The following is a 72089-nucleotide window of genomic DNA, read 5'->3' as shown; positions in this document are numbered from 1 at the left end:
CTAGGTCTAAAAACAGAAAATACTGTGCATGAGATTAATATTGTTTCCAAAAATCCAACATAAGGCATCAATTTCCTGCAAGCATGAGCAACAGACAGCACCAGAGAATCAGCTTCAGTTATAAAGGTCATTGGGATCTTAGAAGGATGAAAACCTACTTGTTACTATACTATCCCTATTGGGGGGGGGTCCGCTCTCATACACCCCTGTATGGTATTTTGAATTTTTATAAACATGGAAAATGTATCGAGTATGCTTTGCTACAGGTATTCTATTTTATGAAATGATTCTTGAAATCATTAGTTCCTGCTACGATGATTGACGATATGGCATAACTGTCAACCAATACAATTTTACCCGTATTTCTGTATGGGAAAATCAGATTTTTTGAGCAGTACAGCATACTGTGGAAATTAGTACAGGGAAATCTGTAATAAGATAAAGCAGCAATTCTGAAAATACCAGTACAAAATGATAAACGAAGCCTCGAAGGGAAAAGTTATCGACTCTATTCGCAGTTAGCAGACGAACGTCTCACTTTACACTGGCCGGCAACACATTTTCACCTCTTTTCAACTGCGATTCAACAACCGCTGGGATCAAAGAGGGGACACTGTAAATTTATCTTATTGAGGTCTGTGTTTTATGTTTAACACGTCCTGTATGTCGCTTTTATTTTGAAGTGCTTCCTGTTTGGCTGAATTGTCTGAACATCGGGGTGTCTGGGGCAATGTCGTTACCCCCCCTTTGGATCCATATTCTCCCAGCCAGCCAGTCCACGGTTTCTGCTCGGCTATTTGCCTTTTATTGGCCAAACTGGCTAAACGAAGCATTTCCAGAATGCCGTCTCAGCATTTCTTCGACACTTCTAAATACTCAGGTGGGAATTGTCTCCCGAAGAACTGTGGAAGTACTTGAACAAAAGTTCTCCTCTCGAACAACGTGTGAGGAGGAGGAAGAGGAAGTTCATTCGTTGTAATCCTCATTTCGTGCAGATGGTTTAAGTTTCACAGTCACGGGCTGAGCGCTAGCACGACGGCGCTGCCCATCCTCGCCCTCACACAGCCTCCTTCACACAGATAGAAAACAGAAGCCAAGTTTGCGTTGGGCACACTCCCCCCCCCAGCACACAGGATGATGGATTATGGACTGGTCCTGTTTATTTATACTATGTGTTAGGCAAAGGAAAATGGGCCTACTTTTTCATGCAGGCAGCCTACGATGGAAAACACAATCAGCCGGGAGATAAGATTGCATATCATGAATAAGAAATGGATTTTTGGCACACTATGCACATGAATCGTGCTGGGCTGCAATCAAACACGTACACTTGCCTTTCTTTTTGCGGGGGGGAATCTTGCCTTGATTAACCTGGCCGGGGGAACCCGACATGTTTTTCTCTTTACGTCATGGCCATGCTCCCTGAGTGGCTCAGTGGAAGCCATCAATTCTAGATTGTCTGCAGTTTGTCTGTTTGAATTTCTTGCTAATCTGTATTATTCACTGATGGCCTGACGGGAAGAGCGGAGCGAAATCTGTCGTGGTTTGTATTTCACTCAGACATCCATATATCATTCTTTCTTTCTCTGCTACAACAAAAAGAATCATCTCACTTTTGTACCACCTTCTACTTTTTTCTTTCATTTTTAATTCTCTGCAGCAAAAAAAACAAACAAAAACGTTAAAAAGAGCTGCAGAAACAGAGGATTATCACTATAAGCCATGAAAACAGCTCGGAGGTACACAGACTATCGGGACAAATGTTTTTCTCTCTATGCAGCTTGTCCCTGAGCTGCGTACACCACAGCTTATCACCCCCCCACCCCCCACCCCCGTTTCTCCCAGTATCAGCCACACAGATCTGGAGTGGACCAAAAGATGCTGGCCTGATTGCAACAAGAGGTCAGGTCTTTGATGCCAGTACGGTGAAATTTGTTATATGTTAAGCCAGTGCTAATGTGATTATGGGCATTGATCCATTAAATCTACTGTAAAAAATGCAGCCAGCACCAAGTTTTGAACTTGATACCGAGGAGAAACGTGAGATGTACTGTGAAACATTAAGGACTCTTTGATGTAATATTTAACTCATCTGCAGCGAATGCAGAGAAATGTCCGTAAAATGCAGTTTGGGCTGGGGCAACAGGGACAGCTTGATGTGAGAAATAGAAGGTGCGACTTTACTACAGTATGTACCAACATGATGCAGAGGGCAGCAGCCATCATGAAACCACACCAGGATGTAGCTACTTTATATGTGCCATTGTGGCTTCATCATAATTTCCGAGACAGGATCCAACTTTTTTTATACAGTATGAAAGTACCAACAATATTATCTGATCTCATGAGCGAATGCTGATGTTCCTCCAAGTTCATCTGAGTGTCAAAAAGCAGCTTTCACGCTGACCCATAATGCAACAAAGGTGTGGAGTAATCTCCTCAAACATGCTCCTTGGAAAAGCCACAGGTTCCCTCCTGGGGGGGCCAGGGTCTCAACCAGAGGAAACTACCCCCCCCCCCCCCCTCCCAGATCCCAGCCTCAGATAAACACACTGATGACATCATGGTCTCCCTTGTTGGTTAAAAATAAAATCTCAATGGTTTTCCTCTATTAGCATATGCAGCATAGCAGTCAGTGGGAATAATAATAACTTTACGATTCCCGTTGAACCCAAATTGTCCCAGACAGCAGCCAAGCTAAACAACAGTGAGGAAGGCGATGGTCAAATCATTACAACGAGAGGAAGATTACTTTGAAATCTGCAGATTATTCGTGCCAAACTTTTTTTTTTTGGTTCATGTTAGAGCAATTTGTGGAAAGGAAGCGTGGCTAAAGACAGTGCTTGATGAAAGCTGACCAGTAAACTGGTAACAAATACCTTCTGTTTTATTAACGCGGAGGACATTTAGCTGAGTTTATGTTGAGTTCAAGCAACATTCGAAAGAGCAAAGAAGTAAGAGTGAGTGATTGCCCTTAAAAATCAAGACAGTGGGGAGCTGGAGGAAGCATTCCCCTATGCCCCTGTATTAACAAATCATTTTTGGGATTTGTACGACGACTTTGACTGATAGTTATTATTGATTATTTTATGAACTTTGTGAAGTAAAACTATCCTTTATGCCACCCTAGGGTCCGGTCCTGACCAGGCTTGACATGTGTCTGCACTCTGAGTTCAGGCAGGCACACAAGGAGAGTCTAAACATTATTATAAAGCTCTGTTCAGGATTTCTTTGGCTTGTGTACATCATGTCTCCTTGAAGACCCCCCCCCCCCCCCGCTGCTTTCGTGACTCACAGGGTGAAATAAGACCATTCAGCACAGAGTGCAGAACCAGGTTTGCGTTCTGAATATGGAGAGTGCCTATCCCTGCAACGTGCCAACATTTTAAAATTTAGAATATTGTGTATTCATAATTTTAACATCCAAACATCCGATCACAATGATCATGATTGGGTGAGACAAACTAATGGAAATATCTTAAAATAATATAATGGCGAACATTTGCTGCATAATATTGATCAGAATGCAGCTGGCCTAGATTCTTTGATGTCTTGAAAACTTGCTGTGTAGAAGAGAACAAAAGCATTCGCTGGCAGAACCAAAAAAAAAAGCAAGATGAATGAAATCAGAAACAATAAACCATTTATATGAATCAGTGTCATCTGCCTGCATGAATTCAGAAACATTCTGACCTTACCAGGAACAGCCGTTTGTGCTCCTTCGCCAGTAGATGGCGGTATAAGAATGCGGAAGTCCCGTCCGGCGATGAACGTGAGGGCCCCGGCGTGAGGGCCCCGGCACTCCGGCACTTCCAGCTGCTATTCTGCCCCGTACGCGCAGAAGCCAGCGGTCAAAGGGACACCCGATCTGTCCTCATTACCTTCTCCTCAACTCGGCACTAATCAGCTCAGAGGACAATTCCTCACTGGGAATAAAGAAAAAACGTCGTTAGCCTAATTAAGATCTGAATTATATATTTAAATGTGTGCGCTATACTTTGAAGTAAAAACCTTTTCATCGTACTTCCATGGGAAAATTATTGACATTCACTGATTCAAATGTTTATATATATATTTATATATATTTAAATAGCAACACTCGCAAATAAATAAATACGTTTATTATTTACAACCAAAAATGAATGTATTTTTTAAAAAAATCTACATTACATTAAAGACAACATTAACATTAACATTAAAGACAATAAAATGAAATGACATAAAAGTTACTTGCAGAAATGTTTTAATTCCAACAGCTTTTTAAAACCATATAAATAAAAACTGGTATTATTATAGTCAATGTTTAAAATTATATGTAAAAAATAAATAAAAAATGGAGCAATTGAGTGAGCTGCATTTGCATCATTGGGATAATTTAAGGCTAAATGTAAAATAAAATATGAAATCTCAGAACATGTATAATTTGTATAATGTAATATCGAAGATTTCTGCAAGAGTAAATTACATGCACTGTTTACACAGTTGCAGATATAATAATGTAATATAATATAATATAATATAATATAATATAAAAAAAATTACTGTCCTTTTTTAGTAAAGGTAGTAACCACATTATTGCAACAAAATGTAAAATAGATAATATAATACACAAACAAAAATCATTAAAATAATTATTATTTAAACATGACATTGTTGACTTGTCGAAGCAGCTGAATGATTTCCAGCAATATCATCTATTGACTGTAAAGAAAAAAGTCGATCCATGCAGTATGGGCTACAGAAAATGCCTTCCTCATGGCGGAGAGTAATCAATAATCGCAGAGGTTTGGGTTGATGGAGGGGGGGGGGCATTGATGACCGATTCCATGAGAGAGGCAGCAGGGCAGAGCTAACCTTGACCCTAAAAGGACGATTGAGTTTCAAGACAAGGAGAAGTTTAGGTTTCATGCGTAAAGTGCCCGCAATTAATAAAAACAAAAAGTTATAATTGATGGGAGAGAAAGTCATATAGATTTAGACATCAGTATTTTCATCATAAATAATTTTAGAAAAAAAACAAAAAAAACGTGTGTGAGGATTTTACTTAAATTCCAAATGTTCATAAAAAAACCAAAAACTAAAAGTTGTTCAGGCAGAAATCAAATCACTTTTGATTCGGGTCTGACATCGACGCTGTCACGCCTTCAATAACGTTCCCACCTGTCCCGGAGAGTGATAAAGCTCTTCATCTCGCTTGCAAGCTTTGCCAGGAAGTGACAGCCTAGTGCTCCTACTTAATGACTTCCACAGGATCGGCTGTGCGTGACAGACGCCGGAGAATCGGCCCTCATCACATCGCTGCGTACGCACACATGCATGCACGCACGCACACACGCACGCCAGTACTGTCTGTCTCAGCGGCGATACACTTCGGTCCAGCACGTCTCGGCGTCGCCTGTGTTTGCATAAGGTTGATTTTCACAACTGGAAAGTAATTGCCATCTGTCCAGGCAGGCTGCAGGGGTATCGTATGTGAGCAGGTAACCGGCGGCTATTAAAATCACACACACTCTATCCTGAGCTCCTCTCTCTCTCTCTCTCTGTCACACACACACACACACACACGCACACACACACACAATCACATATAGGAAAATGTTGGATGAAATTTAGTGCAGGTGCCTTTCTGTCAAAAACTCCAACACTGGCAGGACGTTCCAGAAGAAGAGCACTGCATTGGCGGTGGCGGTGATTTATTGGTGTAATAATTGTTAGACCTACAGGCAAAGTGTTTCGGCTTGCACAGAGCGAGTCGTGAAGGTGGATGTGTGGATTGTACAAAATAGATTCTGGAAAAATAAGCTTATAAAAAAAAGGTTGGCCAGCTGGGTCAGCATAATTCCAGGACGACGCTCGTGACCAGACTGACCGGTGAGTGGAAAGCTAGCCTTATTCCCAGGCCTCGTTTCTCCAGGTAGTGTGGGAAGGCGAGCCCACCCCATCCTGTGGCCCTCGCTCAAAGGGCGTGTTCGACCCCGTGATGACATGTGACCTCTTCAATGGCCCTCCCGAGCCGCATCTGTCATTCCCCCCCAATCCCAGTCCCATTTTCATCTCAGGGTAAGCTGGAAATTACAGGAAGGAACGGAGAAAGCTTCCGCTTTGGTTAGAGCAAAGCTGAGTCCAGTCATTTACAACGCACTGGATTTGTGATGAAAACAACTAACCCATAGTATGAAGACTTACTGCATACGCAGTGAAAGGACACGTTTTTACGTTTTCCCCTTATGATTCCTTCCTTTTTTTTTTTTGATTGTTTACACTCAGAATATAAGGTTTTGCATTCGAAAAGAGAAAATTCACAAAATGCCTACTGCACATTTTAACATCTCATTTATTCAGGATATGGAGTGAGTGCTCATTTATTCCCCATACTATCTACAATGGTCTAATTACCCTCTAAAAGCCCCTGCAGACTAGACACGTTGACATGCGGCTACCCCCAGCGGTACCCTAATTCCCCCTCTTCTTCCACCTCTTCCCAACCTCGAGGGCCAAATGCGGACTGATCAGCAAGCGATTCCGTCTGCACGGGACAGGTCGGACGCAGACGGAAGCCGCTGAGGCGGAACATGCAGGCAAAGGGCCTGACAAGATAAAGATATCAGCAGCAGACAAGGGCAGGGGAACATATTGACGGAGCGGGCCTCTCTCAGGGAACGCTGACATCAGATACCTGCTATTTAAAAACAGTCGTTTCGCTTGCTCATGGATTTGTCCGCGCTGCAGCGCCATACCCTAACAGGCAGGGCCACTCTCTCTCTTTCGCTATCTATTTTCCCCTCCTCCCTCTATATTTTCCCTGTTCCTTAACCCTCTTTTACACGGTGTCAAACAGACGAACACAGTCACCCCTATAACCGCTAATGCCGCCAACATAAGGCTCCATCTTTGGCCCCTAGTGAAACTGGAATAGGTTATGGGGTTTCAAAGTGGATCATATTAAAATGGTCTTTATCCCAGATTCTTCTTCATGGGTCGATTCGGACTTAACCATTAGCGTTGCTCTAGTCTTTCAGTGCGACTGGGGGCCCATCTCTGGATTGTCTGGCTGAGCGCCAATGCCCCTCTGAGGACGGATGCTGGGATCCAGTCTGCCCATTGGCCATGCATTGTGTGGAGCTAAGTGACATTGAGTTTTGGGCAACAGCTGAACGTCTACGGCAATGCGAGGCTGCATGGTGGGGGGGAGTTAGCTCAAAATCACACAAAGCATGTCGTTGGTGCTGCGTCACAGGATTTGTCTTTTATTTCCGATAGTTTCATTTGGGATTTTTCACAGTGGTAAAATGTGATGAAGCAACAATATCATTTTTTTTAAAATCCAAATGTTATAATAACATTTACAAATAGCAATGTATGTAATTAATCCAGAGTCTGGTTTGATCTCTTTTAGATGTGATTAATCTCATCCATTCAGTTTAAATGCATCCACAGAGGAAATCTCCACATTTCCGGGGCGACTTCAGACACTCGCCATTCAGATATTTTACCTTTCACACATAAATGTGGGAATTCAAATTGTATTTTAGAGTTACACACACATTGCTTTGTTTCATTCACCAGTGGGGGCATTCCTTCCTCCCTCCCACCCCATTAACCCACTCCATCTACTGTACACTGGTCTCCCTTTTCTTTGCCTCCCCACTAGCCCCTCCCATGTCCCAAAGCCCATTATAGCCCTTTAGTCCCTTTCCCCATCACCAGCCCCCCCTCCTGTCGCATACCCCTGCCCCTGCCTTGTCACACGCCTGCACTGATGGATGGTCAGGGTCAGTGGTTCAGCTGTGGAGTTCAAGCCTACGGGCTCCATGGACACCCCCTCTTTACCCCCCCCCCCCACCCCCCCATCCTTCTACATGCCCCGTTTTTTTTTTTTTACTACTCTTGCTCTCTCCTCCCTCTCAGATGAAAACAATGTCAGAAGCCCAATGCTGGGCACTCAGCTGAGAAAACTCATAACTCTCCCCCCAGCGGCCGTCCACCTTCTCCAACACTCACTGTTAACACTTTCATTCCGCGCTGGGCCCTCAAACAGTCCCAGCTTAGCGGGGCCACATAAATCACACGAGGGGTCAGACTGGGCCTCGAGTCAGGCCTCACCTCATGTTGAATGGGTGGAGGAAAGTCATTCACTGTCATTGCTGTGTGAGTTATCTCTTTATAATGACGCCTCTTGGCTGTCTGTGAATGTGTGGAAGCCCACGTGTGTGAAAATGTGCATGCGTGTTATTTGGCTTTTTTTTTTTTTTCAAGAACTGCGCTGGTTTATTTTTCACCCCTGAGCCAAATTAGAGGAATCATTTTCACTGCAGCTTGCTGATTGGCTCAGCTTTCTCTTTGTGATGCTGCTTGGCTTTCACGTCAGTGGAGCTCAGGCCACGTAGCTCCGGATCGCCTCTGTCCCATCGACTCCATCGAGAGCTGGGGTATCTGGACAGTCTCATGTTCTAAACCTGAATCTGTACTGACACACACTCTGCTCTTATGCTAATCACAATGTTTAGGAACATTGAACCGACAACGGAGGTCAGGACAGGGTTTAGGTGGAAGCCCTGACGAATTCCAGTAGTTTTGAAATGCGGCAATTATCAGCATTAGCCTGCCCCCCCCCGCCCGCCCCAACCCCAACCGCCAAAGTGAACGGAAATGGCAGCAATCAGTCCCGATTTCCCTCAGAGACGCTGGATGGGCTGGACACACACATCCCAGAGACATGGACCCTCCGTCAAGGAGGGAGAGCAGCACCAGAACCCGGCGAGACCCTGACAGATGGGCGCTAAGCGGGGCAGGTCCTGGGGCTGACAGCAATGTTGCCAAAAATTGCCCTTGGATTGACTAACAATTAAGATATCAAAAGAGATCATGGCAGCTCACTGACAGCTGTGTCAATTGTTTGCACCTGCTCTTCTGGTTTACTGCACATGTCTGGCACGGATTAGGCCGACTCGTGCTGGCCACATTTTACCTTTCCGCAAGTGATTTACTCCAGAATCATCCTCCTGCCTTTTTTTAACACACCCTCTAGCTGCTCTTCTGTTTGAAAGAGAGGGGAGATAAGGGATTGTGAGCACTGTCGTTAGCAGCATTGTTATACCATCCCTCATCTCTTATTCTCATAGTGTTTAAAGGCTTGGCTCTGCCGCAGTAGATGTCTCAACGCATGCTGACTGTCAGGGTGATAAAAACAGGACCAGATGACTTTCCTGTTAACATAATTTGAAATTACAGTTTGCAGGGATGCGCAAGCACAGATTGTATTAATGTGTGTGTATGTGTGAGTGTGAGCGAGGGAGAGTGAGAGTAGTTCTGATTATAAAGCATGCAGAACAAACAGGGGCAGCTCTCGCCTGTTATCTCTCCATCGGGTTTAGGCTCCATTAAAACTGCCCTCCCCTCTCTACACAATAGCACCAATATTCTCTGTGTGCTGTCATTGTCCAGGCTCATAAGGCATGGCTGCCATGTTTTTTTTTTTTTTTTTTTTACCTGACAGAAAGCTTCCTCTTTGTGTGTGTGTGTGTGTGTGTGTGTGTCAGTCTGTAACAGCAGCATTGCTTACGGGCTTGTCGGGAAGCCAGTTACTGAAGTACATCCCCAAAAAGAACAGGAAGGACGGATGTAGAGGTGGCAGCCCCGGTGTACCCCTCCTACTACTACTACCACCACACACACTCACACACACACACACACGCGCACACACCACCCTCCCCTTGTCTGGCAGGGGGAGACGAGGCCAGTTGTACCCAGTGCCAACCCCTCTGGAGCCAGGCCAGTCCCGCTGGACCCTCTGGATCGTATTCTGGTGTGGGCCGCTGTGGCTGGTTGGTCCCACTGTGTAACTCTAGCTGTGTCTCTGACACAGTACAGGTATGTCCCCTGTGGCCCAGATTACCAGGGGACTGTGTAAACAGCCCTGCTAATCTGAGGAAGTATCCTGTTGGCATATTTGTGAAGCCTGCCCCAGTGACAGCTTTGGTATTTCATTCAGACGACCATTGTGGGCATTTTAAGACCGACAGCTGAGGGGAAATTCAACTAATTAAAATGTTAAAATTGTGGTTGTGGATCACCTCATAGATGGAAAAAAAACATCTTTCTGTGTTTATTCCTTCCACACATCATCATGTGAGAAATACCAATTGTGCAAATGCCATTTTTTGTAAATGTGTGCATGTGAAGGCTTCATTTTCATTCCACGTGCTGCACCTCTTTGCCACAGTCACAACGGCAAGTGAAAAGGATGACAATGTTTCTGCTGAATCAGCTAACTAAGGCACGTCGACGGAATAAGCACAAGCACCAAAACAACAACAACAACCACAAGAAGAAATGTGCTTTGAATTCTGTCATTCAATTTTTTTACATAACACAATTTAAGATAAAAAATAAATAAATGAAATGATGACTATAACATGTTAAGGAAAAAGGCAGAGAGAATCCTTGAAATGACTGATTGTCTCATCACCTGCCCTGCCGGTTGTCATGGCAGCTTCAGATGTTGCACCTTTGAGTCACTTTAATCTGCTAACAGCTCAGGCTTGTGCCACTCGGTCATTGTCTCCGGCCCTCGTCCCATTGTTGGAACCGTCATCTCCAGGCAGACACTGTTAAGATATTAATGCTGCGTGATGAGATGGCCTCCTTACAAGGCCGCCCTTACTGGATAATTGATCACGCAGTCAATGACATGATGTGGTTCAGGTTTTTTAGGTCTTGCCACTCCACCGTGATGATCAACTTTTTTTTCCTTTTACTGTGCAGCCTTTCCTTAAAGCGGCAATTTCTTATTCTCTGGTCTACGAATCAGCATCTGTGAGATGCTCGCTGCAGATAATGACGTTGGATATTTGCAAAAACATAAGGGAGGATCCAATTTGGAAATCTTGCTTTAAATTAGGAAGAAAAAAAACAGAAGTTACTGGAAAATCCCGAGAGGCATAAATTACACATTAAATAATAATTCTTGCTGTAGAATGCAAACAGGCTTAAAAACCTCCCAGTGGTTCCTTTGATGACTTTCCTGTTGCAAGTAACTAATCCCGTCGCTAAATGAGAGAAGTAATGAGCATTCTTTTCTGACATGAGTGTGTTTATAGGAGCATAACTCTAGCATGTAAAGAGAGACGCATGGAAGCACTTCTTTTCCTTGGAATAAAGTAATTAAGGATCTCTCCCCCATTTCTTTTCTTTCTCCCGCCCCCAGCCAAAGAACATAGCTTTCTGTATGCCAGTCGATCATCGCTGCAACTTGACATCCTGACCCGGACATTTAATTTATTGATCTTCATTTTATTCGGATGTAAGAAGCCTTTGCTCTTTTAAATTAATCCAGGTTAATTTGGCCGGGCCCCCCATCCCACCCAGCATGAATGGGCCCCTCTGTTGGCCAAAGCTGGCCCCGGCCACCCAGTTTTATGGGAATCTGCAGTGAATTAGAAAATCTGTCAATGCGAGAGGAGCTCTGCTGCACGGATATGCCGTGTCACTCCACCTGTAAAAGAACTGCTCTTTGTCCATTATCTCTCAGGCTTACCTGAGGAGAGTTAACCTTGAGGTCAATAACATCTCCATGGTGTTTCATGACTGGCTGGGTCTGGGCCGGGGGGTCTGAGGAGAGCCATTGTTAACACGGGGTCTGCAGACCCACACTTCCTCCGTCTTTGGCTCGCCCCATCAAATACCTCTGGGAAACAGATCTGTAAAGAGCAGTGACGGGAGCCATAAAGACGTGATCACTTTCACAGGAAAGAGCAGCCACTGTACCGGTTTGTCTTTATTACGGTTCGTCAAAATGGTTCATTTCTTTAAATGCAGTTACGGCATCGGGCTAGAGTCCTTTTACCTTGGAATATTTTACATTCTACACTAATACATCCTCCATGCGCTGCATCCTTGAAACCAGGGAAGGAGAGCCTTTAACCTCTCTGCCTTTTATTCCTCCCTCTTGTATAATTCATGCTCCTCTCTCTCTCTTGCACGGTCTTTGTAGTTATGCATGAAAGTATTCAAATCTAAGCATCCCAGATTGGACTGCAATTTGCATGCGCATATCTATTGCTATCCACATAATCACACATATGGTAGAAATAATTGTCAGATTGCAGGAAGGTTTTGGGTTTGTTAGCCAGGGAGATATAAATTATTTTGTCACAGCAGTGCAGTGCCGCATTGTCTAAATCCCACTTGAAAGAAATTCATGTTTACATTTGCCAGAAATGGATTTAAGGAATAAGCAGACCTGTAGCGCAAAAAAATAAAAAATTACAACAGCATAAATAATTAAATAACTAATTGGATTGTTTTTAATTTTACAGAGAGCTTATACAAATTGACTCCTAATCGCTAGTCAGCCGAGACGGTCTGCTAGGAAGCGCTCCTCTGTTTAGAGAGCCATTTGAATAGGATGTGACCTGCATGTAAATGGTGGGTTGGGGGGAAGTTTACACTGGAAGCCAACAGGCAGGTGCAGAGCACAGGTACGTCCAGGTGTGCTGCTACTGACAATGACGCACTCTGATCTGCGTTGCCGTTTGTCATCCGGCTACAAATCAGGGGCAATAATGCAATCTCCCCGTCTAATGAACGATTATCTGCGGTTGAATGCAGTATCATTTCTACCTTGCTTGTTGCACTGACATATATATTTTTGACTTTTTTAGCCTGTGCTAGTTCTCTGTCAGAGCACATGGGGAACAAAGGATTTGCCTAATTTGAGTGGGTATTTTCAAGTCAGTCAAGCATTTGTCAACAAAGGCCAACAAAGCGAGACAGACAGCTCCGCGCTACACAAGCCGACAGCAAGTTAAACAGCGGCGGACTGATTACCGCTCGCTGCCCGATGTGGATTTGTTTTACCAAACAAAAGCAAAGACAAATGTCTTTTATTGAGGTGCGCATGGGAAACCTGTGCCCCCCCCAATGTTAAACACAACCCTGCATGCCGTGGTTGTGCATCAGTCATGCTAGGGCCAATCAGCATATTGATCTGACTTGCAGAAAGGGATGCCTGCTTTTTGCTGGACTCCTTTACTTGGAAAACTATGCTGTCTTTCACCAGCAGCCCCAAGGGGGTGGTGTGGAGGCAAAGGAACGTTTTGGACCCGAGCACATCACCTGTTCCTCGAACCAAAATAGGACACAACTTGAGATTCAATTTTAGCAGCCAGTGGGTTTAAACCAACAGCAGGGACAGGGGTGTAGCGGCTGGTGATGAGTGATGATTCAGGCCTTATTTGAAATTAGTAGATGGGATTATGCTGTTTTTGTTTGAGTTCCCCTCTTTTCCTTTTGAGTCTAAGAGGTTCCGAAAATGTTTGCTCCATCTGGTCTTTCATATCTAATGATGGAAATTAGACCATAGCTGAGAGGACAGGGTGAAGGAAGTCAAGTAAAGGCTTTAAGAATTGTAAGAAAGCTCATATTCCCTATGAAATCTGTATTATAATAGCATCTCAATCAAATAGATTCAATCCCAAATACTCAAACTCGGCAGTAATCAAAATCATCCTCAAAGGCAGAGGCGGATCCCTTCCCTTGATTTCAGCAGCTGCATCTTACGTCTTTCTGCGTTCAATTTGGGTCTCATCTTGCTGCCATATTAAAACGCAATAAACCACAAAACAAATATTTGTTTTTGGTTTTCTCCCTGGAAGAAGAGGGCTTTGAAATCCAAACCAAGCCGCCTCGTGGCTCAAACTGGCGTCGTGGAATCTAAAGTGACAAAGAATTTTTCTTTCTCCCTCCGAGAGTTTTTTTCTAACCTGCAAAGAGGAGCAGATGTTTCGCTTTTTCATCATTTGGAAAAAGCACATGTCTCTTTTTCTGCTATTCTATATTAATCCTATGTGAAGCCTTGTGGTTATTTGTGGTTGTAATTAGGCTGTTTCCATTAAGGAATATTACTGCTAAATAGATCCATTACTCTAGATCTGCCTTCGTCATAGGAAAATGCCTGACCACCAGAGCGATTGGAACAAAGCCCAGCTTGGATTTCAGAACAGAAAAAGACACACCTGAGAGAGACATAGGCAAAACTTCACTTCAGTATTTTAAAATGAATCCGTTTTATATGAATCATTTGGTCCCAGGTCAAGTTGGCTACAGTGTCAGCTCTTTCTTTAAATGTACACCAAACTCTTTCTGGAGATCCTGAGACATTTCTGGAGCAGCTGAGCTCCACAAAGCCTCCAGAGAATTTAGGAAGCCTCCTCCCATTTACGGATTCAAAAACCTGTTAAAAATACACACAAACTCTGATTCACTTCTACTTTTCATGGTTGGTGTATAAAGATATCAAGAACAATTTAGAACATGACGATCCAGATCCCCATGTGGACGGTGTAAATCCAATTAGGAGGGGAACGAGCTGCTTGGCGGAGGTCTGCGCTCTCCGAGTGCTTTACTAGTCTGTAAATGAGTTCTTTCCACAGCACAAGAGACACAGGAATAACGACTTATATTCATATACGTACACTTTTAAATAGTAATCACTCCTTAAAAAAACAAATCCACCGTCACTTCAAAGGGCAACATTTAATATGTACAACCGTAGGGGCCTCGAATCCGACACACATTGTCTCCCGAAGGTCTGTTGAAAATGGTGACTGCTCTCCTCGTGAGGATCAGGCCAGCATTGAGAGAGCTTACAGCCTACGGCATTGCTTGATACCGATACGTCTGCGCTGTCACCCAAATAGGTGACACGAACACTAGGATGTCACCTGGACTTTGTTCCTTTGCATGTCTCCACCTCTCCACCCTTACCCCTTGGGGTGATTCCCAGCCTCAGTTCCTCTCGCTCCTCCCTTTTTTTGTATTGAGAGACTGAACAATGCATCCCCAAGGCCTAAAGGCTATTTTCTACACCTCGTTGCCTGTCCTCCCTCTTTTTTTGTGATGTGCATAAAAATATTTTGGGAACTTCCTTGTGGCCCACAGGGATGTTCCACAAAAGACTGAATTGCAGTTGGGCTCATTATTGTGGCAGCCCATAGCATGTGAAATCAAAAATCAAGTATTAATTCATTTTAACCAAACTGAGCTCGCTTTTATAACGGAGTGATTTTTTTTTTTGATTTTAACACGTTGTTGAACTGTCCCGTAAAATATGCAATTGCGCTCCAGAAAGCCAAAAATATGCTTGCTGATTGGCTGTGATTTGATTACAAACCTCAAGTCATTAGAAAATAATACACGTCCTTAGATTCTCCTGAGAATTCAATAAATGTGTCAGGATATGAATTTGGCGCTCTGTATTTCTAGCATTCCGCCCCGCCAGTGAAGCGTATCCCTGGATCTTGCTCTTCATTGTTATTAAGTGCCTTGTATCCTTTCCCCTGGTCTCGACCGTGATGACAATGCTTTCCAAATCCTAGTCATTTAGAGTTCTGTAAACAGACCACCGCTTTCATGTGAGCACAAACTACACAGTGGATTCTGTCTAATAGCGCATATCAATTGCTATTAGGACCAGCGGAAAAAGAAGAGAGAGGGGGGGGGGAAAGAAAAGTAGGCCCCCAATTATCCCCGAGTCTCTAACAGGCCAAATAAATAGTACCATGTGAGTTATCTGGCTTAGATGGACACCCGAGTCCTGGGGAGGATTGACCAAGAACGTCAGTGTTTAGAAGGAAAGCTCAGCATCCCCTCATCATTAAGGGCTTAGTGTCCCAAATGAATTTTACAGTCGCTGCTTTGGGACACATGGAGGCTATGAGCTGCTCTAGGCTAGCAAAGTACAATCAAAACCACTTGTGGAGTCTGAGGTACACTTTTGAATGAAGGGCAACAGTATTACATCATCACAGTTAAAAAAAAAAAAACCCTTATTGGTGCAAGTTAAAAATTAGTTTTATACTAAAAATAACTGTAAGGGCAGATAAATTGAGAAAAAGTCAAATAAAAACCAAGACAGCTGTCTGAGATCAATTTCTACACACCAGACAAGTTTGTGGTGTTTTTTTTTTTTTGCATCCAAAAGGAGAACCGTCCTGACAAATGTCCTGCAATCACCGGGACCAAGCCCGTCTCTGCAGTCAAGCCTCTTTTGTGTGCGTTAATAAGCCACGTTGGAAATGAGCCACCATGTGTCAACAGCCTCACAGCAGCTCGGATCAACGTCCTCATCCTCCTCCTTTTTCATGTTGCCGCCACAACGTTTTACCTTCCTGTCATCCTCTCTTTCACAGATTAACAGTTTAGTTTTTGTGTCTCACTTTGCCTGCTTAATGCATCGCTCGGAGAGACAGCAAGGAGGTGCCAGCATCTGCCTAACAGACAGAAAACGCACGCGGCCGCCGGCCTTCTGTCGCAGCGTTGCAGAAGTGAAACCAGAGAAACTGCTTCCGAGTCGTGGCCCTGCTGCAAATGCAGAATGGCTGCAGTGAAGCCGGCCGAGCGCCAACCCACTCGGTCCTGCTTGTGAGAGATGGAGCCTGTCTTTTATCAGTCACCATTAGAGGGGACAAGTGTGAGTGTGTGCGTGTGATCCTGTGTGTGTGTGTGTGTGGGTGTTTCTTGCTTGAGCAGCCACATTAATCTCCATGAGTGAGCGCTAGCAGGTGTTAACCTATGTCAACCCTAATCGCCCCGGCAACAGAGTCGTGGCACCTGGAGGTGTTTGTGAGGATGTGTCATGTTTTTATCATAACGCCCACTCACTGTACACGTGCGCGCACAAACACACACACACACACACACACACACACACACAAGCGCGCGGTCGCTCGTGGCCTTCTTGCAGTCGGATGGGAAGATGGATTCAATCTTTAAACTGTTTAGTAAGAATGAGATTATGCAGTTATCTTAGCATAAAAGAAATAGCTAGATTATTTGTACATTTATCTGTCCAGAAGGAATAAAGTGCGCCTACACAATTAATTAATGCTTTACATCTTTATTGTTAGTCTACAGAGAAAATGGAAAAACTTCAACAAGGCTTCATTTTGCACAGGCAAAAATGAGAGTCGTACCACTTACCTCTCTTGCAAGAACATTTCACAGAAAACGTCCTAATATGTAAATGTAAATACATAATAATACTCCAATTATGGCACACTTTATTATAGTACATTACTGGTCATTTAAATAGAAAAATAAAAGAGAAAAACATGAAAACATCTTTCTGAATGGTTCGTCTTTTGAAACAATAATCAACTCTAAGCAAGAACAGCATCATTTACTCCAAGGGAAGCATCCATTGATCCTCTGTAGGCCCTTAAGTACAAGATGAGACTATCTTTTGGGATCAACTTTAGAATATCTTCCTTACGGTGTAATCATTTCTGCTGAGGTCAAGCACTGATGGTTTTTGGGAGAGCTCTCCTAATGCACCCCTAAGTCCTCCGGCTCTCATGGCTACGATCGTCTGGCAGACAGAAGAAAGCAATGGCTTGTGGAAGAAATGTTTGTGGAGGACTTTGGGGCTGGAATGCGCCGCGGTGCGCTCCCAGAAGGCCACGCTGCAGAGGCCCCAGTGTGGCTGCCACACGCCGTGATTGCCAGGGGTCACTGCCTTTTAGCCCGGACCCTTTAGCCCCAGACTCACTATGCATGAGTTGGGGCTCCCGTGTCAGAATATTTCTCGACGCTGTTGCTCCACCCGTCATCCTGAGGGACTGCAAGAAGTTGGAAAGGACGAATGCGAGTGAGAGCCTAAACGTCAGATAAGAACATTAAGATCAGCGATAGGAAAAGAAAAATTAGGAATGAGATAGAGTGTGACACAGAGAGTGTGAGAGTCGCATTGCAGCGGCATTGTTTACCGTCTGACGGAGGTGATGGTGAAGCAAAGCGCAGCCAGCTAATGGCGGGTGGCAGGTCCCGGAGGCCGGGCCCCCTGGGTTTTCTGTTAGCCGGCCCAGCTGTCATTTTTCTAATGATTTCTTTATTTTGCAGGAAGAGCTTGTCGCCAGGGGAAACGCGCCACTTCCGGTATACGGAAACCCGACGCTGGGCAGGCCTGACGCTGGGACCCGCTACGTCTGCAGCCACGTCACAAGGGACCAACACATCCTTTCATCCCGCCTGTGTTTCTTTGCTTTCTTTCTCCCTCTATCCACACAGCCATCAGTATCACCCTTTCTTTTCGAGCTCCCATTTGTCCTCAGGGGGTTTAACTTTACTTCACAGTAGTAATAGTTTTCTTTAGACTTCTAAATGATTATTTAGAGCTCAACCTTTTCTGGAGAGTATTATGCCTGATTTTTATTTTATTTTTTCCCGCACTTTTCCAATTTGAAAAGGAATGTCTTCTAAGTATCGCTAGATGAATTCATTTGCTCATTTAACATTTATTATTACTGAATTTATTCCTCTCTGTTTGACATTGTCTTCGTGAACTAATGGTGGAAAAATGTAGCATTTGAACCTCATGATTGTATTTTGTAATGTATCTGAAATCCATTACTGAATTCGGGCTTGGCTAGTTGGACCGGAATGAGCGATGCTATGGGTCCAACATGACCGATATCACCCTGGTGAGGCTTCTCCGACAGCACAATCTTGTGAATTTCCCCTGAGCGCCCCCCACCCCCACCCCCGCTTTCTTCCAGTCCTCCGTCAGAAACCTTGAGAGGGCCTTGAAGGAAAGAAACCAACCCAGATCCCCTTCTCTTCCCCTCCGCCAAGTCGAGCATAATCAGGCCCAGCTTCCCAATCATGAAACCCAAGTTGAGCGCAACTTGCAAGTAGTGCTTCTCTCCGGGCCCCTGCTGTTGATTGTTCCAGAAACAACAGATGGAAATTGTGAGCATAAACATGTAAATATTGCAGGAGTCATGGCTGAGAGCGGCGCGGAGGAGACGTCCTGTCCGCCATCACAGGGCAGCTGCTACAGCATGAAGCGGAGCGGCGCTTTAAGAAAACAATCACTTTGTGTCAGAAGTGGATCGCTGCAATGATTTAATGCACGGAAGCACACACACACACACACACACACACACATACACACACACGCACACGCATGTAAACACATGCAGTCAAACATCCAACTGACCTAAAAGGTCGAAGTCAATCGCATCGAACTTGTTGCAGGAATTTCACATCATTTAAAGATTAAAATTGAACAGAAATATTATTTAACAGCAAATTATTAATTATAAAAAATAAAGTTTGAACAAAGAAATTTGCTTTGTGCAGCTTCTCCATCTAACAGTGCAAAACAATGACCTAGCTGAACAGAAATGGAGTACTGCCGCATTATATGTATGTGTGTGTGTGTGTGTGTGTGTGTGCATCAGGCATGTAAAATTGCTCTTTCTGATAGATCTTAATTGTGGTTGAGCAATCTAGGGGCACCTGAGAGTCAACGCACGCAGCGCAGCTGAAATGTAAACATTTTTCAGAGACTGATTGGTATCCAAACCACAAGACCGTTACCTGTCAAGTCCGAGCACCGCTGACTAACTTGATGAGATATGCGTGTGTGTGTGTCTAAATGTGTCTGTATGTACATGATTATGCATGATTGAAACCCAGGTCCTGTTGAGACATAAAAAAAAGCTCTGGTTAAAATCAGAATGTGTGCTCCACTCCGGACTGACAGTGCCATCAAATCATTTAAATGCTCTGTGATTTGGTTTCTGACAACACGAGAGAAGAGAACGTGCCTTTGCCTCTGCAAACCTGATGAACCAGACAAATGTTTATTCAAGCTTATATCATGCCCAAAACCTGGCTGTTGGCATGTGAAACTCAAACTGTAAATATGTTTTTAGATACAGGTGAAAAATAAATTGTATTCTGAAATTCAAATCTGTTTAAATTCGTATCTCCATGACTATTTTTTAACTCCAAATATCTGGAAACTGGAATAACTATGATATATAATCTGTAACAATTTGGGGGAAATTATTCATATGAAAATGTATTTCTTTTTAAATACATGAAATAAAAAAACAAACAAACATCATAATGTTGCAATTTATTATTATTTTAAAAGAAATAAGACAAATACATTTTGCAGACACTAGACTAGAAAAATGAGCAAAATATGCTTTTTAAAACTTGAAGGCTATAGTTCTGTGTCAACTCCCAGATTAATTCTACACAGAAATGCCAGTCCGTCTCACGACTTGGATTCCAACAAACAGAAATACACGTAGTTAATCTCTTCTCTGTCTATTTGAAATTATGCATTAACACTGAGATCAATTTATCCAGCGAATTTCCTCCTCGCTTTAAAAAGACACTGCAGTCCTCAGCTGTGATCACCAAATAGCACGGACAGTGTGCTGGATCTGAGAGCCACCATTAAAGCCCGGTGACTGACAGCTGTGCACGGCCTGGAAACTCTGTTGGGGGGAGGGGGGTACCTCAACACTATGGGGAGGCTGCCATTGATATCCGTTGTGTAATTTTCTATTGGCAGGTGGGTGAAGGCTGTGATTAAATCTGGGCTTTAGCCCCTGCCATCAGCATTATTGTGTCGGGATTCCCCGAGTCCCTGCTCTCCGGATCCTCTGTCACATTCTGCCATGCCAGCTTTGGGCCCTGCCAGCTGGCCCCCGTGGCAGGGCACAACACAGACTGTGTTAGCCCACCAAGGGTCCCGCCTATACACTCTCACACATGCACATCATGTCTTCTCACTTTTTTCTTCTCATCACTCTTCCCCCACCCGACGGCACCCTGCATTTAACGCTGTCATGCGGCACCGCTCTTTAATTTAGCCGAGTCTTCGAGTTTTCTCCAGCGACGCGTCTGTCCATCATGCTTTGCAGATCAACTGAACAGCCACTGGTGGCAGGAGGAGGGTCACATCAGGTTTATGATGTAATTTGGGTGGGCGGGCTACGTGGGTGTTAGTGATTACTGCTAAATGTCTGAGACTGGTGTTGCTGGGCACAGACTGGGACAGCGGCTAAAGGTCAGGCGTGCTAAAACAGAGTCGCTTCCTATTGATGTCTGGCTGGCGTGTTTGTTTAAGAGCAAAGAGGCCGGGCTGGGGGGGGGGGGGCATAGTCACTTTCATTGGCTTTGGCTGAAGCACTTTACCTCTCACACATAATTGGGGTGGATTCAGGATGAGTTTGAATCATCTTTGGACCGTCAACGTCATAATTATCCCATTCGCCTTCTAAACCCTGACAAATTATTCTGAGGTAATCTGACCTTTACTGAAAGGCCAAACACAGTTCGTTCCGTGATTTCAAATAATCACAGAAGAATAAAATAATAGCTGCAATGCCCGAACCCTTTAAACTATTATAACACTATAATGTCTTTTTACATGATTTTATTATCTGAAAATAACATTATTTTTAAAAACTCCACCCAACTAACATGCTCAAAAATAATTGTATTATTACCGCCCTCCAAGAATGACACCATGACCTCAATGATAAGTCTGTGCTGAAACAAGAAAATCAGCAGACTAATCAAAAAAATGATGAAAAATAATTAAATAAAATGATCAGACTACGCAGATTCATCTGAAAACGACCACGGCTTCGCATGAAAATATACGAACTCGAAATAAATGTCCAATCCTGTCCCATCCAATCCTGCTTTCATTTAAACAACAAATACACGCTCAATTGTGACCCAACATATTTTACATATATATGCACACAACTCTAATAATGTCATCCCTCCATTATAATATTATATGTTCACGCAGCTCGGCCTCCTCGCATTAGTCTGCGAGTAATTCACCGATTTAAATTTAACCTGCGACACATCCGGTGTGTAAAGGATGCCGTCACTGCAGCGACCGACTGAACGGCACACCTCCTGCTGTGAATGCGTCAATATTATGAGTGATGTCATCTGATCTGATGGAGGGGTCTGTTAGTGGACAAGCTGCAACCCCCCCCCCCCCACACACACACATACACACCCTATGCCTGGCTCTTTTTTTTTTACACAATGGTTTACCCATTACCAATTTGTTCAATGCTCTATTTGTGACTGGAGATGTATCTGATTACATTCTCCCCTGCCATTACGCCTCATTTGACTTTGAGCTCTAGCTCAGCTGAGTGGCGTCTTGCAGATTTGGTCACAACATCATTTTTCTGTCAACTCACAATCAAGGCCAGAGAGAGGGAGAAGTGCGTGGCGGCCTCGCCAGGCAATCGTCTGCCTGCCTGTCTTTAGAGCAACTCGTAATGCGATGAGGCGTCCTGGAACACAGACAAACGTGGAAATACTGGAGTGAAAATCAAATTCTATGTGTGCGTCCCGCGCTTGTGCGTGTGTGTCTTCGCGTCTTGTGTGGCTTCATGCATTTTCATTTATGAGTATTCCTGCACCGCTGTGATGTCTGCAGAAAGCAACGAATGCCAAAACACACAAGAAGACGTTAGATGCCCGTTCAAAAAGGGCCCGTCCGCCTAATTTCAACACCGCCAACGTGGAAAAATAGATGTTAAAAATCATCATTATTATTACCTCTTGTTTTTATTTCATGCGCTGCAGCACGGCATCTGCCATTGGTGTCGCCTTCATCTTCACTGTTTACTTTTAGTATCTATATCTATTTACCCTGGGCGTGGGCGAGTCCTGTGGGCGCTTAAAACGATTTAACCGATGACCTCATCCAGTACACACTCTTGTCAAAGTGTGGAATCGGTTCGTAATGAATATTTTGTTATAGAATTGGATGCAAATGACATATTTTGTCTCGTAGTCGAGTAGTCTGGGCAGTCAGGATGATCGTTACGGAAGTGGGCCAGCCCAGCCGGGCATGCAGAACAGCGGGGCATTCATCAAAGGGTGTACCTGAGGTGTTCAGCATGCTCATGGGGTGCACCAAAGAACACATTACTGACAGTTTAAAACTGAACGGAACGCTATAACGCTTGCTCGACCGGCTCTCAGCTCATACTCCGGCGTTCCCCTTTTGGAATTCGGCACACTTTCCGGCCCGATCGCTCAACATCTGCAAACTTCTTGACAAGAAATGAAATCGCTATTTTGCATCACAAGCATTTTGGGTCTGTGACCCTTGGAGTGCATGGGCCCAGTAAAGCTCTGAAGACTTGCCCCTGCTGGCACATGCTTGTGTGATCTGATGTTGTTGAGCCTGAATTTCACCAGGAGCGACTGAGGACTGTGGATAAGGAGCTCCATGCCTGCCTTTTTGTTGTGTGGATCTGCCCTTGTTCAGCTTTCCCTCTGATGGCATGTGAGCGTTGGCCATCAAGGATGCTGAATGTACATTATTAATTACATTTAAACTGTCCTACTTTCAAAGGATTCCATGGCTGAAAAATGTTGGCGAAACGATGGCTTATACACCAGTTGATGGAGACTTGCCCATTTCCTCTTTAATGTATTGTCACATTTCAAAGGTTTGTGTAAAATGCACAATTATATGGAATCACAGTTAGACTCACACACATGCGGCAGACTTCATGAGTCCCGGCGGCAAAAGCCACATTAAAGGTGAGTGTTGTTATTCTGCCTTCAGTCCTGCTAGACTCATCAGTTATCCTCTATGGCCTCCAGGATGTCTGCCGTCCTCTCCCTCGCTCCTGTTTGTTTTAAGAAAAAATCCCACTCCCGACGTGGGAGTACGGAGTGGTTGCGTCGGACACAAAAGTAAAAAACACATCTTTCATGTCTAAATAAATCTGACAAAGAAATGCTTTATGCGCCGCCACCCGAAGGTGCAGCTCCAAAAGTTTACGTTGAGCAAAGTGGCCGTAACATTTAATCCAATTGGCTTCCTCGCTCCAAAACCGTCTTAGCAGATGGCCGGCTGTAATGTGAAAGTTATTCACCCACTCACTACGGCAGTGCGTCGGTTATATCACCATGTCCTGTTATTCTTTATGGCTTCCATAGGCACTAAAGAGGAGAGAACTTATTTTCTTTTCATTACTTCTCTCTCTTGGGGGGGGACTGGAAGACTTGGTCCAAGCTCTTCCCCTTCAGTCCAGAAATTCTTTTCAATTAAAGGCCTATCCTACCCTACCAGATGGCAGAGGCATTAGGCCGGGGCTCTGCTGATGTGCTGCCCCGCCAGCCGTTGGACAGCGATTTCATTTGCCCGGCAGTAAATCTTTAGGCACCTAATGCCCTGCCGCACAGGCCCGGCGACACACACACACACACACAACCCGAGGCAAAGTGTGATGCGCCACGCTGAACTTTTACCATGCAATCCTCGCCGCTCTAAATCACACGTGTATTGTCTTTGCCACGGATCAATTAAAAGGATGAGGTCTAAAAAAAGGGGCCATTTGTAGAATGAACGTCCGCTAAGAAGTAGAGAGCGTGAATAATTTATCCCGAAACCCTATCACAGTGTTTGTATCAGTTTCCATCATAAAGCTTGGCGAGGGAGGGGAATACATCAGCCTGTGTGACAGGCCCTGCAGGGAGGGTACAGTAGAGGGTCTTCTGGGCAACCACATACACATAAATCCACTCGCTGTCACCGGAGGAAGAGGATGAAAGGAAATGGCAGAGTGAGAGAGTGGGACGGGGACAAGCCTTGTCCTTTCAAAATAAAAATAAATTAGGAAAGAAGATCGTCTTTAGAGCGAAAGTCTTTGATTTTTGAAGCTGCAAAGGCATCTAAAAAATATTTTTCTGTGTTTAAGGGCCCGATTTCTGATTTTATAAAACAACAACATAAATCATCGAACCTTACGCATTTTTATCAAATGAAAGCCAAAATTGACAGCAAACAATATCATTTTATTGAGGTATGTGAATGGATCAGCAGGTGAGATTTTATTTTATATAAGGGAGAGATATTATAACAGAAAAGTGTAATATTTACCACAGCTGCAAAAAAATATGCAAAGCAGAAAGGACAAGGTTCCGGAATCACAATTAACAGCGTCCCATCCCAACCTCGAGTTTGTTTAATGACTTGGCATATGAATCTGTCAAAACACAAACCACATGCTTCCCTCAGTGTGGAGAACTGGGACGAACTTGTTGCAGGACAAACACACTTTAAAGAAGAAGCAGAGAGTCTCTCAAGGCTCTGTCCGAATTTCCCATCGTTGTTTCTCTGATATGACGAAAAGATTATTCATCAAATCTCCTCTGAGGCAAGAATTTACACAGCATGTTCAGTTTGGTCTTGCTTCTTCTCTTTTAGTTAGCCTCAAACACGCACAAAAAAATTATATGGCGACACATTTCACTATTTACTGTCTCTACCGGTTCTAGAATGTAGATGCAGATTTGATATTAGATGCCAGAATCTCTCCTTCAGGACAGATGTTACAAAAGCTGGAACAAAAAATTTTAAAAACACATACAAAGCAATGTATCCACTGCACAATACACTTTTAATTTGCCTACCATTCTTAATATTGTCCTCTTTTGTCCTCAAGGCTAAATATTTCAGTGTCTGATTTGTGCTCGTCCATCTTTTGTCTTAATCTCTCCTGCATCTCTTTTCCCCTTTCAGACAGAGGGGTTTGAGGATGAAGTCTCATTTTACCCCATCCATAAATAGAACATGCACAGCATATCCCCCATGGAGGTGAATGCATATCATGTTAGCAGGGCTGAGTAGGTGCTAACCTGCTGTTGGCAACCTAAACAATACTTGTTACAAAGAAACACAGAAATTGGATCACTGTTGTGTGAAAAGTGAACTAATGTTATGCGGAGTAAAACACAAGAAGGTGTAATGCAATCTAACGCTTATTGTTGTCAGGAGGTGTTTCCCCCCCGACAGAGTTACCTTACAAGAAACTGAGCAACAACAACAACAACAACGTCTTCAGATTGTGGGGACAGGGCACAGTAAGGCTGATTAAAAATTCTCAATCTGAGTCCTGTTAAAATAAAATGTATTTTTGTCTCTCAAAAGTAAAACGACACATAATCTGGAATTGAGAGATTATTTAAACGTTTTATTTTCATACAAATTGGAGAATGAGGCTGGTATAAACATACATTACTGAAATGAAGTGCAATTTGTGGGCTACTTTCTACTCCAGAGACAATTTCTTTTTTATTCTACAGCAAATGGTCCGAACAACAGCTACTATGTGCCTAAAATAACACCCTGTATAAAATGTGCTATATTAAAGTTTAAATTATCCACCATAACCTACTGGGGAATTTAGCAGGAAAACCACTTGGTATATTGAACTGAGCAATAATTTGTTTTATTACTTAGATTTAATCGCTTCAGTATTGCAAGGTTGAACGTGTTATTTGTCTTGCTGGATCAAATGTTCGACTGCAGGTTTGCTAGAAAGTATCTTTAGCGTTTTTAAAGTGCTGCCAGGATTAAATGTGCAACAAATGATCTGGATCCCGTCTTTCCTTTACAGGTCTAACCATCCCAGATGCTTAACTACAGACCATGGCTTGTGGTTAGGTGAGCAATAACGTGTAAAAATCACATGCATTAAGACACTGTCAATTCAATTACAGAAACCTCAACATCGCTATTAAAATAGAGCACACATGCCACCCCTTTGAGCTTCGACAAGCCCTTAAATGTTCGCCTGAGCTGGTATTGGAAAAATCATCCACGATCCAAAAAACATCTCAAGGCATCGAACACGCTGCCTGAGAAACCACTAACAAGTCTGCTTCTTTCCACCCCCCCCCCCCCCACCCCCCCAGAAAACGTCTGCAAGGCATAAGACATAAAGCTGTGATAGCTAATATAGCCTTGGCTATGCCAGTCTGCCCTGCAGTCACAAACCTATTGTTGCTGCGTTCATTCGAAGCCTGGGAAGAATACCAAAGTGTTGGGCTGACAGAGCTTGAACAATTAGATTTTGGCTTCGCGGCAGAAAAACAAATAGGAGGAGGAGAGATGGAGCGACAGAAAATAGGTTGAGAGTGCTGAGATCTTGGCTTTTCCAATTTCTAACTGATGGGGCGAGGAGCGGTGAAGGGCCACCGCAGATACTCCTGTCGCCAGGCATGAAAGTTTAACAACGTAGCCTCCAGTTGAAGCTTGGCAGGAAGGAGCAGCCCCCCCCCCCCATGCTACAGGTAGAAATTCAAACATGCAAAACATCTGTCTGAAAAACACAGTTTGGATAGGATGGATGTCAAAGACCTCCAATCATTCCATTTACAAAAAGAACAAGCCTGTCAAATTCAAATTGGCCTCCTCTATCTGTGACACGGAGCGAGAGGGGAAGAGGATGAATGGAAGCGGAAGAGAGGGAGAAAGAGAGTCTGGTCTGGCCTCGCTGCAGTCTGTGGCTGCTCCTCTGCTCCCAGCCAGTGCAGGAAATGAAGAAATAGGATCACACCAAAATATGCAAGCGCTTGTCATCCCAGGCCCACCTTTCCAAGGGCCAGTGACAAGCCAGCGTAGGATTTAAGAGATTAACCTTTTGCCAGATTAAACAACTAGATGGAGTTTATTAAGAAATGTGTTTTAACAATGACCGCAAACAAATGCGCTGATGACTACAGCAAAAATAAACCAAAGGCCTCGAGCGTTCAGGCCGAACAACGCACCAACCAATGTGAGATTTTTCTAAAAAGAGATTGTGAAGCGATTAAAGAACAGAACCATAGAAGAGCAAACGACCCCCCCGCCCCCCCTGTTTTCAGCGGTTTCACGTCACCGGCATTAAAGGCTGAAGCTGCATATGGGAACACAGAACTCTGTCACTGTCTATTGAAAACAAGGAAATGAGTCATAGTTTCACATCGTTTGATATGTGTGGGTCCTCATTTTGAGTCGTCACACGCCATCTTGGTGCATAAAACACTCATTGGTGCATCATGAGGGGTAAAAACAAGACAAAACGAGTGAGCGAATACCTGAGGTAAGGGTGGGCGGGGCTTAGTATTACTTTTTTTGCGACAAAACATTTTCATTGACAATCTTTTGTTTTGTTTTTTCCACAATTCAGATGAGACAATGAAAACCCCACTACAAGGTTATTGAACATTGGCATTGACTAAATCAATGCACAATTTTGTTGAAAAAAAAAAAAGGAATTTAGAAACTTTTTGCCCAAAAGAAAGAGAAGACAGAAATTGATTTCTTCTTCTTCTTCAAAACAAAATTTGGATGGATGGTGTGTAAAGCTATTTAATTTCCTGTGCAGGTGGAGGTTGGATCTCAGCCGCTTGGGTTTGGGCGTAGAACCAGCTTGTCTTGACCCAAAGAGTCATTAATAATACGTTGGCCAGGTGAAGCCAGAGGAAACTGTGGAAGAGGGTCGCAGCAGTCCTGGGGGGGGTGGGGTGGGGGGACAAACTGGCGTCTGCAGCGGCACCACATAGTAGCTGCTTCCCTGGAAGCCTGAATGATCTCAACCTCATTGTGCATCTTTAAATGGACCTGCAGTGTGATGTGGTTAAAAATAAATAACGCAAATCAGAGAATGTGTCACATCTTGATGTGTTCCTGAAACCGACATCATCACACTTTCTGCAAAGCTGCATTGTTAATCATTTGAAATTGATTAAAGGAATCCGATGGGAAGTGAAATAAGAGTGAAATGACGAAAGGTCGACGAATTTAACTGAAAGTGCAACAATAACCTGATGATGTCCCAGATAAGAAAGTTAGAATGAATAATAACATTTATACAGCACAGCGTTGGGAGGACTGAGACAAGCCGAGCGTATGAGAAGGGGACGCTTCGGTGCAGCTTCTGGAGCAGGTTCTGGGGAAGGTGGGGCTGTTTTCCTCCTAGTGGGCAGTGATTACTGTTGGCTGAGCTCCCACCCAGCCTGCAGCTAGCAAAACAGTATCTGTGGCTCCATAAATCCCCTTTTATTTGATTTCTCCTCTTCAGGGTTGGGCGTTTCTGGGAGAGTTGTGTTGGTTCTGTGAAAGATTACCATAATAAATGAGCCGTTTGAAGCCGAAAAGCGTACAACTTTCCTTCATAAATCCCACTATGGTAAATACATTTAGCGTGTCTCATGTGATACTATGAAGGGGAAGGTATGCAGAAAGTGTAAACATACGTGTGGGGCTGTAGACTTTCCGTACTTTAATCAGAGGTGGAGATTAATTTACCGCTCATTAACAAACACGCGTGTATTAGTCAGTCGGCCACACATGGCCGCCACACACAGAATATTCAGCCGGATTCTTAAAGGTTTTTTTCTTCATTGTTACAATTTTCCAGCGCTGCTATTTTTTTTTATAATGGTTCTTGAGAAACTGCAGATTTTTTTTTATATAGGACACTGTCTTTAAAGAGAAGAAAGAAACTCACACACATGGGCATCAGCTGGGTTTCATTGCTCTCTCTCTTCCTCCGCTCTGTTACTCTCTTCATTGAGATGCGGGGAGCTCATAAAGAGGCTGAGAGAGAGAGAGAGAGAGAGAGAGAGAGAGAGGGAGACAGGATCTGGGTGATGTAATTGGCTCTTAGCGTCAGCGAGGAGCAGTCCGGTGATTTAGCCGGAGTGTGCTGAAGACATGACAGAGACTAATTGCTTTCATTAATCACTTTTGCCGGGCCCATTCCGAGGTAAACTAATTGAAATCCTCTTACCTGTCAGGGCGCCAACTATTGTGTGCCCGGCAAGGAGGAGGGGCGGCGATGGGAGGGGGGGGTAAAGGTGCAGGGAGAGAGTGCAGGAGAAGGAACAGGCAGGAAATGAAGCTTTAACTACAAATAAACCATGTCTTTGTCTAGACAAATCTCTTTTCAAGCCGTAATGCTCTCTGAAATGTGTTAATGTCATGTTAGAGTCTTTCAGGGGGCTGCAGCGCCGAGGAGAAGCCAAGAGCAAATGTGGCTTGAGAAGAAAGGCTCTTTTCCAGCGCAAAATACCAAATCAAATTATTCCCCCGCTCCAGCTGCCAGTGGCGTCGGAAGGGAGAGAGGCTTTAGGCCTTAATACCTTTGTCTGTGACAGGGGCCATTACTGAGGCCCCTTTATGGAGGAGAGGGTTAGAACAGCCCGCTCTGTGTGGACAGATAGAAGGAAAGACAGACAGACAGCAAAGAGATGGAGTGGAGACGATCGTCCGGAGAGCGTGTCAAATATGTCAGAATCAGTTTTGTGCTTAATGCTGGAGTGTTGAAAACAACCTTTTGCAGTTACGCTGAGATCCAGATATCAAACGGCATTGATTCTTTTGTGAATGTTTGGAGTAAGAGCGCAGTCCGAATCTTTTTTGTATAGATTAATGTTGTTGCACACAAAGAAGCCAAAGCTCTCTGAAAATCACACAGGATGGCAGCCTCCCCGTGAATACGCCTGCTCAACCTGCTGCACCAGAAAGGAGACATATTTCGTCTTTTCTCCTCACGTTTGTTTTAGGTATGTCAATCTTCAAGCTGTCTTAACACGATCAAGGTAAACTAAACTACACTTTATTTATTTTTTACCTCAGCCAAACGTATTCGATGGGTTTGCCAAGTTCAGTTTGTGCAAAATTGTGCTCCAAAAAAATGGATTGACTGTTAAAAATCTTAAATAATGGCTCGAGGGCAATGATTTTGATTTGGATAAGAATGAATGGAACTGAATGGGATGGTCGGTCCTTGATGAGGTATGCACTGAAATGTGTGATTTCCAAAATGACTCCTCGGTTTCATGAAGGATACTTTTCAATCAAAAGCTAATCAGACACGTGCAATCATTTATTGCACTTCACTGCCAATCAGCAACAGGTTTGGATTCAGAGATGCACACCTGCATGTACGCACACTCACACGAGTACATAGACAAAGACACACACCTACACACACTTGTTTTTTTTTTCCTCACCAGTGGTATTCAGGAGTTGCATAGAGGACAAATCCAAAAATGATTGCCGTGTGAAAGGCCCTCCTCCTGCCTTGAGAGTGCGTCTCCAGTTACGAGGTCACAGACAATTAGAGAGAGAGGATCAGACGTCCTCACCGTTGTCATGGTGCTGCAGAGCGACTCTCTCAAACACACACACGGACAAACAAACGGTCTACACAAGCCACACATTTACAATTCCTTGCACGTTCTTTAATCATATTGAAAACATTAACACATGCATATGTACCATATAACAGCTTGATGCTGTCAGTCAACACCCCCCCCCCCCCCCCTCCTGTGTTAGACAGACACTGCCTCAGGCCTGGACAGCAGAAATTTGTTTGGGGGGTGAAAATGTAATTTAAGGTTCAGGAATAAATTTATTTGCCAAAAACATATAATCTGCTAATCTGCGGGGTGTTCACTTCCTGAACGCCTCTTGTCACTTTGCTGCCTTCCCTCGAGGTGTATCGAGGAGGAGAAGGGCCTGCAGGGACACGGCCCGACTGCAGATCTTATCGCCGTTACCATCCTGTATTAAGTTACATCCATTTTTTAATTTAGCATTGTGGGAGACAAGTCAGCATTCACAATGAAGTCTTTATGACCTGTGCCAGGGACGAGCATTTCTCTTTATCCCTTTACGTACTTAACGAACAGGCAGAGCGCCAGCTATTTCAGCACTGATTGATTTTCAGCATTAGAATCATTCTGGAAATGATGATATTTTTCAGGCAATTATGTAACAATTTTGACGAGAAAGTTCCAAGGATGCATTCTGCGTCAACAAGGAGTTCCTCTCCGTATTTGGATTTCTCGATATTTGCTTCTGAAATGTTTAGTCTCTGTTCCTGCTGGAGTTATGGGTCCACTCTGATTTCCCCGTCACCGCCCAGTCTTTGCAGATTCACCAACTTCACAATTTTATCAATCTCTTCATCCTCATAAGTCTCAGCAAGTTCATCAGCCACCACCACCACCACCACGTGGACTCTATATTAGGATAAATTTAGCTTAATCTCCCTGAAGACTCTGAACAGCAACGAGATTTAGACAAAATATCACATACGCTACGATAAACGATCACCTTTACCTCATTCACCCTCGGCTCTTGATTGAAATATGCACTTGATTATTTATACACGTTTCTGTTCCGTATGAAAGACCAAGGAGCAGGGTATTGCAGGCTTGCTGCATTCAGAGGAAGCCCTTGTATTATGTTGTACTGTGAATCCATTCTGTAGTCTGCATCCTTCTGCTCTTGTACTTTCGGTTGAGGAAGGGCCCACTAACCCTCTCTCACTCGCCAGCGCTGATCTTTACGTTGTAAGAGTAATAGGCCTAGCAGCTTTTTGTCAGGAATAATATCCTTCTAGTGGGCTAAGTGATGATTTGAATTGGTGCAGGCTGTGCGGCTGAAACAATTAACATGGTGAACTCTGTCAATTCTCTGATTTGCCTTCGTGTTTCAGAAGAAGAATCATGAATTATGGATTAAGGTTTAAATACGCCGCCGCACTCCACTCCGTGTGACCCACAGAATATAGACCTTGTGATTATGCGTGGAAATATTTCTTCACTCAAGCCATCTCAAACTGTTCTTGGCTGTCTCAGTTTTCCCCATTTCATTTTAAGGTGAGATATTAAAATATATTCAGTCATTGTTCCAAACCATGAGAAGGGCAGCCATCCAATTATAATAAAATACCAGTGTGTGGACAACCTGCCCATTCAGGGTAGAGGTATGAGCAATCAGAGGGCAGAAAGTGAGAATGGGTTGGGTAGGATGGGGCAAAGCAGGGGTGATTTGGGGGGAAGGGGGGGGGGGGTGTTATGTATGTTGGGAGGAAGATGGTTGCACAGAGGAAGGGGAATGGGTGAAGTGTAGGAACGAAGGGAAGGCAGGGGGGAGTTGGTTTCCTGTTCCCCAAATTCCCAGCTCCTGTCTGCAGAGCAGGTACACAAAGCCTCTGTTGAAGAGTTTGGAGAGGGGCGGCGAGATGAAACGTAGCCACTGATGGTTAACAGATCTGTCCCGCTGGACACCCCCTTCCCCTTCCTACCCCCCCTGCACCGCGAGCCAGTACCCCATTTGTTTACACTCTCCCAAATCTCTTTAGCATTTTCTCGCCAGACCAGGAGACTTGGCCGGGCTCCATATTGCTGATTGCCATATTCCCAGACCAGAAATGTCACTTACCACTTTGCTCTCCTTCATCCGCCAGTTAAAGCCTTGGTAATCCCCCCCGGAATGGCGGAGTCACCCAGGATAGAATATATTTTGTCCTGTCCCAGAGGCTCGACGCTCCGTGCTGTCCCCTCCATCGCATGTGCCTCGCCTGCTCAGACAGAAAAGGATTCCAGTCAACTGGAACAAGACATTTACTAAGACACGTTTCTAAGCCTTGTTCCACCAGGCCCAAGGTCCAAAGCTATGAGAAGATTAATGCCTGGATGGGTGGATGGATGGATGTAGGAAGGACAGTGTTCATTGGAACTACTTTCTACTGAAGAAATAGTTCCGAGCAAAGCCGTTAACATTGTGTTCTGTGGAGTATCCGAAGTAACAGGGAACCACTTTGGAAAGAAATATTGCTACAGAATTCTTTATGTACTATAATATTTTTAGTCCCGCAAGCACCGCATAAAATTTTATTCACTCACACCGGATAGCAAAAAAGCAGCAGAACACTCAGTGGTACTTTTAGGGGGTAAGTGAGAATGATTCTGGGCAAGTTACTTGAAAAAACGTACGTTATTATTCATCAATCATAGGCAAAGGTATTAAGCTGCAGTACTTACTTGTGTATTATCTTTAAGTTTCAGCTTGCAGCTCTAAAATAAAAGCACAAAGAGCCACAATATCAATGCTTTATATTCACGTTATCTTTAATACATGTGGAAATAGAAAAGGAAAAACAGACACATGGACTAGCGAGGAGCCAGCCAAGGGTCTGCAGGGGTTTACTGACCAGGCCTCACAGTAGGTTGTAGGGTTCTTTAGTGTAGGCTTACTAGCAGCTCGTTCATTAGTTCAGAAGACAATCTGTTAACGAGTGAATCAGGAAGTGTGTTCTGAAGAACGCTCCCTTCCAGGAACAACACCAAGACAGATTCGATGTTTCTTTGAGTCTCAAACTTTGTAGTTTCATGAAACTGGAAGACTGCAATATATGTGGTTGTAACACCCAGTATGTGTAACCCTCAAATAATTAGAGAAATGATCTCCTCTCTAGTATATCAGGATATAAAGCAAAAACAGAGGGCAAAAAAAAAAAGAAAAGAAAATCCAAACAAGAGCAAGACCTGCCTACAAATGAACAAGGGTTCACCTTTCCTTCAGATACTTACAGAAAATAAATGACTTATTGAGCAAAAAACAAGCCAAGGTGGGATCCAAGGCTGTTTTATTAACCAGATGAGTTTATTAAACTGGCTGAGGGAGTCCTTCTGCAGCCAGACTTGAGTGAGCTTGGCCGGGGTCCTGGACCCGACTTGGGAGAGCCAGTCCAAATATGACTCAAGGAGTCCCTGCAAACACACACACATGCTATTTGAGTGTACAAATACACGTAAACACCCCGCATGTGCTAACACACCGAGCACACACGGAGGTCTGAAATGTCAGCAGCGGGCAAATAAACCCCTGGGGACCTGATAGCTCATAGCAAAGAAGTACATGCACATGCACACACACAGCTGTAAGGTGGCCTTAGCTTTCCATATAAAACCCTGCCACTCACCTTTAAATGAAGTGGTGCAGTGGGCCCAGTAACCATGACGGAGTGTGTGTGTGTTTGACCACAGATGCAGGTGGAGCTGTGCTGCGGTCGGACGGACCGTGAGCATCGTTCCAGGTCCAGCCCTGCTAACGTAACTCAAACACTACAAGCCGCTTAGCTACAGCAGCAACGGCTGTTGTTCGGAGAGATGCTGGATGAGATGCTCGTTGGCTATTTATTGCTTGACTGGAACAGTAATCGGTCTTGCCAAAACAAGTACTCCTGGTAAAATATTCCCTAATTTTCCTAGCTGCACTTATGAGAACCACAGTATTAAATACTGCAAATTCAATCGAACCTTTTCTAATCTTGTGGTTGCCTAAATGTGTGGATACACTTACTGCATGTGTGACTAATGCCACATCGTATAACTATCACCTCAAGTTCATTAGGATCCATGCCCAGGTCTGTTTTAGGCGCGACCTCGCCACCAGCACATTGCACATGCATCGCATTGTCACAGTCTAGACTCCTGGGAATGCCTCGTCTTCGTGGGACGGGACATGATCGGGGATGCCTGGCCCATTCAGATCTGACACTTCTGGCTGGGATCCCTGGCATCCGCAGCTTCCTGATTACCAGCTGTCCCTGTCCTACTCTTCCTGTCAAATCCCAGTAACTGAGAAATAAACAAACAGTAAACAAAGGACCAAGTTTAGCACCGCAGTCCACCGCAGAGTGACAACAGGTTTATCGCTCGTGCTGCCTGCCAGCGCTAACTGAGCCTTGCAATCCGAAGAGGAGAGGAGCAAGAAGGGTTTCTTCGTCTTCTAACCGCAGAAGGAGCGAGGGCGGGTTTGTCTACCCTGCCTCGAGACAAACCGCATCAGCCAAACCAAGAAGAAAGAAATACAGGCTGGAACATCCTAAAAGCAGAAAGTCATCGCAGCTCTGCTGACGATGAAGGCTTTGTCTCAGACCCCCACCCCCCCACCCCCCTTCTCGCTCTTATTGTCTGAATCTGCGGACATGTGCTCTCTGCAGAGACAAATTCCCCTCGCTTTAGACACACTAGCCACCATGAGGAGAAACACAGGCCTATTAATAGTCTTCCTGCTCGTAAAAAAAAGATGTGGCAGATCAAGTGTTTTGGGGGGAGTTTGATATGCATGTAATATAATATTAGTCCAATTGTGATGCGCCGTCAGAGGCCCCCACTGTGGAAATCTGCATGAAATCACTGTCTGGGCAAGGTCATAAATCACCAGTGGGGTTGTTTATTATTGCAGTACAGTTTTATGGAGGGCGGGCACTTTGCTGGGACGTCCTGGGGAGGAATGCCCAACAGAGGACCTGCTAGGTAATGGCCCCTTTATTTCCACGAGGGGGTTGATGGGAGTTCAGTGAACATCAGGCCTTTGGAGAATTGCAGTTACAGCAAAGCATGATTAAATCACAGGAACACCTATATCTAACAGTTCTAACCAAAGCAAGCAGAAGACATGTTCACCAATCAGCCACCGGAATCACATCAAACAGCACATCAAAGCGATAAAGCTCACAAAGGATCATAAGCGTGAAGTAGAATTGTACGTCAGTTGAATGACAGAAGCTAAATGGACACAAACTGGCTCTCGTTTTTATTCCCTTCTGCTTCCTACGAGCAGCCAGAGCAGCTGGCCAGACATGCCAAAAAAAAAAAAAAAACCACCCACCTTTTATTTCCCAAAAAGTCTAGTCTGTTTGTGTCTGAGTTTTCCAGCCAGGTCCCAGAGCATCAGGAAAACTTATCAAAAGAGAACAGACTATAGTCTATTCTGTGCTGCAGAGAGAGCAGCACTCCTCTCACAGAAAGGCAAGCCAGCCCAGGACCTCAGACACTACTTAGCCTTTCAGCTGTTTGGAAGTGGGAAAAGCACATTTGGGGTCATTGTGCTTTCACATTCCGGCGGTAGCAGTCTGACTTGCTTTGTCCATCCTGACAGACATACATGCCTCACTGCGGACATCACTCCCACTCCATCTGAAAACATAATTGATCTGGATATTAAATGGGCTGTGCGGCTTTAAATAAAATTCCACGCATGCTTAATTCTCCGATGTGGGTTTGGCGGCCGGTCGCTTTCCTCCTCTCTGTCCAGGCTAATGTTACACGCCGGACTGTCCTTGCTGTGACCAGCTCATAAAATCAGGCTCATAAATAGTTTTTGTGCGCTATTTGGACTAACCCAGTGCGCTTGGTTTGGTGTATTTAAGTCATGCATAAAGGCTCCATAGACATTTGCTAGAAGGATACAAGTAATACAAATATCGGGCTGATGGTTGTCGTGGCTACAGGAGCCTCGAGAATACATGATGCATAACTTCTAGTGTTGAAGCAGTCAAGGAAATCTTGATCAAGAAAATAGATTGAGTATAAAGGCATCTTTAAATATACAGAAACACTGCATTACTTTTGAATAGTTAAATACAAAGCTTTTGTTGTCTAAAGTATTTTACATGAGCAGGTTAAAAGAATGTGATTAGAATGTGGTTAAGTGCTATTCGGTAAGCTTTCCAGCAGCTCCAGTTGCTGTTTGCTTCCTTCCTAGGATTAGGAGCTGTCAATCTCTGGATACTGAGGGAGGAAAGTAATGCTACTTCTTTAACATCAACACACAACGTAATAGTTCAATCAGGCATTCCGAATTTTGTCCACCCTGCCCCCCCGGGCTCAGTTTCAAATTAAAAATCAGACAAATACGTAACAGTTCACAAATCATTTTTTTAATTTAAACACAATCAAATAATAATGTCAAAAACATCTGTACACATATTTTGCAGACACAACAATCTTTAGCATTTCACAATGAGGCCCATGTAGTGTAAAGTATTTCCAGTTTGCATTTATGATTGCAACATAATAAAAAAAAGAAGAAGCGTGCTGTATGAATTTATAAAACATTTGTATTTACTACCATTACCTTGATCTAGCAGCAATATGTAGATGCCCCCCCCTTGGTTGAGAGGGGGATAAGTTGTTTACAGAGGATGGGGTTGGGTGTGTGTCAGGGGAGAGTGGGATCCAAAACTGAAATGTGAAGGCCAACAGTGATCATGTGCAAAGGAAAAATTAGAAACGCAAATAAAATTGGTTTCTGTTTAAGAAATTCACAGTCGATAGCACATGTCCTGTATGTTCACAAGCCCCTCAAAGCTAGCGGCTTTTCTCTCAAGCTCGATCAAAGTTCCCCCCACACACAGATGTAAAAGCGTTTCACGGAAAGGACTCCATGTGTTCCAACTATATGAAAGAGGGACACAATGACAGAATCTTCAGAGTCGAAAATAAAAGCACTACATAGAAAATTACGCTCGCTGTACAAGTTTTTATAGCGCTTTTATAAAAGATAATAAAACCTATTCAAGCCAGTTTTCTTTTTTTTTTAATCTCAGATTCATTTTTAATTTGTTGCTAAGAAGGCTCTCAGGAGTTTTCTGACTTCCAGGCGATGTCCATGACCTTTATTAGAATTCAGTTGAAATACACGGGATCAGGGCTGCAAGCTGGAAAAATGCCTAAAGGATATAAGTTATGAACTACCTTTCTGAATAACTAGAAAAAAAACACCCTTCTTTCCATAAAATATATGAATTTAAACAGGACTTGCAGTACGGAAACCTGTAATGCTGTATAAAGATGAGACCGAGAACCAAATGAAGGTCATTGACACATGACATCCATGCTTTTGGTCTTGACAAAACAATTTATCACAAAATCCCATTATCTACATATTTGTTTACTGAATAAAACTTGAACACCAACACTTTCAGGCGTCGCACAAGCGTAAGTCCGACTGGATGCTTTTTTAAGTATTTTACTTCAATGAAAAAGAATTGTCACCTTTGAAGAGCATGTACCTAAATGAATATAGGGAGGAATAGTCCAGTGATTACAAACTTACACACAAAAAAAGATTTCCTCTATACATGATTGTCTCAGCATTGTCATTTTTTTTCTTTTTTTTTCTTCTTAAATTATTAGAAAACCTCTTTTTGTCCGTAGCCTCTTCCTCTTGCTGTGGTGGAAATCATCGTATGTCGTACAAGGCACGAGTCTTTGTCGTCGAGGTACCTTCTCAGTGGCACGGCGCCACTCACAAAGTCTCCGTTCATAAATAAGAAGCACAGGACTCCCAGGTTGACAGGAAACAAGAGCAAGCTGTCTGTCTGTCTGTCTGTCTTTCCCAAACACGAGAGACTACAAAAAGTGGATAAACAGGTAAGGATCAGACAGAGGTGTGAGGCGCGGAGCACTAGAGGGACGGAGGAACATCCCCAGCAGTAGTCCTGGGCCTGTAACGTTACCGTAGCTGATTCTGTGGTGAGGTGAGGACAGTCAGTAGCTCTGCTCCTCTTACAGGTGTGAACCCTGACAGAGTCCCGCCACAAACAGGGGCTGTAAAACACTTTGACAGCTTCAGAAACCCGCCAATTCACAGTAACCAGGGCAAGCAGCTGCAGTGCCATAAATTCAACTCTCTCCTTCGCTTCCAGGGAGAAAAAAAAAAGTAAAGGGTTAAGACAAAGTGTGACCGTATGTCAGCACATTAACCATGTGCTCCGCCTTTTTTTTTTTTTGCCTCAGTCTCCTCTTCCTTTCTTCCTGTGTAGTGGAAGAAAAATGCCCAGCAGCACGGGGGGGGGGGGGTTCTGAGCTACAGGGTCTGTGGTAAGCGGGATGGGGCTGGGGGGCGAAGGTGAAAGGTTGCAGGGTGCTGAGGCGGAGCAGGGTGAACGTCGGAGGTGTAGTGCTACAAGTACTCCAGGTCTAGAGCGTGGTGGAGGGCCATGAGGTCTGAATGGCTGGAGATCCTCCAGAAGGGCATGTTGTGCTGTGGGAGAAATAAAAACACCCGCGTGTAAATGGGTTTCTTTTTTTCTTTTTTTTTTTAGCTAAAATAATTTATAGGCCAAATATGAGAAAATTAAGGTTAAAAAAATAGATTAATAATTTGCTTTTAACTGTCATTTAAATATTTTTGCTTTTGGGTTGAGGAAATAATAGATCTTAAAGAATTTTGTGATATTTTAGTGGCCGAGTGATTCTTAAAAATCTAAATCAAGACTGAAAATAAATACTAAATCTTAATGCATGACGTGCTGCTATTATTAACACCGTAGCTGATTTAGAACTGTCCTCCACATCCTTGAATGAACCCTCCTTCCTGCCGGTGTGCGTTTAGGACGGTGCGAATGAGCTGTTGTTCCCGAGCCGAGGACGGGGACGGGGACGGGGAAACCTGAGTCGCACCGAATGAAAGGAGCTTGTCAGGTAGAGTCCTCGGCTCCTCAGTGTGTGGAGCCCATTACCTTTCCCTTATCAAAGGTATGGCCTCTCCCAGGCATATGTTCCGCTTAGGAGAACCTGCACTGACCCTTAAAAAGCTCTTTGCTTTTTGTTTTGTAAATTGTCTTTGCTTTTAAGTTTAAAAGCTGGAGATGTTATCTCTGCCTTCTCTCCCAGGCAACAGTAATATCTGAAGGCAGAATTGTTTCAGGGATTGAGGCTTTTCTTTTTCTTTTCTTTTTTTACATGAAGGAATGAGGGCAGGGAGAACTTTAAGACATTTGCTTTTGTAGTTCCACGCAGTGTCACGTCTGATATCTGCCTCCTGAGGGGTGAAATTGTTGTTTTGTTATTTCTTGTCCTTTCTGATGTTGACACAGAAACCTTTTACCACATGGTGTGGCGTGGGACTCGCACCGCTCAAAGGGGGAGGAAAACACCTTATCCTTACATCAATGTCACACTCGGACAACTCAAGACTGAAGAAAAATATTTGCATCTTTTTTCCACAATCATTTCTCAAGACCGTATTCCCGGGGTGCGTTCGCCTTTCATAACACAGAGCTATTGCTTTACACGATTGTCCGGGCTAAAGGTCGCTACCTCTTCCTAATCGCCGTCTAATCGCTCTTCATCTGTCCTCGCGCTTCTGCTCGGTGTTTACTGAGAAACAGGTGAAAAAGAAGCTGGAAGCTTTTCAATGAGGAAGCTGTGTCCCCCCCCGCCCCCCCCTGACACAGTGGCTCACCAACACCGTCAGTGAAATATTCGCTAAGGCCACTGATTCATTTGCTTATGAGTGTTTGCCATCTGTGGCTTGCATTTGGTTTACGTCCAGAATACACAAGTTGTGGAGAAAGAGCCAGCAGGTAACACATAAAGGGCAATGTCAGACGTCGGACCCATCAGAACAGATGCCGGTTCCTGGGAGAGCAGGTGACATGATGTCGGCTTTGAGTCTTTTTCGATATGTGCCGCACTCGCAGCCTTATCGTCGCAGTAGATGTTTAAATTTAAGTTCCCTTAGTGGCTGCTGTGTTTACGATGTGCCTTTGGAGTGCCTGAACGGGCTTTGCCTAGCATTACGCATACATCATTCCCGCTGCTGGAATATATAATTATGCCGTCTCTCCCCTCCCCTGCTCTGTAAACCTGAGATGGTGGATGAAGAGCGCTGATTACACACTACGGACTTTCTCCCTTGTACTTGGATGCCCTTAAAGAGGACAAAGTAAAGTAAGACTGTTGAGAGCTCAAGCGCCGGTTCCCTCCTTTTAAAAACTATGGCATGTATGTTTTATTGTTCTGTAAGCTTTCATAACGAACTTGTGACCCTGTGGAAAGTACATCTAAATGTCTTCATCTCTGCTCCCTGGCCGTGTATTTCCAATCTTGGCAACACTTCGGAGACCCCTTACCTTTTTCGAGCCTTGCTCCTCTTCCACACCGTCTCCAACAACAATGTAAACAACTTTCCTCCCGAACCTTTGAATTACTCTCTCGAAGCAGCTCTCCTTCCCTGCGGAAGAGGAGACGGCGGCGTGTTAGCGGAGTGCTGCCCGGATGCAAATGGCTGCACAGGCACATAGACACTTTCAGGGATCATACACAAAACGCCACCGAGTTGATTCAGAGGCACAGGGCGACGAGAGCCCCTTTGAAAAACACCACGTGCACAAAATAGGACAGAATGTAAACTCTTCCAGTTCAGTTTGGAGATGTGATAAGATCAGGCCTCAGATAAAGGCAATCTGAAAAGCATTAACTCTACCCCGCTCCTCCTCAAACATTGGACAAATGGTTAATCACTCTTGCATGCTGCGGGGACCGGTTGGGAGGGCCAATGCGCTTAATGCTTTGAGGAGCCCTTAGCTACACTCAGCTCCAATCCAAGTACTGACAGGCCTGAAAATAGTGCGGGAATGAAGCTTGATGTTTATTTTGCATTTGAAACAGTGAGGAAGGGAAAGTACTGGAGGAAAGGGGGGGGGGGGGGTTGCTGTGGAATGACATAAATGTGCAGAAGTGGTTTCATATGCAGAGACTGAGCAGGAGAGGCCTGGGGGAGGCCCGGCGCAGGCCCAGCTCCAGGAAAATAATCCCAGGCTGATTAGGACTATTCCTTCGTAGAGGAAGATCAACCCTCTCCGATGACTGAATCTCCAACACCATCCGCGCCGCCGTCCCCTCCTTTAAGTAGCATGTGTCTCAAATGTTTACACTCCACAAGCTAAAACAATAAATAATTAGTTCTTAAAATCCTACGACGATCATCGAACCTCAGAGTCAGTACTTACCTATTTTTGTTGCGCTATATATATTCTCGATAGGAAAGACTATTCCCAGGCCGTATAGCAGGACCTTAGCCAGGGCAGGGATGAGCTGCGTGGTTGTCACAAGGATGTTCACACAGTTTGACCTGGGGTAGAGAGAGCAAAGCGATGACATCATTCCAAAACCACTCGATGGGAGGACAAAGGAAAATACAGTCTGTCGGAATCAAAGAGGCAGCAATGCATCATTTGTAACATGTTCTGCAATGAAAGGTCGGATCTTCTTTCCTTTTTAAAGTCGCATCTCTGAATCTTCTAAGGAAAAGCCTGTCCGAAAGACAAATTGGTGCTTTTTTAATAGATTGGGAGGATGGAGTCGACTTATTTACACCACATGCAAGTCAATACATGTGTGATGTGGGACTGGGTACGTAAGTTTCCTTACGGAGTCCTACCTTGAGTGGATTAATGTTAGTGCTTTCAGTGCCAGTGTTAACCAGGAGTCCGTCAAGGCTTCAATTTCTGCTCGCAATTGCAACCAGGCTTCCCTTTTGGCTGGGCCCAGCAGACCTGAAATGCAGGGTAACATTGTTTAGGTTGGACCAGTCCTCCGAATACCACTGACATTTTCAGAAATTTACCCTGACCAAGCGGTGGGGTGGCGAGTGTGTTTTCAGCACACACACACACGAACATGCGCAAACAATCACACAAAAGAGGACGTGCATATCTGGAAAACATTTTGATTTCATTTTAACACAATAGATCAGCGCTGCTTGGTTGGGATTACCTCCAACGTTATTTTTGTAGGTGGTGTAGATCTCTTTTACTCGTCGGTAGCGGAAGGCCAGTTTTCTCATCCAGTCCACGCCTCCCCTAACGCCCGTGGCCAGACAAAGGTTGGCACTGGTCGCCGCTGCGTGGAAACCGTCAGCGCCGAAGTTGTACGTACTAAAGTCAGAGACGAGGACAGAATGCATCAGTGCATGCTGTGCCAGAGTTGCAAAGAGAGGGCACTGATTATTTTTGACTCTTCGTTATACCTCAGATCCTGGCCGTTGTCATCGGAAGACACATCATCGATGTGTACCTGGTCACATTCCTGGAATAAACACCACATAATAACATCTTAAGTATTGTAACCAAATTGAATCGAATTGTAAGAGCAGCATAGTCTGACCTCCAATATAACAGACAGTTCTTTGGAAAATACATGTTCACGTTACTTTAAACAACAACTTTTTTTTTCTGGACTTGACATTCCCCTTTTATCCTGTTGAATCAGTTCTCCACAGTTTTCTGCTCCTGCCAGCTGAGTCCAAACGAACAGCGACGTCACCAACGCAGGTCACAAAGACCTTCTACCACTAGAGGGGTCTAAAGATATGAACACGCAACCAATTAAGGATCAATAAACCTCCGCAGGTTGGCATTTGGGCCACAATGAGCATCGATATATACGCATACAGCAGAAAGCTGTCTCCAAGCTGGCTGAATATATAAAGAGTAATGGTGTGTGTCTGAGTGTGCACATCTCTCAACACATGTACACACTCCTCATCCCCCTTTGGGGGGTGGGGGGGGGGGAGGGGGGCTGCCTCGTCTTGGAGAGGTAGAAGGATTCTGCAGCTCCGCACTGATTCCGACGGTACACAGTAACACAATCCAGACTTTCTGGTAAATGTAACCTACTAGAAAAATTGAACCTGATGCTAACCGCCAATGAAATTATGACCTCTGATTGCTGCTGCGCCACACACCAACACAGCCCGGGGCCAGTCGGCCAAGCAGCCGGCGAAGGAACGCAGGAGAAGGCAGACTGAAAATCTGTTATTAGTTTTCCATTTATAGGAGAGCTCTCGTGACCCCCCCCACCCCACCACAACCACCTCCTCCTCCTCCTCCTCTCTCCACCTCCTCAGCCAGTTTGAAACGCGAGGGAGGTTTGCCTTGGCATTCAGACCAACATGTTTCACATGGGGCACAGCACACATGAAGGTTTGCTAAATTACTTTTTTGATAAAACATGGGGTTGCTAGAAAATTAGCCAAAAGTTTGAACGGCCTTGTTAGGAAGATTGTTTTTTTGGTTTTCATTTTTTTAAAGGAATGTGACACCTAATTCTCAATTTGTTCTAGCCAGCTCTCATCTAAAATGAAAAACAGCGGCTGTATTCGATATCTCTATGAAGCAGTTAAAATCATTTCTCTGGAAAGCTAAAGGATTTAATTTGGTTTGCAATACTGCCCAAAAAACTTTTAAAGGAAAAGCTTCTTCCTTTAAAACTTTGTGTCAGAAATAATAATTTCTCGTGGAAATTGAAACTTGACGACAAAGGAAGAAAAATCTCAAAGAAGAAAAAAATCCATGACAATTTTTATTAAAGCTTTTTTAATTAAGCTTCATCCGGCTGTTAAGACACCAAAACATAGAAAGCACTTCCTTGTTTTAAGTCAACCTAACTGAGGCCAAATGCTGACGTTATTGCATTCCTCTCTAATGCTAGAGCAGGGTAAGGGTAAGGGGCTTTGGACTGTAAACCTTTTTTATTTTACTGGTTCCCCTCTGAACAAATTTTTCATCTCCCTGGATTTGTGGGGAGAGGGAGGGGAGAGTGACGTGAGGAGAAACTCAAACCAGCTGTTCTTTAACAGAATTAAAATCTTGACCCCCCAACCCCTGCTCTAATGCAGCCGGTCTCTCGCCAAGCCTCTTCCCAGCAAGCCCCAAGATCCAAAGAGGAAAAGACTTTGACCCTGTGACCCCCCCCCTCGCCCCTCCTCTCCGGGGCTCTGGCACCCCGATAAGGGGGTGGGAAGCGTAGAGAGGTAGAGATGGAGGAGAGCAGTGGGTACAGGCTGCACGAAGGTGGACTGCCAACCGGGAACTTACTTCCAGTGGCTTAGTCTGTTTCAACACACACTCACCAACATATCTTTAGCAGGTGAATAAAACAGCAATTTGCCCAAGCGTAAAGATCTGCCGTCAACAAACCCGAGGATAATTTACGGTTGCCGATTATCCCTAAACCTTTTCTCAGACTAGGAGCCGAGCCAGAAGTTTTTGATGTGCTTAATTCTTTAAGTAGTCGAGGCACGTCTGTTTGTTTAGGCCAACAAAAACTGCACTCTCGGTTTAGCGCCTCATAAAACCCCTTTTTCATTGTCCTCCCATTCTTGCGCAAGTGGCTGGAATGCTTCTATTATGCAGTAATTACCCGTCGATCAATCAGACACAATCAGCTGACTACCCCCTTTGGTACAAGCAGCATTCACATCCACTCGCTTGGTAAATCATTGCCTAATTGTACGCTGTCAGCTGGATGACAATAGAAGGTCATGCTTGTTCTTCTGGTATAATGCGTTTCTGTCGGAATCTGACAGCCAGCAAAGAACAACGCTGGTCAGCATGTCAATTACAGGCCTATTACATCCAACATGACACCAATTTGTAAATATGTCTTGTAATTAATCCTAAACATAGTCATTATAACAGCGCCCTGATTAAGAATTATGTTTCTTAGGTTTTTCTACATTGCCAATAATAGATAAAATTGGGCTTGAATGTCATTGATTTATTATTTTATTTATCCTTGTATATCATAAGACTTCCACAGAAACGCATGTGTGACTGCGCTGCCAATAAACTGGAAAGGTGTTACGGGCAGAATGCTCAGAAATGAACAATTACCAGTCCCAGCTGGGGATAGCATAAACCTCTGCACCGGCTTACTGGGGAAAATGGGAGCGCTAATAGAGGAGGTGACTGTGGGTAATGTTCATACAGTAACCCTTACACACACTCATTAGGAGTCACTTCTGAAGGCCTCGTAAACACCACAGAGCCATGGGTGGTGTAGCTTTAACTCAGTCAAGTACAGTCGTATAGTGGATTGGAAGGAAACACTGTGGGGGAGCGGGTTTTACGAATGGAAGCGCTCGGGTCAGGGACTCGGTTGCATTTCAACATTGTTGGGGGGATTATGAAACCATTCCAATGCAAACACCAAGTATTTCTGCTGAATGCAGCAGTGCCAATAAACTGTGTCCATTCAGCTACAGAACATCTTATCTGCACGATGGGGGGGAACCCCCCTCCCCCCAAAAAATGGACGGAAATGAAATCAAAAGACAGGATGCTTCTGCCTCAGGATGCTTCCATCTCTACATCATGCTCTCTTCCTCTCCCTGTCTCTCTTTCGACTGGCCTGTTGAAAACTCCTCACTGTGGAGGAAGTTATCAGAGACCTCTTTGTTCCCTTGGCGTCTGTCATTAAGCAATCAGCGATGACGGCCCGAGTCTTCCTGTAGCCCTGGAGAGAGCTCAGAGTGGTGACTGCTACGGAGGCGGGAAGAAGAAAGACGCGCTGAATCAGAAATGTACCAAAACACAGAAAGGACCATGATAGCTAAACTATCCCAGACTGGTGTAGAGGCTGTCCTGCTCAACCCCCCCTTTCTCAGTCTCTCTCTCTCTCAGGTGATCTTCTGGGGTGGGGGTGGGTGGCCAAACCCACGGTGTGAGCGATAACAGCCATCATCACAGCATTCCATGTGACCCTACAGGCTAATGCCATGTGAAAAAGGCTCATCCATGGTTCGCAGGTTCTCAATACCGCCACTCCACCGGCAGTGGTTGTCATCCCCCCCCCCCCCACACCCCCACACACACACACAGACTATGACCCCCAGCAACGTCTTTCTCCATTCCCATCACAGGCACCCCTGTGTTTGTGGGGGGAGGAGGCTGTGATTACCTGAGGGGTCAAAGACAGGATGTGGGTAACAAAGGAGGAGTTCTCCAAACCCACCTAATTCCAATCCAAATATGTGCTTGAACAACCCCGGAATTCAAACAGAGGCAACAAGTAAAGCACAAATATAGCGGCGGGCCGGTTTGACAACAAATCACATCAGCAGGATAATGGATCCAGAGGGACCCCGGCATGCATCGCTCATAAGCAGACTGAATCTGAACACAGCGTTCTGTAATGCACCATTGTGGGAATGGAAACATTTGGAAAAGAAATAACCCGCCCCCCCTCCCCGCCGGCAGGGAGTGAGAAGTATAAATTAGTTATGTGTGATGGACGATTTCTTATTTCGGCATCACAAATCCAAACCACATCTCTAGGAGAGACATTAAATACAATATCAAATCTCTGTTATTTCAGCATTTAAACTTTAAAGATGGATGCATCCATAGAGTCTGGCCGGGGGTGGAGCGTTTCTTTTCCCTTCCACAGACAATGTAGCAGCAGGTGCGGCGTCTCCCGCTTCAATTCCGCAGGATAAATCTATTCTTAAATAATTTCCATCATCACTTGACAGTAATGCTATATTTTCCACGCAGCCTCAAACCCCTATGAATCAGCTGTGTTAGGATAACGGGTAGCGCGCGGGGGTAAGGTGGAGCTCTGTGGAGCAAGGATTGACAGGGTGGACTTGGAAGCTCCACTTTCCCCTCTGTAGTCCGTCCAAACACACCAGTGGCACCGCCGTGCGATGTGATGGAGTTATGTCGAGGGGCTTGACAGAAGTGCTGCATCAGTTGCCAGACAAATGATGAAGCCGCGACATCAGCGTGTGCAGATGTGAAGAAGCCCATCTGGCAAAACACACCAGAAAATGGTGTTTTTACATCGCTGTTGTAATTGGATTTCAGATGTTTACTGTTGAAATTAAGATTTTTTTTTTTTTTTGTCCAAGGACACCGATGCTCCAACTACAGGAATGCGTGCAGACGTGGATCAATAAACTCACTGGTAGAGAAACTGCAGCACGTTTAACTGCACCAAAAATAAAAATAACAAAAATAAAGTCATTTATTTGAAGCACATGTGAAATCTCTTCACACTCCATCTGGACTCTTTGGTGCCGGTGTGAAAATAAAAACTCCTTCCGAATGATTTCAGTTTTCTACATTACAGTATATTAATATTAATATAACGTCAATAAATTACATGATTCAATGAAATGCGTGAAAACAGTTAGCGTTCGTCTGGTCTTTACAGGTAATAAAACCACTGAAATATGCTACCGAGCTAAAATCACAGCTACTAATCATAAGGAATGGAGAGTGCAGGATGTGACACTGAACAGTGGGACATAAAACCAGGAGAATGTTTCACAGTAAACTGGAAAAACCATTTCAGCCACTGGGAAAAGGTAGCCGTGCGTTTCACAGGATCTTTAACAGGCAGCCCCTTGGTGAGAGTGACTGAGGACTTTTCAACCCTGAGACTACAGGCTGGGAGCTATAAATGGGATTCAGCTCACAGCATCACGGTGTAGCTCCACAGGTGTGTGTGTGCGTGTCTGTATGCGCATGTGTGAGTCAGCGGGCAGCGTTCATTGTTACGTACATGTTCGCATGTGTGCGACTTGTATTGAGTGTATGTGCACAATGCGTGAGAGAGCAGCACACAGCACGGCGGCAACAGAGGACTAATTTAAAATGCTTCCAACTTTAGAGACCTCCCCCCCCCCCCTCCCATCTCTCCCCATGAGTGGTTTGCCCCCATGCCCTTTATCCTCCAGACAGGGAGGGTTGTTTTCTCACCCAGGGAAGGGAGAGACTGCGTTGCATGTACCCCACTGAGAGGGGAACGCAGGGGCTCGGGCAGTGAGCGAGAGGCCCCCGGTTCCCACGTACCGCCAGGCGCTAGCGTTCGGGCTGCTGCAGCGCTCCGACAGTAAACTCACACCCTGAGTCACAGCAGGGCTGTCAGTCCTCCCAGCGAGTTCATCCTCAGCGGGCTACATTAGACACACCGGTTCAGAGCTGCAATTAACCCCCACAATCAACCCCGTGAAACAGCACTGGCGTGAAAACGACATCGAGCAAAGTATATTTAATACATTTCTTTTTTCTTTTTTTGGATAAAATAAAATATATTCATTTTGAGAATGTAACCCTGAAAATGTGACAAAAGTAATGAAAAGTTGAAGATGATCATAAATAAGAATATTATTATATAGAAATTGACTTGCTTACTTACGTTTTAATTGTAAAGTTTATCTAACAACTTAAGGAAGGAAACATAAGGAAAATAAATACAATTGCGATTACATCCACACAACGCACACTGCCTTAACATCCCAATTCGTCCCTTAACGAGAGTCTTTTTAATGATAAATACAGGTCATGGCGTTCATACAACACTCCAGCCGTCCTTTGAGGACTGAGCAGCAAATGGTTAGTGCGGTATAATCGATACCGGTTGCGTTTTTGTGTCAGGAGCAGGTTGGGGAGACGTCGTCTGAGGAGGTGCATTATTTCTGGGACACACCTTCGATAATATCCAACGGTGATTGAAAAAAGAGAGCGCTGATCCAGAAAAAGGTTAGAGGAAGAGAGACGGGTGAAACTGATCCCTGTTGACCCCTTCGGCATGCCCTCTTTCTTTTTATGACTTTCCTCCGAATCGTCACTCACCATCTCTATCAACACAATCCAGCCCCCCCATTCACAGTTGTACGAGCCCCCCCCCCCCCACGCAAGAAACAAGTGTAGAGTTTTTGCTGAATCACATTATTATTCATAAATTCAAAATGTAGAGACCTGAGAACAACCCTTATGTTTTCCAACCAAAATAAATACACAAATCTGCCATAAAAATATTTCAATAATAAACTAGTAAAATAATTTACACATAGAGACAAGCTTTAAGGACCATATTTTGTTCATATTTAATGTTCATGTGCAGAGACTGGCGGTACAACAGTGTTAATACTTAGACCGTTTTCTCTCTCTCTCTCTCTCTCTCCCACACACACACACACCACTAACTCTGCACCTGTGTTTCTACATAGCCTCTGGGGTCTCCCTTTATGGCTTAGACTAAATTAGATGGACCATATGCATTTCTGCACATGCTTAAATACATAACTGCTGCTGGCCGAGGTATTTATAGTTGGACTCTATTTAGCTCTATCGGAGATGCTGGACTGTAAATTAGCAGGGAGGAAACGCAACTGGTTAGGCCTTGTTGAGAACTGGTGCTTAGCTAAGACTGGCCCAGCTCAGTTTAAGAGGAGAGATCAATACATCATCCAGAGAATGTCTCTCCTCCTCTGGCACGATCATTATCGACAACCGCCGCACCAAAAAAGAGAAGGCAGAGAAAAACGGCGTGACCTCCAAGAAAAGCATTCTTTTTTGCAAACCGTGGACTATTTCATCGAGTTGGAAACACAGTCAAGGCTTTAAAGTGTCAAAATAAAATATATATATATTTTTTTGTCAGTGAGATTCCATTTTTACATTATTTTATGAGCAGTCTGAGCTGCCAATTCATCTGTGAACAGTTTCATCACACATGAAAAGAAATCAAAACACGGGACAGATGTCGAGCGAAAACCACATTTAAGTGTCGTCACAAACTGACGTTTTTTCAAATGATTGGGGCACATCTATTAAATAAAGTGCAGCTACAATGGATTCTACATGGCGGTGGCATAAGGAAATATTTAGCCAGCCAATTGCAGCCAATTAACTTTGATCACAATGACTGCGTTTGGAATCTCAGTCACTCGCTTGTCTGGAAGAGTATGAACATATTCTCTCCCCCCCTCCCTCTTTTGTTTTTCCTACTTCTTGGGTTTGTCGCGTGTTTAAGCCGGACATGATGGCGAGTAATGAGATTTGGCAGACTGGCCACAGATCTCTTCACACTTAAGTATCAAACAAAACATTTCCTCTACTGTGAGGCCAGCGTCGAGCGGGACACAGATGAAAGGGATAGAGACGGCGAGGAGGCGGCACGGACAAATGTCACACTACAGGTGGGCGAGTAAACATCGAGGTAAACTGCTTTGTTTATTGCTAAAACTGATAAGAACGGTGTGTAACGTCGAGAAAGTACTGGCTGTACCTCATGTATGTTAATGCGAGTATATACACGTGTACAAATGTGGCACAAACTCGATCTACTTTCCGAGCCGACGGTCCGTCACCTCTCCCCAGTGTGTAGCAGACACTCAGACACCACACACACAAAAACAGACCGCTCTACCCTTGATCCCTCTATTCCTGTGCCCCAGGGGCAGATTTGACTCTGGCGTTACATGAATCAGCCGTGCAAAGAGACGTGGGAGGGGAAGCGCTCGGGGATTTCATGCTGTGACTGAGGGGTTTGTGGTGTAGGTGGACAGCGACACCAAGCACACAGCATGACACTCCGAGAGACAGAGCGGCCGCAGAAACCCTAGAGCCTGACAAATTGAGCTGGTCGCTATGGAAGTGGGAAGGAGGTGAGGGGTGGGCGCAGGGCTGGTGACCCAGGGATGACAGAGACTGACAGCACATGTAAAATTCATGGTTTACCCCGGGCTCCCAGGCAATACTTCACCGCTACGAGACTGAAACAGTTGCTGCTGCTTTTACTAAAATCTTAATGGACCGTTCATGCACTCCTGTTCAAGACTGAACACTCCTCCGAGCATTAAAACCTTCACAACATGAAGAAAGGACTTTGTGCAGAAAGCAAAGAGACAAACCTCCAAGTCGTTAAAGAATAAATGGGAGTCGGCCAAGTTGAAGATCATTTCTTCCATCCTCAGGCCTAATGATACGGATGTCGGCGGATCCTGGAAAACACATACACAAAAAAACAATTACAACAAATCTTTTTATATGAATATATTGCTCCATTGTAAAAAATAAGTAAATGCTGCTCCGTCCAAGTCGCTAAATTAACAGAGTCTTTTTACATTCCTCAGCAGGCTGCTCCAGTAAAAGAAGACATTAGGCGGACTTGAAAGTTTCAGCCTCTGTTTATGACCCCTCCAGAATAGTCATCAGAAGGGCCACAGACTTGAATGAATGCAGTAAAAGCATGCGTCTTCTCAGGAGGGGTGGTCGATGTAGAAGAGTCGGGGTCAAAGTCTCATCGTAAATAGCCCATTCTCCACATATTTTGGCTGCTGCATCATCTGATTGCTCTCTAGGTAACATATGAACAGAATCCCCCCCCCCCCTTAGGTTTTTATTAATAGTTCAAATAAAAATAAACACTAATCCTAACACAATTGCAATTCTTCCTAAAATTCTGAAGTCTGTCAGTAATGGGACCCGCGTGGTAATGGTGCACTGTCTGTAAGATAATACCTGAAGAGGAGTAAACGACTCTCTAAATAGTTAATGAGCCGGTGTTCAGTTCCCCCTTTATAAGGACAAGGAATTAAACTTCAGTGCATTTTCTTCAAAAGGATGTAAAAGTTGTGTCAACCACATTAATTTCATAGATTCATTATAAAAATAAAAATAAACACATGAAATGCAAATTTTAATGAATCAACTATGAGGAAAGCAGTGTTTTCATATTTTGTTGTTGCACAAATTGAATTCCTTTTTAATGCTAAAACTCCAACCTGCTGATTGTCTTCAGCAAGCGAAGGGTGAAGAGAGACAATGGCAGGCTGTGGGCCTTTCTGCTGCTGGGTGACAGGACCAGAAGCAGGGATTACACACCTAAACCACCTGAAGACACATCTGAGCTTTCTGCTGATTAGCTGTCACACCTGACAATGCTTCTGTTTTCACTAAAATGACAGGACGAACCACACAAGTAGATTCAATCCCCAACTCATAGAGGCGTCGCCTTCCTCTTAACCTCCCAGTTTGAATCAATCTTTCAGTTAGAATTAATCAAGAATAATTAGTCTCCCCCAGCAGCAGGCTGCCGACTCCCCAGCCCCCGGTACTGATGGGGGTGCGGTTGGTGGGAAAAGGCTGTCTTCTCTAACGCAACTGAATCCTCTCCAATTAAATCTAAACAATCAGTCAGTGAGGGAGTTAAGAATACAAGCAGGCCAGAAGGCCAAAGTGTTGCTGCTGTCATTGCTTCTGCACCACCTGTCCCAAGATGTCAGTGCCATCCACAGGGTGCGCCACCCCCCCCCCCCCCCTCTTCCTCTGAGCCCCTTACCAATAACAACCCTCCATCCCCACCCACTTTAAGCTCCGGCTCCAAACAGCCCAATAGCAGCACAGCTGGCCTCAGCCATCAGCTTTATGGGGGTGAGCTGCCTTGATGCCAATTAAAAGAAGCTGATAAGAGCAGCAGTGTGTTTATGTGTGTGAGGGAGAGAGAGAGAGAGAGAGAGAGCGCGTGGGAGGTCAGACTGAGTGAGAGAAAGTGTGCATGTGCATTCACTCGGATACACATCTATTTATAATAAGCATGGAGCGGCTAAGAGGAAAAACGCTTTGGTAACTTTTCATGTTAATGCCATTCAAAGAAGGATGATATGAATGCCAGACAGGCGGGGAGGGGCATGGTGGTTGTGGGGGTGGGGGGGTTGTCTGCTTCACTTTCATCTCTGAGGTAGTTTCCAGATCTGTGTGTCTGATATGCATTGAGGCATTGAGGCTCTCTGGTTGCCGTTAGTCGGCACGCGTCTCCCTCTTACAATCGTGCATTAATGCAATGGTGTCAGCAGGTTAGAGCATAAAAAAAACGGACAATGATGAACAGAGGAGGAGAAGAGGGAGGGAAAAGAGGGAAGAACAGAGAAAACAGGCGGTGAGAGGGACCCTAACGGCTGTCACGACTCATATGAGCTCTGATGGAACGGGCCTTTATGGAGTCAGGAGTGCTTCCTGTTTCGGAGCAGCACACTGGCGACCCTGTGTGTGTCTGTCTGTGTGTGTGCGTCTGTCTGTCTGTGTGTGCTCCCATAATCTTGACTCCCTCTTTGCATGCAGGGCTGAAAAATAAAGTAAATAAACACTGGAGGGTCGTGGGGCAGGCCTCTTTCACCCCAAAAACAAAACAGTGCCCCCCATCAAACACCCCCTCAGATCAGAACAAAGGCACAGAGCATGGGCCGCAGACGTTACACTCTACGACACATGAGGAGCAATATGCCATCACTCAAAACCAGACTCAACCACAGCCAAAACAACTGACCGTCTCAGACAAAGCAAGATGAAATTTGGAATTATTTATCTGCCAAAAATCGATCATTTGTGTTTGTTTTCATTTAAGCTCACTACATCCAGATGGGAGTGAGAGCAGACGATGGGCATTTAAAAACTGCATAAAAACCACAACAAAACCATGAGAAGAAGATCCTGCCTTATTTCCCAAATTGTTATTTTTGAAAGTTTAAATTTAGAATAATTTGCATGGAACAACAAACAACAAAGCCTGGAAAAGTAAACTCCTCATCTTGCGCATACTGGGACATGGGATGGAAAATGGCCTTTCAATTTGATACGTTTGTTGATATTTATAAACAGATATGTAATACATTTTCAATTTGAATTCCAATTAAAGCAGATTTAAGGGAAACTCTGTCCGAGTTTCGTCTGAATTGTATTCGGTGGGTTCAGTCGTTTGCCCTCGTCTCCAGGGAGATCCCGGCCTGAGAAGGATGGATTGAGAAGCACTTAATTAAACTAACAACGTGGCATTTCTGAAGGAGAAAGGAACACTTAAGATGTGTCAATAGACATCTAGAGTGCAACTGTTGGAGCCCCTACAGCCGAGCCCCAACCAGCCACGCAAAGCCCGACAGCTGCGAAGAGCAGTCAAATACTTGACAAGCCTCATTGGACCCATTAAAAAAAAAAAAAGAAACAATTATCGGAACATTGAGTTCTGCTCTCTCACCTCACAATGGACTCAAGGTACAGTGAAATCTATCCTTGGCTGATTCCCCCCCACTTCCCTTTTCACCTTTGATCCGTTCCTTCTCCTTTTAATATTTGTGCGTTTTTGCCGATAACGTGCGCAGCCACCGCCGCGGTCTGATGTCACTCACCCGTCCATATCTGTTGGCATAAGAACCCGTGAGCAAGGAATGGAAAACGATGATCGTTTCATCCAGGTCCCAGATGAAAACTCGCTGGAGATGGGGTGCAGAGAGGGAAGAAACAAAGAAAAACACAGAGAAAGGAGGCAAAAATCAATGGCGCTCTCTGTAGGCCTGCAAGGTGATCCCCCCCCCTGGTCAATAGGCCAGCAGCGTGTGTTTGCGCCACAGGGACCAGCATCCATTTGCTTGGTTTGGTCGCCGCAACACTCCTCCCATCACCCCACCGCATGCTTTCCATCTCCTGCCCTTTACATTAGAGTAATCAATAGTGACAAGCTAATTAACTAGATATGTTAACATGCCATGATGTCAGCGCTTTTAATGGGTGCCTCGTTCAAATTCATATCCCATTAATGAAGAGCCCTCTGAATCACTGAGAGTTTATTTTGACACGTGGTCACTATTCAAGTGTCGTACAGCTCATACTGTGATGGAGTCATTCTTAGCCACAGCTATAGTGTCCACTTCTTGATGACCATGAATATATATTATTCTTTTCAGTGATGAGTCGCTTAATCACTTGCCTCATTGTTTATTCACGAGGTATACATGAGACCTTTATATAAGGGATGAGTCAAGTAAGTGATGTCATACATTCCACATCCATCAATAATGCATTTCAAGTTAAGCAATCAAATATTTAAGCTTTACTGCCCATCAAGTGTTAAAGCTGGTGTGGCAGCCATATAGTAAGTGGATTAGAGTCCGTGCGCCTCAGACAGGGAGAGGCCGTCTGTCGCCAAGGTAGCGGGCTCTCGCCCTACCTCAAGGTCGGAGTCAGGCGGCGGTGATGGGTTGTTGTTCCTTCTTCCCCGGCCACGTGACTTTCCATCCGAGGCCCGGCGCAATCGATCTGAATCTGAATCTTTAATGGGGGTTGATGGACTGTGGATGGTACTGTACTCTCCTGAAAGGAAGCAAGGAAGGAAGGAGAGGATAAAACAAGTATGTATTGAAGACGAGCTACCGTTTGCTTTTAGCACAGAAATGCAAGCAACCGTTTGTCTTGATGCAGCACAGGCAGCTTCCTGGAGGCATTTTTTTTTTAATGATTTGGCAAGCCTACTGGTAACAAACTCGTATCAGGACTCCTAAAAACAACTGTGTCCATACTGATTTACTAAACAAAGCAGAAAGAGAGTGGAGGCCAAGTAGAGAGAGCGGCGCTGTCGTTTATCTCAATTGTATGACTGCATATAAAATTATGTTCAGTTAAGGCCTGATATCTTTGGTGTCGATTGATGACAACTCAAATGCGCTCGTAAAATTTTGAATGACTTATTAAGATATAATCAGTGCTCGATTGCCAAATGATGCATTAATGTCACATGAGATTATGGGAAATTCAACATCTGACTTCAGTTTCAGCTTGTTTGCCACAGTGCAGCACACTGGCTGGAAACATTTCCTCCTCCTCCCTTTTTCTTTTTTCTTTTTTAAATCTGGGTTAGCACAAAGACAGATTCCTGGCGTTCAGCTGATGATCTCTTATCAGTAACACGGGGGGTTTCAGCAGCCCACGGGTTGATAAAAAAAAAAAAAGATATATTGCAAGGTTATACAAAACAGCCTGCTGCCTGTGGCTTTATTCACCTGCGGGGTTCTCTGTAAGAGCCTGGCTGGTGATGCCAGTGGGTGGCTCCTGGAGGGTGTAGGTGGTGGTGGTGGTCGAGGGTGTGCTGGGGCTGGTGTTGTTACTTGTCATGTAGGGTGAAGTGTAGGGTGAGTTGTTGTAATACTGAGCATACTGCCCCTGACCAAAAGCTGGATAACTTGGGTATTCCTGTGGAAAAAAAAGACAGATGGAGCAGGGAAATGGTAAAAACGCAGCTTACAATTGGATAAAGATAAGGCAAATGGAGAAAAACTGTGAGATGAAGAAAGATATCTGCAGTGTGGCGAAAACGTTGGAGGCATCGAGACAGAAGGTAGTCGAAGAAAAGTCGGGAGTAATGTGAGATATGCCCTGCGTCAGTGTTGCTACTTTACAGTGCAGATTCCAAAACATAAATGCAAACACATGTCTGTTCTGCCCTACATCTGGACAGCAATCTATCTTGTTTTCTCTCCCCCCCCCTGCCTTTCCTCTATGGCATAAGACATTTGTGTTGGAGGAAGTGCAGTAGATAATCTGAGTGCTGAGTGTTTTACGTCTGAATGTGTCATGGACGAAATGTGACATATTGAATATGCACGTTTTTATAAAGATTTTCATGTCAGGATGAAGTCTGCAAATGCAAACTATATATAGGCTGATATGGACGGATACCAGATCACAAAAACAGGCGGAGCAGAAGGGCGTGTGCAGCTACCTGTTGTGTGCTGTTGAAGCCAGTGGAGTTCGTCAGCGAGTTGTTTCCTGCGTACAATCCTGACGTTGTTGTGAAAGTACCACCTACATTGGAAGAAAAAAAATGAACAGACATGAGTAATGTATCGACCACATGAGAAAGCACGATTAAATCTGCAGGGCTGCCAGCAATGCATTGACAGAAATTGCACGGCTCATTGTAAGGCCAGAAAAAGATCAGTGTTTGGTGAAACAACTGCTTGAGGTGGTGAACAGAGGGAAGCCTGAGGGAGCGCTCCCGACACTGGCCTTATCTTTCCCCTCTTCCTTCCTTATCAGTGATTGGATCAGGGCTGATGATTGACAGAGGGGAGGGAGATGTGGGCGAGGGGTGGACACAACCTGCTTCCAAAGCCATCCAAGCCTGCACAATGCGAGGAAGACAAGAGGCTGCTGTGTCCGAGCTACCCAAGTATGGTGTGGGGTGCGGGAGGGGTTCGGATGCACTGGGGTGGAGCATGATGGTGTTGAGGGCGGGGGGGGTGGGCGCTGTGCACGGGCAGTGTTGCGAGACAGAGATGCATACTGAAGGGATGGAGTCTGAGCCAGGAGCATTAGAGGAGATGTCGCTCTTTTTTCACGTTCTCAAGGGACGGCCCCCTCCTGGGTAATTAAATCATTCGGAGGGGTTGATACCATCTGATGGCTTAATAATGTACATGACATGAGTCAGAGCGCAGAGGAGCAGCGGCAGACCCCGGCGGAACCATTTTTCTCTTTCGCAGCCATCCATCCACCTGTATGGTCATGTCAGACGGGAGTTTGGAAATGTTTTCTTAATGTGCAACATATTATGATTATTATGTTAATGAAGCCACAACTACATACAATAAAATAAAACGTATTTTACTTTGAAAGAAAATGAAGCAGTAAAATCTCGCCTGTAGTCATAGCCATCCAAGAAAAAAGAACTTAGCTGTGCGTAGGGAGTGCTTGGTTTCATACGTTAGGTCAAAGGCTCTCTAAATGCATGTGACAGAAATTCTGTTTCCACTCAGATATTTTTTTTTTAATCATTTATGCAGCTTGGAATATTTCAATCATTTTGCAGGCTAATAAACTAAACAGACAAAAAAAATAACAGCAAGCCTTCAAAAAGCTTGTTTCTAAAACATCTCTTACAAATAAGTTTGTAATCGTCGTTATTAACCGTCTCTTTTTTTTTAACAAGGACAAATTGCTTCTCCTTGCAGTCACACTAATTAGTGCTATTGAATCATTCTTTTAAAAATTGTCCTTCACCTGTCACTGCACCCAGACCATAGCCAAAAAATAACCCGCAGCTTCAGTGAAAACGAAGAGGAGATAAATTTACGGCTCCTAAATGGGGGGCGTAATTACACCTTTGTTCCCAGAGACAAACAGAGGGAGTTCCTTTCATCCTTTGGTCATTGCCCCATCAGGAGGGCCCTCCCACACCGTGACAAACGTGAAGCAGCTTTCAGAACAGGGGGGGGGGGGGGGGGTTCAGTGAAGTGTGTAAGGGGGAGCGGGGGGTACACGGTATGGAAATAATGGAGCGTTTGGTCTTTTCAGTTGGCTAAGTATGGACCATTGTGGCTAAAAAAAATAAACTCAAACTCCCAAGATCACTAGGAGCCACCAATTATTTGTGTCGTTTCTCAATCTCACCCTCCAGCACACACACACAAAAAAAAAGCACTGCGGATTTTTATATTATTCTTCTGGTTATTTTCATCAGAAATGTCTCCCTGTCTTTGTGGCTTTCCTTGATATTCCAAGGCCAGTGGGGGGGTGGCGGGGGATTTAATAACTTTTCTCTGCAAAAAGTTCAACATCAAGTGAAAGTCCGACAGACGAGGAGCCACAAGGCTGTGAAGGACAACAAATTAGCCTAATGTCTAAAGCTGTAAAAGCCCTCGCTGGCGGGGCTCGAAGGCTGCTCTGTGGAGAACAAGCAGCCACATAAAAGCTGTGGGGACCCCTGCTAGCGCAGTGAGAATGAGCCCATGCTGTTGGGAGTGGTGGTGCTGGTTATAGCAGGGGGGAGAATGAGGGGGTCCTGTGGTTCCCCAGGGGGCATGTTTTCTCTCCCCCCCCCCCCCCCCCCCCCTGCCCTTCTGCAGTTAGTTCTGCAGAAGGGCAGTGAGTACAGCTCAGGAGCAGACATTATCCCTCCCTCCTCTCCTCCTTCCCTCCTGCCTTCTGGCTCCACAATTTGAAGTCCATTTGCCTTGCTTGATCAGTCCCCCTTGCCATGGGCTATGTCTATCATCAGTGCACAATATTTGTAGCAGAAGTTTGTATGCCCCACTTGGGAATAGGCTATCAAGTCCAGATGGGGGTTCTCCTTTTAAAAAAGACAACCTTGGGTTCAGCGTCTTCAGCTCGCGCCACCACTAGGACAGAATGCTGGAATCCAATTAGTCACTTAATTAGCATCTGCTCAGCAATGTCTCCATGTCTCCATGTCTCCACACACCTATGAGGCTCTATAAAACAACACAACTGTGATGCACAGGAAATGCTTGTCCCCTTGGACAACTTTTCACGACTTCGGCCGCCACACACAGCTAAATGGCACCAAGCATGGAGGAAAAACATGAATCTAAGCGCCCACCTTAACAGCTGGCCACATGCTGCTGGCAGAGAGGGGCAGTATCAGATGCAAAAAAAAAGGTCACAGTTTCAATGGGACATCCAGGTCTGAAGCACCTCACCCAGGCAGATCAATAGGATAGAGAGAGTAATGCTGCTGGTGTGACGGGGGGGGGCAAGAGCTAAAGCTATGGCTAGTATAGTGGTCAATCTGTCATCTAGGATGCCTGTCAATTACAAATGCACTTAACACTACGTGGGCTTCCAACAGCCAGGGGAAGCCGGAGACAGTGAGGGAGAGTCAGAAACAGATGAAGAGAAGCAGACAGAGTAAAGAGCATAATACTCAGAAGATGAATGGGCACATAATGCTGTCATCGTGAGTTAAACCACCGAGACAGGACAGCCAGTTCTGCTACACATTCTCTCTCTCCCATTCCCTTTCTACCGCTCTCTGTCTCGCTTTTTTTTCTTTGCATTGAAAACTGACCGTTCGGACTGTATTTGCTTAAGAGGCGTGGAGCAGAGGTATCCTCATGCCACATCTGCTGCTGAGCTGGTGCTATTTATTGTGAGATGCTCTGGAGGCTTTTCAACAGCATGTGGATGTGTTTTGACTGCCACACAGCTGCTGTTAGGAAGAAAGTAGAGAACATGTAGGCTATTTGACTGTTAAACTACCTGTTCTTGGCCTAGATCACTAGGGACAGAGGCTTTTTTTTTTTTTTTAAGCAATGCAAACTGTAATAGAAGAACTACACGGCTGAGGGCCTGATCTACATTTAACCACAGAGAGCAACAGGAGAGGTGCAGGGTGCAACAACTCAACTTTATCGGTTTGTAGTCCATAAATCTTTAAGGCCTCAGCTCTTAAACAAATACAAATATGATCACAGGGAGAGAAAAAACAAAGACTGGGGAGTGAGGCGGTACATGCCCGGTGCCTCCTAAGTGCCTGCCATTTTTCCATCTGTGTTGATTCTTTTAAGAGGAGAGGAGAGGGAGGCAGCCGTCGCGGCTGCACATAACTGCCGGGATGCAACCGTCTTTCAGGGTGAGGGAGAGGACCGTGTCGTGAATCAATCTGGTTCTGCACGCTATTAAAGCAGAGACAGGACCGGTTTTCTCTAATCTTTTTTTTTTTTTTTTTAAAGAAGTGCATTAAACCTTATTTGGTTGGGCTGAGCAGAAGAAACAGATGGCAGAAAAAACAAAACAAAAAGGACAGGAGGAGGGGAAAAAGTGATAAATTATATCAAGCTTTGTTTGTCACGGTGATAATAATGTAAAAGGGAGGGGAACACAAAATAATACTTTTGCTATGAGGAGATCAGCTGATTCAGAATCAGATCTCAACACACAGTTGTTGGTGAATCAAAATCTGCTTTGCATTTTTGCAGAGTTACTATCTTGTCAGTCATTTCTGCTGTTTTCCACCAAACACATTGTAGTTGTAAAAGGACACGCTGCTGGCTCCGACCGAGAGCGGCGGCATCATAAGCTGCATTTCAATCACGATTACAGTGAAGATCCACAAAACAAAAGACGAAGAATTCCCAAAGTTATCCTCACCCTGCATCTGGTAACTGTAGGGAGCTTGTCCCGTTTGTGGCGTGGTGAATCCGGAGCTGTAGCTGAGGAAGCCAGTTTGTCCCGGGGATTGGGACTGGCTTAGACCCCCCTCTGTCTTTATGCCTGCCCACAATGGACCTAAATCAGTTAGTGACACCAGATCGGTTTGATGCACAGACAGTCAGCACATAGGTTTAAATGACATTGGACAAAGCAAAGGGACCAGTCGCTGTCCCTTTGCTTTGTTTAGCTTCGTAAACAATGAATCAATACTAATTATCTGATTGATCAAATACTTATAAATCACCTGCTGTTTAAAAATACAGTCATGCACTGGTGTCTGTCTCACTGCAGATCTGTCGTCAGGACGACGATTGTTTAATTTCATGTAATAAATTTTACTGTTATCTAAAAACGGGTCATCTGCGAATAGATGCATTAGTAATAAAACATTCGGGTTGTGAGCGAAACTGGAATAACTGCTTACACTGAATCAGTAACTATGCAGTTTCTAACCAGCGGTAGTTTACAGGACTTTATTCAAATAAACAGTGTAAATTCCTCCACATCTTGGAGAGTCTTTTGGGGTAAAACACTCGAAAGACTTTGGACAAATAAAGCTTCCAGTGAGCCATGGACTCTTGTGCTTTCTCTCGTAATACCAGAGGAAACCAGTTTTTGTTTTCAGATTTTTATCACTAATCTTTCAAACTATCTGAATAGCTTCACAAGCAAATTCTGTTATACTGCAGTGAAGGATAATATGCAGGCACTATACAACAAGTCAGCATATTTTGCTGCTTTTGCTTTACTGGAGGAATTGTGGGAACTTGGTTTGTTATGAGCAATGTCTTGATCCTGAACTTTGTGCAGGGAATAGTTTAGTTTTCTCTATTTTACATGAATGTAATGCAAAGAGCATGCAGCATTTAGTACACCAGAGAAATCTTACCATAGGCTTGGATGCCATAAGGCTGGCCAGGCTGGGGGTAGCTAGCGTAAGCTGCAGCCTGCTGCATTCCTGTGGTGTACTGCGTCTGCCCATACGCAGCCATATTTTGGGATGAAGGGGTAGGAAGAATATGCGGATATGTTCTGCTATTTGAGAAAAGAAATACGGCAAAATTGAGAAAGGAAAGCAGGAAGAAAGAGGATCACGTTTTACTTCCTTAAACTCTGCTCAGTTGACAAACTCCATATGATTGCGCTACCTCATTTTAAACAGCGAGCCTAGCTGTAAAGCAGATAGAATCGCGCAGCTCATATACATAGTGAAAGAACAATAAATGGCAAAGGAAATCTTTGCAAGATGATAATTACAACACATTTCGGAGTGTGTAAGCTTCAGACATCTAGGCAAACAAAGACCTTCAAAATTCCCCGATCTAGCACAAGGATCTAATTAAAGATCCAAATGAAGTTCGATGCTTCATTTTCTTTTACTTTTTTTTTTTAAAGAAAAATAAAAGAATCCTTACTTGGAAGGGTAAACCTGAGGAGAGAACTGGTGAGTTTGTCTTGGGCTGAAGCCACCGGTTCCAATAGCTGAGGAGAGTTAAAAGAAAAGAGGAAAGCACATATTTAAACATTAGGAAATAAGGTAAATATCATCTTTTGCCAACAGAACTCCTGGATTCCTAGGAAACAGTAATTATATTTCATTACTTTATTTATTTCAGTAACCTTATTTAAGGTTGAAAACTGGAGAGCAATAATGAAACTAAATAATCAAGAAAGAACATCGGGGTTTTTCTGCTGACCGGCGTATCTCCGAGACAATTCTGTGGTCTGATTCAGTCTCGGCCTGCAGCCTCAGTTGCCTTGGGCTTTTCAAGCCACAACCACATTGGAAGTGACACCACTGATTGCAGGTAATGAGTACTACTGCATAATCATTCCATCATTAAGCGCACGCCTATGTGGTTCCACGGTGCTTTTAACTTGTGAGGGCTACAAGTAAATCACAGGAATACATGGAATCTGGAATAAGAATTATTCAAAACTGACATGGGTCTCTTTCAAGGTAAAACTGCAAATCAATTCCTATTAATAAGAAACTAAAATGTGGATTTACTGTATGTTAATCCTTGGGTATAGCTGCACACTTCTGTTCCAAAAGTTGAATGATCTATTTCACAGAAATAAATTAAAATAAACAAAATCTAATTGTAAACAAATAAAATAAATGTGGATGCAACCAACATTTACAAAAAAAGAATCATTAGGGTTTGTGAATTTCAAATAGTAATGACAAGTTACCTTAATTAAAATCTAAATTTTGGCATATAGCAGTTTGTAGCATTCCTTGAATTGAAGAACACAGTTTCAAAGCTTCTGTCTAATTAGTCTCGACATGTAAAATAAGGGATTCAGTTGTGGGGGAGGACTAACTGACTGTAACTGTATGCTGTGAGCCCTCACACTCGTTATTAATATTGAACTCTTTTTCCCACATCAGCAACACCTGCCACTGGACTAAACCAGCGGAGCTTTGGGTTTCCCCCGTGGAGGATATGGGGTATAACATTACTAAATTTCATTAATATTGTCAGAGACAAAAGTCATAGCAGTGATTTATGCGCGTCTTGCGTTAGGTATCAAATAGTTAGTTAAACAGTTAGGAAAATACAGGAAACTTAGCAGCGAGATGATAGCAAGCAGTTCAGGAGCGACCACTAAATATAAAAAGGCTAATGTACTATGGCGAGGGTGGAAAAAGCAAAAAAAAAAAGACATTTCTTTCGTAATTCCTACAATGAGGACTTACTTTAGTGTAACAATGCCCCTGTATGCGTGTGTGTTTCCTTTGTACGTTTTATATTCCTGAGCACAGAGGAGAGTGTGAAACCCCCGACTCTGAGAGGATGACAGGACATCAGCCCGTGGAGATTAAGGGCTGGCGGGGGGGATGCCATGTTACTCCACTGGACAGACAGTTTCAGTGCATTACAGGTCATAATGCAGCCCCCACTGGCATGGGAACCAGCAGTCCTAAAGCACAACACACGCACACGTGCAAGCAAGCGCAGCATATGAATGTGCTGACAAAGGTAAGCGATGGTGGTTCTTAAAGACTCACACACATACAAACACACTTTATTTGTGTTTTAGACACTTCCTGAGGCCCGGCTTATCAGTCACCCATCTCCAGGCTCATCTCTCACTAATCAGTTCTGCAGCTGTGTGCGAGAGAGGTGGCCGGCCACACACACACACACACGCACACACACCGTCACACACACACACCCTCCAACTTCACCTGAGAAGCTGTCTAGAGATGCGTCTGCTACCGATGTGACGATTTCACTGCTGCTCATTGGCTCGGTTTTAACTGCAAACAAAGAAGCCACATTGTCACCAAATGCACCTAATCAAGTCTGAAAAGAAAATAAGAGAAATATAAAAAGGATCCAATGAAAGTCACACTTTGAGTTTTACATTCATTAAATTATGCTCTCAACGTAAAAGGAAAAAAATTGCATCCAATGTAAATTAAAACAACTGAACAGGCAGGAGGAAGTCAAACAACATTCCGACAGTGTTTAAATGATTTAAATGCATTAACGCATGACATGAGCATCTGGATAGCACCAAAGAGGCTATTCTTTGGCACTGGCTATTAATATTCAACTGGATTAAAGCTTAAGAATTTACGGATTAAGCGGTTGGGACAATGAATGAATGAATGAAATTGTTATTTAGGTCAATTTTTAAGGCTAGCACAAATAAAGCAAGAATTAGGAAACAAATGCCACTTAATTGTCTTACATTATCATTTATTACTGGTTTGTCAGTGAATAAAATCAGCATGAATCAGAGAGGGAAGAGCTCTGCAGGGATGTGCGAATACAATTGAAAGTATATGGTATAAAACAAATATTTTTTAGGACGTAGTGAACGCTGTTTGACCTTGGCTCCATTAAACTGCTCAGTGAAGGATCTATAAAGACAATTTCACAGCTTTCTGGCAGCTCAGGAAACTTTGAAATCAATCCATTTTACTTCAGGCTAGCAAGATTTCTTTTGGCAAAACAAATTGACAATGTGGGCAACAGAGTCATGCTCAGCAGATTCCCCCCATGGTTAGAAAAGACATTTGCTGCCATGTTTTTCCATCTTTCTATTATGCCCGTTTAATGCACATACATACGGTGATGAGGGGGCAATTATTTACAACAGCACACTGATGAAAGAAAATGGCGTTAGGTGCATGCATAATATCGCACACACTCAAGTCAAAGAGCACATCATAACAACTATAGCCAGGAAACATAAGGGAATGTCCAAATTAAAACAAAATACAAGTTCACAATCTGACCGCTCAAATCCAGTCGGCACCAATCCATGCTTCAAACTGAAAACCAACGCAATTCCAGAAAGTTTCTGAATGAAAGGCACCATAACTATGAGGCAATTGTTTTTATAAATGTAGCATCTGATAAACAATGTATTTGTGGACAAATTGAAATTCTTTATGGGTGAAGTAGGTGTTTCAATAAGTAAAACTGCAGGCGGAAGTGCTTTCATTCTGAAAGTGGGAAAAACAACTTTCATCGTGTCACTAACAGGAGACAAACCTGCAGCGGACTGGGAGTTAGAACCTAACAACCAGTCTGCAGTGGTAAGCATTGTGATGGTATCACCTATGGGGAGGGGGGGGGGACGACAAAGAATGGCAAAGGCATGACATGACAGTCTGCACCATGTCTACGGGTCCTCAGTAATCAAATACACAAAATATTGTTGTTTCTAATATCTTGTGTGCACGACTGCTTTCCTAAACAAAGTCTCAGTGCACAGGCGAATCACCTGAGTAAATATCTATGTACTGTAGAGACCTTATGCAAAGTGCCATCATTTCCATGCTGTGGGCTTTGAATAATTACATGGCTACTTAAATAAACAGCTAGTAGTTGCTGGAAAACAACAACTGGTAGCACTGAAATACGACAGATAATCTGTATCATGTCAAATAATATGCAGGGCGAGCGCATCTTTTAAATTATTACTGGCTTCTACGGCAATTAAATTGCTAATTAACCTCAAGGGATATGTTTTTTGATGCAACACCACCACACTGAATTAGTATTACAATCTATTTCACATTAAATGTTACAGTTGAATTTTCTGTTAACACTCTTGGCCCGTTTTTAAAATGTGCGGGGCAGCAATGTGCACCGTGGTGCACACATACCTTCGGTGCCATTGGGTGTCATGGAATTGTTACTGATGTGAGAGATGTCGAGGTTGGGACCATTAGGAGATTCACTGCTTCCACTTACTCGGCTGTGAGGACTGGCGAGATCCTGCATTTCCATAGACCTGACGAGACACACATGCACAGCGCAAATCAAATTACACATTTCACTCTGGTTTCAGGGAAGGAGGCATAAAGCTCTGATACTCAGTTCAGAACACGCAATGCATTCCCCACAGGTCCAGATTTAGATATTAAAAAGTATTTTAAATACATTACAGAGTAAAGAAAAAAATAATACTCCAACTAACATCGGCATTTCACTGCGATTTTTTACTATTTGCAATATTTTAAGGGAATTTCAAATAACGGCACTGCTGTATGATGATAGATGCAGAATTAAAACATTAAACTGGGAAAGCTACACAAAGAAAAATATGCTACACTCACATATATGCACAAGGAGGAGAAAGTAGAACTACTAAAGAACAAGGAACATTTTGACATGTCATTTTTGATTTCTCCCATTCCAAAAACCTCACTGTGAGTCTCCGTCAGACACGATGTGAAGCCAGCGAGTGTTTACTGTCAATTTAATCGGCTGTATCTTAACGCAAAAATGGCCTTAAGTGTTTATATCACTTTGTGTGGCACGGAGGACTGTTAACAGATGTTTGCTGGTTTGAGGCGATGGTTAATGTGCTTGTTAAACGTGCAGTATTTTGCTTGATTATAAGAGCCCATGCTTCAGTGACGGGCAGATGAGAAGCTCATGAGGCATGTGTTTGCTCTGGCAAGCTCCTTAATTGTTTCTGTGTTTATACAAAAGACCACGCCACTGAAAACATTATTATATCTCCTAATTTGTGCACTCAAAGGCTTTGATCCAGTACAGACAATGCAGACAAATAATAAAAAGAGGCATAAGTGGATTGAAAAGTATGGCCACAAACTCTAAGCCCCATTTGTCTCTGCCACTATTCCCTTTGCAACAATAAGTTAATAAAATTAAGACAAAACGTTTTGTACATTATTCTGCCATTTCTAATTATATTCCACGGCTCAGGGTATCTCTGCTATCGACGCGCATCAGCCTTATACGCAAGGCCACAAAGATAAATGCTCACAGCAACTCGGAGCAGTCTGAGTGCTATCGGATGGCAGGAGAAAACCGGAATTATCAGATAAAAAGATGAAATTATGATGTGTGCATTCATTCTGTTTAAAATGATAGCGCAGTGTTAGGATATTATGATACTTTGCAGTATCGCTTAACAAAAAGAGTTTTTTCTTGTGGTTCAAGTCCGTTTTAATTATTAATTGAATAAATATATTTTCCAGCATTATTTTACAGACAGAATAAAGAGTAATATAAGTAACAAACATATAACAATAATAATAATTTGTAAAAGTCATACTTCTTCACACACACACCCACTTCTACATGATCCTTTCTAGTTTATTTATACCTCCCTATAAATAAACTCCACACATGGAGCAAGCCGGTGGACACACAGAAGCATCATCCAGAACACATGCTACATCTCCATTTTCTCTCCTATGCATAACCCTTTCCTGTTTTTGTGTAGTCTGATGCCACGCAGACAGCTACATGTGTCTGATGCTGCTGGCACCCATTCAGCGGAGCTCTTACCTGGGCCTCGGTGGCTTTCAGTCCTCACAAACCACGCTCCCTTTTTTGTATTCCGCCTCCACCTGCCCCACGCAGAAACAATGTCACTCCTTGTTACTGCGGCTCAGTGTCACAGTCCAGAGCCATCCGTGACACAAAAAAAGGCTTGTCTGAGAAAACATTATTGTTGTTCCGGACCAGAGCGGGAAGAAAGAGAGACAGAGGCGCACATTGTCTCCCTCCGAGGCACAGCTCTACTCCACTGTTGTTTCCTCCACCAGGTCCTCCCTCCTCCCCGAGCAAGGCAGCGCAGCCAAATGACGGAAAGGTGATTCATCATTGGTCTACGACAGCTGCAAACTGGATTAGCCCTCCCCCAATCAACATGCAAAGCAGTTTAGCCAAGGTAAGCAGGAAGGGGTGGGGAGGGGTTGCTGGGAGGTGGGGGGGGGGGGGGTTGAAGGTAGGCAGAGGGGTGAGGGGTTGGGGAAAGCGGGGGGGACTGAGGGTCTGCAAAGGGTGGGAGAGCCTGCCAGCTTTCATGCTTGACGCAGCCTGCTCCTGGAAGGAAGATGGGACTTGTTGAGCAGCGGCAAGTCAAGCGTGACACCCCTAGCATCTTCAGCAGATCTTTCATCTGCAATTGACACTATCTGAAATTTATCAGCACTCCCCCCTCCCAGCGTACTGACAGGTCCTAATGACCGTCAGCGCTGCTTCCCGTGGGCCTGCCCCAGCCTGGGGCCATGTCACAGCAGAGTAATACACAACCATCTAACTTCACGGTCTATAGAAGAACAGAAAGAGAACAATACGCTCACGCGGGCATTATATAAATCTCTCCTCTCACTGTGACAACACGAGAACTCATGCTTATGTCTTCTCTCTCTTTTTTTAGGACACAGAGACGCATAACTCATGTATGTCTGCATGTGTACACACACTTATGCAAAGGGCACCTCAGAGGCCCCCAGATCAGTGGTACAAATGCGCGCACACACACACACTCTCACACATGCAGGGCACTTTAGAGGCCCCCAGATCAGCGGTGCATCCCAGACAATGAACGAGACTGGAAACAAGAACACGGAGAGCATATGGAGCCACATATGTTTCCTATGACGCTACGAATGCCTCTATTACTCTCCTTTAGCTGACAGTAACATTTTGCTGTCCACTCCCACTCTGCTCGTCTCTCCCCAAACACACAGGGCAGCCCTACACTTACGCCGCCATACGACACGTGACTAACCCACTGTGGCAATACCGGCTCCAAAAAAAGGGGTCATTCAACTGGTCACGTAGAAGACAAATAGGCATATAAAGTCTCTTCTTAAAAAAGAAACCAAAATCTGTGCATGATTTTTTTTAAATGTCTGACTGTTTACATGAGCCAGCGTAACCCGAGCTGCATGGTCTTCAGCTTTTTTTTCTTTTTTTTCCTCCAGCGGGCTTTGCTCTTCACACCAATGCAAAGCCTTCATAAATACCAATCCAGCTTGATCATTTGTCTCCTGCTGCAGGAGGCAAACGATCAATTATCATGAAACTTGCTTTTTAGAAGCTACCGGGAACGGTGGCGGTCCACTCCTTTGGTGCTCCCCAAAATTAAAACATTCAAGGAGGGCAAAAAAGAAAAGAAAAATATATTGGAAATGGAGTCAACGGAGGTAAAAGCCATAAATACGAAAGAGAAACATATTTTTGCCACAACACATGAACAGCGATCACGGAGCTGGAGGAAGCGGTGGCGAGGTGTGGTGTGCGAGTGTGTGTTTGTGAGAGCGTGTGTGTGTTCAGCAGTGCAGGCCAGTGAAGCCCTTACCATGCTGGCGTCTAAGTCACGGCCAGCAGGTGAAATCAGCCAGGTGAGGAGACAGAGAGGAAGGGGGGAGGGGGGGGGGGGGGGGGAGAGATGGGACATGAGATGGGAAGGGAAGGGGGGGCGCTTTCTTCTTCCCCGCTAAATATTTATTTAAAAAAATAAAAAGCCTGCGTTCAAGCATCTTTGATGTGTGTCTTACTTCAACCTGAACCGCCAGGCCTTTGAAGCCAACAGGAACAAAGTAAGGGCAGAGATGAAGCGCTGGAAATGTCATCAAGTGAGAGAGAGAGAGAAGAGAATTGCCACAACACGCTTCACTCGTGGTTGTTTGCAGGCCCTTTTGCTTCGCTTTACTTGTTTCAAGTCCTGCGTTTCCAAAGGTAAACACTGCCACAGCCAAGCTTTTAGCACAGATCATCCCAGCATGCAGGCGGCCTGACCCGGCACAAATAATTTCTTCACCCTTGCTACATGCTATTCATCCAAACAGCTAGAAACTCCAACTTGCAAACTTCCTGCAGGTTTGCTTCAAATTATTGGACATTTTTAAATTAAAAATTCAACCTAATGATAGGTAAAAAAAAAAGAAGAAAATATGGAGTGTTTATTTCTGGTCTCCGCTGCCTGTCTCATCCTGAAGAGAGATATATATTTCATAGGGTGTAATGCATTGTCCTTTGAATTTTAGAGTCTATGTAAGCCATGTGTAATGAGTTACAACTTTTTGAAGGGAAAAAAAAATGCTTTAATCAAAATCTAACTTTAAAACAACTAATCCCCACTTAAGCTGGTCAGCTGAATCCACATGGTGGCCCAGGAAAAATAAATCCACTCCAAAAGAATGTAGATGCAGACAACAATTGGACACAGATGTGAGTGGAATTAGACGCAGTTTACAAAATGCTACACTTCACTTGCGTCTCCGTACGTGGCCGAAGAAATGATGGATGCCAACAAATGCGACATTAAACAGCTTGGTGGTGGTGGGGGGGGGGGGTATGCGGAACGTTGCATACGTCAAGATGTGGCCCTTTTTGATCAAATAAATGGATAGCTGAAATTACATGGTGGTGTAATTTTGAAGAATGCCAGCCATGTGCGAAACCTGTTTTCTATGTATGCTATGACGGCGCCAGAAAATAAAATGTTTAAAATAACGTGAAAGATTTGTATTTTTCATATGCCATTGACATTTATTTGTAGAAATGCACCATACTGATCCATACTTGGTAAATAAGAGCATTAGGGCAACATTTATGAAAGCAGAAGGTTCTTGACACGGCATTTTAAATTCTGTACTTGTCGGTAATTAAATCCAAAATTATTAACACATGCGCTGTTTGTTGATGTGCAATTTGTCTCTCTCCCTGGTTCAATCTGACATGGTGCACCAGCAATTGACTCAATAGCTACATTAAATCTGTTAATACTGTGCTCTTCAACCTTCAAAATGATTTCCAGAAGGCCAGTTTGCCTTTGAGGGGCCATCAAACGAGATTTAAGGTGAACATATGATCAGAACCTGCCTACCACCGTGAACGCCGCAGAACGAGACCGGCGTCATACACGAAGATGAAAAAACAAGCACAGACAAACCTCAGCGGTTATATCGCCTTAACGCCCGTTTGCTTGCTTTAATTCTCTCATCTGACGGCGATCTGTCACGGTGATGAAATTACTGTCTCGACAGAAGAGAAAGTTTGGGAAAATTCTAAGAATTCATAAAATTTTTTGCCGTTTTTTAAAATGTCAAAAAAGCAAAAGACGATCGGCACAGAGGCAAAAATGCAATCTCTTTGAAACAGATTTGCTGTTTAGACTCGTAACTCGCCCTTATTATTAAATACAATGTCGTTTACTAACAAACACGAAAGAGGATGTTGCCGATTATCCTGTAATGGCAATAAGCAGAAATCCTTAAAGGCCATTTCCTGTTCTTTCAGCCACGTATTGCAGATCCAAACAGTGGTGTTTCAGCAAAATAACACCCCACACTATTTAGTAAACAACCCATTCCCACTAATCACACAGCTACTTAATAGGAGGTCCTCTATTTCCTTCTGTCTCCCATGCCCTCCCCTCCCTTGAATGGATCAATTAGCCCACTGTGTCTTTCACCATGTTCAATCTCCTCTCTGAGAGAAG

At 44.1% G+C, this 72089-nt stretch overlaps 1 protein-coding gene across 1 annotated transcript; it reads right to left on the bottom strand.

The window, feature by feature from the left end:
• Window positions 1-39175: 39175 nt before the first annotated feature.
• eya1 (EYA transcriptional coactivator and phosphatase 1) lies at window positions 39176-66607 on the bottom strand. Its single transcript, XM_068747722.1, has 17 exons — window positions 66484-66607; window positions 65867-65932; window positions 64534-64620; window positions 62768-62834; window positions 62242-62387; window positions 61290-61427; window positions 57121-57203; window positions 56402-56591; window positions 55573-55715; window positions 54755-54838; window positions 51485-51574; window positions 43028-43086; window positions 42775-42935; window positions 42440-42554; window positions 42009-42130; window positions 41130-41230; window positions 39176-39256 (listed from the first exon to the last, which is right to left on the bottom strand). The coding sequence occupies exons 1-17, from the start codon at window positions 66605-66607 to the stop codon at window positions 39176-39178; spliced, it is 1857 nt and encodes a 618-aa protein (XP_068603823.1).
• Between the last annotated feature and the right edge of the window lie 5482 nt (window positions 66608-72089).

The sequence above is a fragment of the Brachionichthys hirsutus genome, chromosome 14, assembly GCF_040956055.1.
Source record: "Brachionichthys hirsutus isolate HB-005 chromosome 14, CSIRO-AGI_Bhir_v1, whole genome shotgun sequence".
Taxonomy (NCBI): Eukaryota; Metazoa; Chordata; class Actinopteri; order Lophiiformes; family Brachionichthyidae; genus Brachionichthys; species Brachionichthys hirsutus.
This window is presented reverse-complemented; position numbering and strand designations above follow the sequence as displayed.

What these genes read in the sequence shown, in the direction of transcription:
- eya1 (XM_068747722.1), bottom strand. Translation starts at nt 66,607, where the DNA reads ATGGAAATGCAGGATCTCGCCAGTCCTCACAGCCGAGTAAGTGGAAGC. An exon ending in CTACAAAAATAACGTTGGAG is followed by an intron (nt 42,555 to 42,774) that starts GTAATCCCAACC and finishes CCTGCATTTCAG; the next exon opens with GTCTGCTGGGCCCAGCCAAA. An exon ending in AGGAGCAAGGCTCGAAAAAG is followed by an intron (nt 39,257 to 41,129) that starts GTAAGGGGTCTC and finishes TTTCTCCCACAG; the next exon opens with CACAACATGCCCTTCTGGAG.